Below are 72,089 nucleotides of genomic sequence, written 5' to 3' on the forward strand. Positions count from 1 at the left end.
TTCTCTTTTAATGGGGAAAAAAATGAGGTTCATTAAAATCACTTTCCTCACCATGAGATCTGGGCTTACAAATAATGTAATTTAATTCATTATGGGTTGTTTTCATCTACTTCTTTTTCATCAGCTCATCAATTTACCTGTGCCACATCAATGTTTCTTTTAGTGGATTGAAATGCTTACCAAAGAATTTCTTTTTTATCAATCATGTTTTCAGAGCTTGGTAAGACATCTAGGGATTTTCTTCAAAGACAAATCAGATTTGAAATGGTTACAATTAAATGGCATACCTGGAACTCAAAGCAGTAGAAATATTATAACAAGCATATCAGTTTGTTACTCTCTTTGTATGATCACTGAAGATACTTTCAGACAATGAAGAGAAAATGTGAGAAAACCAAGATAGATTATGTTTTTCAATTCCTTACAGAGAAGTTAAATGCTTGCTGTAGTTCTTCACTCACTGACATTCTGTAGTATGTTTAATAACCACAAATTAATAAATTAATTAATCAATCAGTCAAGGACCATGAAGTTCAGATCCATATATATTCTCTAGCCAAGTGAGAGACTGAAGAGATGGGACTGTCACATGAAAGGGGGTGGGGGGGCTTTGCTAAAATCCTTTTTGTTTGTTTGGTCTATGAGCACCCCAGGAAAGCTGAGACTCTTGTGGCTGATCTGTGTCCCGTTATGGGCGTGGTCCACTGTTGGATCAGAGAGTGGTTTGACTAATATGTTCAGGGTCACAGCACAAGAGACACCCCTCCATGGTTTCCACTCTTAGTTGAGTATGTCACCTACTGCCAGTGACTGCTGTGAGCACTCACCGTGCGTGGAATAACACACTTTATTTATATACACACTGTTAACAGAAAAGTGTGACAGGTTAAGGTTCGAAAATTTGAAAATTTGAATAGGTTTGAAAAAGTTTGAAAAGGTTTGGAAATGTGATAGTGTGTGACTGTAAAAATGTATTCAACGCAGTATAAGGCATGCTCTAATCACCAATAAAAGTTAGCTCAAGGTAATAATTTAGCAAGCATAGAATATGGTTCTTACCCAATAGACATCCCAATGGGGGAGAAGACAGGTTCAGCCCATCAGCTGATCCCAGAAGTTACAATGGAGTCTTCCCTGTCTTCTCCCCATTCTTAACTTACTCTTATACTATTTCTTTATGTTTAGTTGGAGACGGAGTGGCTCTAGTCATGCATATCCTTGTTAATGATGGGTGTAAAATTCTCTCGCTTCACTCTTAAAATGATAATCAATAAAATATAGAACACGTGCTCAGTGAAACGTGGTCGAACCTTCAAGGCAGGCAATTTGGGATGTGTGTTAGTCTAACAATGAGATCATAATGAACCTAGTTCATGCAAGGAGACCCATTTACCCCAGTTGCTGGTTCAGCTCCATACACTCCCTACATGCTATGCAGCTTCTACTTCCGCTCTATTAACTATTTTGTAGCAGTGACATTAAATTGATATTGGACCGTATTGCTACTTGAAGGGTAAAGATAAAAGCAGACATTGAAAAAAAGAAAATACAGGCAGTTGCCATTTAATAATCAAACTTTTTCTGAAAATCTGATCTGTGCAACAGGACCCAGCTGTCTTCTATCATTGCTATATTTGGCATTTATAGCAAGAGAAGACAGATTTTCCTCAGTCTCATCCAATGGTGTAGCCTGACCTACCGTGCCAGGCTGGTGGAGTATGAGGAAAAGACAGATGGAGAGAAGATGAAAAAATGAAGTTAAGGAAAAGGAAAACAATTGTTGAGGAGTTGAAGGTGTAGAGACAAAGAAACAGATGTCTGCTCTGTTCCAAGAACGAAAAGAAAAAGACAGTGAACATAAGAAGGGTGACAGGGAAGACTTCAGGCTTGTAAAAGAAACTGGAATGAAAGAGACTGAGAAAATTCATTATAGCAGGCAAGAACTGGCTGGAACAATATTGTGGTGAGCAAATAGTGGGAAATATTTTAAAAGAGCTAACTGGAAAAAAGTATGGAATGTGAATAAAGATGGTTGTAAGTGCACAAAGTACAGGGTATAGTACTGAATGCTGTGCACACAAAACAATCAATACATTCCAGTGAAACTTAGTGGATTCTTTGTATTCAGTAGATGGTATGTAACTGTTTATGAGTTATTTATACAAGCCCTCTGGAAAGGTTTCAAAATGTATCAGTCCTTGTTAGACCTATTTTAGGCTCTATCAAGGATAGATGGCTGTCCGTAAGACCTGACCTGGCAGCTGGCCTTCCTGAGGGTTCTCCAGGACAACTTGATACTTTCTGCTTTCCTAGGAGATGCAGTTGCAGGACCAGCGTGCAGCTTGTCTTGGTTTGTGTTACCAAATGTACCATGAGATTAGGGAAAATGTTAAACCACCAGAGGTCCAAAGCATGGTTTGAAGAATATCTGCAGTCCAAGGAGGAATCAAGGCTTCCCAAAGAGATTTGGGAGTAACATCTCATGCAGAAGAAAAGGCTGAGTGCAGGCATGGAGGTACCTCTCTGAACTGACAAAGGTACTGTACTGAGAGCAGCAGCCTGGAAGGGTATGAAAGTTGAATAAGGAGTTGGTTGTGGGAATTGTGAAATATAATAGAAATATTTTCACGATGATATTTTAAATGACTCTTCTACATGTGAAAATATATACATCATAATTAAAGCTACTTGTTACAAGCTTTATAATTAGGAGGATTTTGAGCTTTAGTTTCCTTACAGAAATCCCTATAGACATTACCATTCCAAAACACCTTTCTGCACTCAATGCTGTTTATTTTATGTGCCTTTGTACCTTAAACTGTCTTAAATGTTGGAAGAAACTGCTTTCTTAACATTTTTTAAAGAAGTATGGGATTTGTTATACATCTGGAAATAATGCATTATATAGCTCCCTCAGAACATTTCTTCTAAAGTCTATTTTGGGAACCTTAGAAATTTCAGTTATTTTTATCATGATTTGTTAAGTATAGATGTTGAGTCTTGCTGACAGGTCATTTCTCAAAGCCTTATCATATGTCAATGAGTGGGTGGTCCTAATGTCAGGAAGTGATTGTGGAGGGAAACCTGGCTGAAATGAGAAAACATGTAGAGTTAAAATCTGCCAGAGGCAGGTGGGTCACCACATTAATGCTGTGTGGCTTTTTATTATGATAGTAATATTTTGAGTGTGTGATAAGCTATCATTCATACATAGTAATTCCATTGTAAAATCATGTGATATGAAATATTTAGGAGAAAAAGGCCACAATACATAAAAAATGTCATCCACAAGTTTTCACCAAAACCACAAGGATCAGTTTTCACAATCTTCCAAAAAAATTTTGTACTTCTGAGAATTTTCTGATAAGTATTTATCCCAGGCATAAGCACCTTTTAAGAAAACCTCCTTAATATGCGCCCTGACAACTTTGCACATAAGTGGCAGCATTTTACCATTTTTACCATTTTACTATTTTTCAAAGCGTTTTGATGAGACTTAAAAAAGCACAAGGACAAGCATTGCAGAATATATTACAAACCCCCAAGTATTAAAATGTCACTTTCCTAATAAGAGACCAGAGACCAGAAATTTTGTGCTATTCAATTACAAGACTGACAAGCAATAGCAAAGGACAAAGACACAGCAGTATTTTGATTTGCTAACTGCAAAGGACATACAGACTATCAACATATGCATGGGATAGCTCCTTTTCCCCTCCATTACTCAGTCAATATGATTTGCATAGAGGAAATGAAGAAATCAAACCTTCCCCTTTTAGCCATGCACTCACCTGTGGGGAAGTTGCACATTTGGTGACAACAGCAGCAGATGGTGATATCTTTCCCAAGCAGCCCAAATGTCCAACTCCATTTCCAGGTTATCTCCATATCTCCATATCTCCATAGCACAATCATATTGTGACAGCCACAGACACTTCAGCATCCTCTTTGATGTGTGGCAAAAGGCTGATGTGAAAAAGCTTTTCAAATCCCTGTCTCCTGCAAGACCCAGACCTACTGAGTCCTACCTATGAGTCCTACTGCAGTTTGAACATTTCACACCTCCTCTCTTTGGTTGATACAAATAGTACCAACTAATTAAAATAAAGCCACATCAAATTTCTTTCCCAAAGGAAACAGGCTTTGAGTAAATGTTGTTATGTTGCTTCCACTTGGCTGCACTGAATTTTATAGTATCCTTTGGAGGATAATTTGCAAAAGACCATATGGCTCACAAAGTTTTTCCTCAGACTGGTCAGGTACTACTGCAAAGTTGCCAAGATCACAAAGCTCTCCTCATCAGGAAAGACCTGTCCCTTTTCCCTGTTTTTCACAGCAAGAAGGATCTGTGGTGTGTAAATATTGCAGTGCATACCCTCTGTAAAAGTCCTGTTTGCACATTTGAATACTGCTTCTTTAAGAAAAACAGACACTGGCACCAGTGTAAGAATGTATGTTTTAATATTTGCACACATACAGATATCGGTCTGTTTAGAGCAAAAAGGCTGAAGAACCAGCACACACAACTGGCACAAAAGGGGAGCTGACCTTTCAGTGTTTACCCTGGTGGTGTTTGCAGTGGCACCTACCTGGCTGACGTTGGCGACGCCGTTTTGGAAAGCGCCAATAGACTTTGCAAACCTGAAAGCTTCTTTGCAAAGCTTGTACTATACTGCTTGCTTGAACTTCCTCTGCTGGGGCCCCACATTCTGTAAGCAACTAATTATGTTTTATAACATAAACAGGTCAGTATTTTGATGTCTATGTCCTGCACTCCTTTAAAGGTTCTATTCCTTCAAAACAGCAACTCAAATCCTCATATACCCTCTTCTTGCTGTAGCAGTAACAGTAGCTGTGTGAATTTGCCTTCCACTGCAGCAGCTGTGGATGCAGCATTTTCCTCAGTCCTTGGCTGTGGTGCTCTGTTTTAACAGTGGGTTTGAGGAAAGAGGAAGTTTGGATTATGGGATGCAGAACATCAGAATATGGAAGACTGATGAAATGGGAGATTCCTAGGTAAAAGCAGCTCTCTAATAAACATCCCTTCATATTTTTCAGCCACCCACCATATTTTTCAGTATACCCAGGCCCATACTATTTCTGAATGTAGGATTTTTTAATGCACAGACTTGCTATACAGGCAAAAAAGGTGGTAAATAAAAGACATATCTATTTAGAAATGTGCACAGTTATTCTGAGTGGAGAGGTAAGAAGTTAAGGAATTGTAAAGACATCGCTCCAGAGGAGTAGCCAGGTTTCCCTATATCCGGCAGGTAAGTAAATGCAGTAACAAAATTGAAGAGGCATAAAATAAAGGGCTGGGTCTTGCTGTGAGAGTACACTGGTTGCTTGTAGGTGGAAGACACAGCAGATATATGGAGGGAGAGGGAAGCGTGGGACTGGGACAGAAGGAAGTAGAATGGAGAACTGGCTGATTTCTTTCTATAAACATTTGACACTGTTTAGTTTAAAGGAGAAATGAGGGAAGAATGGTTCTTCCTGCACCACCTGCACTGGAGGTACAGAGCTGAAAGCTGCTGCTGCTGCTGAGTGTGGCTGCCCATCCACATCATGGTATCCTTGCAATGGTTTTAGTCTTCCATGTTCATATCGATATCTCCTTGAGACAACCAAATGTGCCACATGGATCAATTCCCAAAGCCATCGTTGCCTCAAAAAAGACACTGCAGCAGACACCCTTTCCTGATGTTGGAAAATAATTTACCCAGCATGAGAAATGAGGATTTAGAGGTGCTAACAGTCAGGGCTATGCATGGAATTGTAAATGACTGGCAAATAAGCTATTAATTAAAATAGAAATTGATTCCATCTTGTGGGATTTAAGCAGAAATAAGATTCTCACAAGGTCTCTTTTGAGTGCTCTTTTAGTACAGCTGAAGGCAGTATTTTAATTTTCAAATAATCCAACCCCATAATTAAAGTTACATTTTTTTGCCACAAATTTTAAAATATTAATGAAACTTGAATAAGTCTGGCTGAAGTGCTCGTGGGCAAAACATAGAAATATGCTAATGACCACCTTCTTCAAAGATCTGCTTTGAAAGAGTCATATTCCTTTATGAAAGAGCCATATTCCTACTGACAAAGTTCATTTCTTTCATTGTCCTTCATAATTCTAATTAAAACTTCCTTTATAAATCAATTTTTAAGCCATTACTTCCTTTCATGAGTTTTTGGAAACTTATATTTAATTATACTTATCTGGAAATTTACCGGGAATACAATAATAACAAAAATGAATAATATTAAAATCTTTGTTTTAAACATTGTGTTGATATTTTGTCATTTAGAATGAATTGGTATTGAAAACTGAGGTGATATGTAGGATGACATAAATTAATTCTTAATAAGTTGACCATAACTGCCCACACTGGTATAATTTAAAAAGACCCTGTTTTGCACAGTAGGGTATGAGTGCTTTATATAGAAGAAAAAAAGGGATTACTAACAACCCATAATAGTAGAATTAGCATGCTTATTCATGCCAACAAAAAATCAGAATTAAATATTCTTACTGATTTTGCCCACATTGAAAAGACATGTGATTAAGACCAAGCAAGGCTTGAGACTTGTAAATCATACTGTTTTTTACTGCCTGATCTGATAATGAATATCTGTACCTACAGAGATGTGCTGGATGTATGAGATCTCTAGAAGGTTGCTGCCAAACAGACATTTACTAGGGTGGCATGGATGGTGTGAGATGTTACAGGTCCTAATGCAGATGATTCTGTATTGGCACATGAACACGCTTCTCACACGAAGAGGCTCTGCTGGTGTCACTGTCAGCCTAGTTTGTTGTTCTCTTTCAGTTTTATGAAGTGTGAGCTTATGGATATTCTCAGTTCAGTCAGAGAGAAAAATAGAGGGTTTTCTAACCAGGCAAGAGCCTGGGAAACAGTTTTGAAAGAATGTAAATAATTCTCTATCGCTCTTGTTTTTCACATTGTTTACAGATATGTTCTGCCACTGTGCATCATTCAGAGCGCACGAATGGTGTGAGATATTTTTACTTTAAGAGCAATGAAATTAGTCTTCACGATTTTCTCTATAAATAGAGCGGTGCATTTGAAATAAATCAGTTTTCTTCTCACCTTTTGATCTTGGAGTTCTTCTGTTCCCGTCCTGCTTCAACGGCAACATGACCTAAGCAGGTCAGCTGGCTCTTCTCCACTTCCTATCCTCACCATGGCACACAGATTTTAAGAACCAGGATGATGTTGGAAGAAGATGAATCCAATATAGGGACACAGACATGGCAGAGTCTCTCTCAGGGTAAAATGTGTTCTTTAGAGAAAGATTACTCCTGACTAGTCAAGACATTTGAAATCTTCTGATTATGCTGCAGGAAACTGCAAGTAAAGATGAGCAGCCCATGTAGAAGCAGTTCTATAGGTCTTTTTCCATATGTGTTTGATTTAAAAAACAAACAAATGACACTTAGTGACATGTTCTAGTGGAGGACTTGGCAGTGCAATGTTAACAGCTGGCTCGATGATCTTAAGGATCTTCCCCAACCAATGATTCCATGATTCTGTGAGTATGTACATAACAGGGACAAAACAGACCCAAGCATTTCTATCAGCAGGAAACATTTATGCCTTGCACCATTTCTAGCTCTGGGGCAGGGCAGTGCTATTTCCTATACTTCTCATCACCTCACCCAAACATCTCTCCCAGCTTAATTATAAGAGTTCTGAACCTGCAGGATTTGGAGCACTGATGGCAGTTCAAGGTACCTCACAGTGCTGGTCATTCCAGTGCTGTATAGTTTGTAACCATCTGCCTCACTGCTACCGTGTAGGACAAAGCACACAAAAAATAATAGGACATCAAATCAGACACCAATGCATCTTCACCTTCCTTCCGGATAGCAAAATGCATAATTCACATGCAGTCACACAGCAAAGGTCAACCTGGAATTTGCTGGCAATATAATATTGCCTAAGATATTAGAATCCTAAGGTGGTGGCTTCTAGATACCCACAGCATCTTCTTCACTGTCAGTGGGAAACTCTAGTTTGTTCAGTGGTTGAAGTAGCTCAGCACAGATGCCTGTATCATTTTTCCCACACAGTAAAGACCACCAGTCATTTCTCCTCCAATATTCCCAGCCATTTTCAACATGGAGTAGAGATGAGGCCCTGTGAACACCCTGTGAGGTGTTACATCACCATGGGTAACACGTGTGAGGCTGATATTTGCAGGCTGTGTACAGTTTGAGCAGTACAGGTCATGCTGGAAGTCTTCCCAAAGAGGTTACATCACTTCCTGGCAAGTTGTTCTTGCAGAACTGTTCACTTGGTTAAGCGATAGCTCTCTTCACATTTCATATAAAATATAAGAAAAATAATGAAATCTGATATTAGGTTTTGTTCCAAACTTATCCTGAAAAAACTTCTTTCTTGAAGAACAAGTTAGTTTTGGGCAAAATGCTCTAGTCCTGTCTCTGCAGCAACACTGTGCACAAAAGCAACTCTTAATTCAGTTAATTTTACAGAACAAATAGCTGGAGACAAGAACCTCCAACAAAGTTCTCAGTTGTATTCCAAATCAATCAGTGGCAAAGAGATTTAGAACAAAGTGTTTCTGCTCTTAAGGCTTGAATTTATTGGAGCTGTCTGGGTATATCTGTCTAGGCAGAAAAAAACAACATGATCATAAGTACCCTATTCTCCCAAAACAAAAAAAAAAAGCATATGGTTGTGAGCTTGAGAGTGAGCATAAATGTGAGACTACATCAATAAGAATATATATGGTACCATAAACCTGCCACAATTAGTTCTTTATTTCATGTAGATTAAATGTAAATATTGGTTTTCAGTGTGACTTCATTTTACCAGAAGTGCCCTCATCACTGGGTTATAGAAGTGTTTCTACACATCTTTCTGGCTCAAAGTATACTTGATTATTTTGTGAAATAGAAGTGACAGAGAGAATGTTGTTCTGACTCACTCTAATGTACAGGCTGGGGAAATTAATCATGGGCAATCAGGCTCAAATTCTTTTAGAGAGGGCTGGAAATGGAAACCTACTCCTTCAGCTGCTGGCTGGTTTTCTCTTGTGATACTGTGTAAAGGAAAAGGCAGTATGTGTCTTTTGCTTTATTTTATGAACAGTCATATTGAAATAATGATTCTATGTGCTAAAATCTAATGTCAGAGACTATTTCAAAGGAGTCCAACTGTTTATATTTCAAGAGTTTTTTGTTTGGTAAACAAAATATTTTGATCTTGATGCACTTAAGAGGCAAATGGAGTAAATTAATCAGTTATATAATAAACTACAGTTCAGAAATCAGAACAATTTCATTTTTTTTCTTTTAAAATGTATCTTCAGAGTAATTTAAATAATGACATTTTTCTATTTAATAATATCTTGCCTTCCATTCACACCATCTCCCCAGTGACCTGCAGCTCTGACATTTCTCCATTGGTTAAATCTTTATTGGATTTCATACCAGTTGAAGAATCTTAATTGATGATAAATTTTGTTCATTGTTGATCTTAGACAAAATCAAACTAAAAAAATAAACAGTTCTTAGTCTCAATTAGAAGCAGAGTAGAAGCTCCCCTTAGCAGAAATAATTGCTTCCAATCCCTGTAAATACACAAGAATGCCTTTTTCAAAGTAATATAATGATATAAAATAGTAGTTCTGCCCTCATGCAATCACTGTATTAAAATTTTGAAATGAAACTTTTTAAGCAAGTAACAAAAAAGTAAAAGTTTAATTTCATCCATTCATAACAAGGATAAAAACTTATGTTCAACTAATTGTTCTAGGAATCATTGCATGACTATATTTCATAGATTTCATGTATCTTTATATAGCAATTTATATTTGAATATTTACTTTTACAGATTTTTATTATTACTTTTTCAGTTACTTTTATGAAATAGCTGGTGAGGATGGTGCAGAAAAACATTTTTGCCAATCTTGTTCTTTATCTTAGCAATGGATAGTATTTAATACTAGATATGGCTACTTTTTCTGAAGGCCAGGAACTGTGATGTGCTACAGGGATCTGTTAAATGCTGTTCTTTTAAATATTTTTCTGAGAGACCAATGGGAAATATGATCTTTGTCAACTCCGCTGGTATACCACCAAAAGCAATGGATACAAAGTTTTGTCTATGATACTACAATGTCTAAAGATGACCAACACTTGAATGAACATCATGTAGCACAAACTTTACTAGGAAATGTACAGTAATACCAGAAGGCAAAGGTATGGAAGATAAAGGAAAATGCATGGAAATGCTCCCTGGTAAATGCAACATGTCCAGGCACTTGTACAACTGCTGATAGATGGTATGGGATCTTAATGAATATTTTTATTCTGGTAAATCTAGTCAGAGGAAAGCTATTCCCCATTATTTTGTTATGGGGTTGGTTTTGGGGTTTTTTTTCTTTCTTTTTTTTTTGTTTTTTTTTTTGTTTTTGTTTTTGTTTTTTTTTTTTTTGTTTTTTTTTTTTTTTTTTTTTTTTTTGTTTTTTTGTTTTTTTTTTTTTGTTTTTTTTTTTTTTTTTTTGGTTTGTGTGTGTGTGTGTGTGTGCATGTGTGTGTCAGTTCACAAAGTCCTCAACAACAGATGTATCCAAGATATCTGTGGCTGAAATAATCCATTTATCAAAAGATTTTGCAGCACTGGAATAATGTTGCACAGTATTGTAACCACACCCAGAAGAGCAGAGATACTGACACCCATCATCTCTTTACTTCATTTGTTGTAAAAGACCTCTTCCCCAGAGATCTTTAGCCCTTTTTTTTTTAATTCTGAGCAGAAAATGAAAAAAAAAAACCCAAAAACCAATAAAACAAACAATTTTGAACAGTTTAGGCAAAAGCTTAAACCAAGGCTTTGAGCAGAGTTCATCCATTTTAGTCTCATTGATATATTTACCTTCTCTAGCTCTATGAATATTTAATTGTGAAAAAAAAAAGAAAAAACAAAAGAACAGATTAAACAAAAGTCACCAAAACCAAAACCAATTCAGACCACTCAGCAACATGGCAGGCATATTAGATTTCAGCAAAGGAGCATTCAAGAACCTGCTCTACATTAGGAAGAGACTAAATCTGAAAATTGGTCTCTCACCGTATAGACATCTCTCTTGAAATGTCTCCTGCTTGACCATTTTTGTGTGAGTCGGAAACAATTGGCCACATTGCTAATACAGACTGGCAGATGGGGGGCCTGATTTGGGAGTCACTGGAGCTTATGTGTCTGACAGCAGGTTTGTGATACACACAGCAATGTACACATCCAGGGGTTAAACTTCAGGAGTACAGCAGGTCTTTCTGGCAAAAAAAAAAAAGTTCCAATGAGTATTAATTACCTTTTTAGTCACCCTCAGGACCAGGTAACAACTAAGCACTGTTTTTGTGAGTCTAATTTTTCGGTAAAAAACAAGATGTTTCCAAATTGCTGTAATGGATCAGACTTCTTCATGGCTGTTTTAGTCAATACAGTGCTGTGATGTTATTAAGGGTGGATGGATGGATGATGGATTGACTAAAGACACTTAAAATCAACAGAAAAATGGCCTGGATTTGGATTCTTCCTTCTGTTTTAAATTAAATCCCAGCTTTTATAATTCATCAGATTTGATAAATATCCTTTATATGTATTACAGTCTTTCCTTGCCTTCCTTAATTGGTGGTGTCACTATTTCTTAGCCCAATTATCCATATTTGCATACTCCATGTATTTTTTCTATTAGGAAAGAGACTTGATGATGAATATCTTTTATTCATACCCTTGTTTATTTAGAGTTACTGCTGGAACTTGCTGTCATCAAATGCAGAAAGATTCAGTCAGCAGAAGATACCATTTCCAGGATTTTCTTCATGCCATATTGTCTGTGTTTGTGCAGTATGTACCTAGTGACCTATTACTAATTTCTTTCAAGTGGGTTTTTGGTTGCAATTTTTGTTGTTGCTGTTACAGCTATTCAGAAAACAGTTACTCTGTCCATCTGTTTGTATATGCACTGTCTGCATGGGCCTTTGGTAAGGGAGGATACTTAGTTTTAGTTTCAGGAGATGTAATGGTGCGTAACTGTTTATTATAATAATTCTAAATTGTGGGTGGCACTTATATATCCAGTGCAAAGGTTTAAACCAAGCCAGAAAAACAAAAAAATCCCATTCTGATTCAGAAAGGAGATCCAGCAATGTTTAATTATATTAATACACAATTAGTGGATGTGTCAAAATATTATTTGTCAAAATCATAACACTTTTATGTGGCCACAAACCATGCAGCCATAAATCAAACTCAAAGGGCACAGTCATGGAATGCAAAGGGTTTATTCATTTGCTGAAAAATTAATTGATAACCAACAACAACAAAAAAAAAAAACAATTTCAATGAGGCCTATCTCTTTTTGCATTAGTATTTATTTTAATTAATCTGAAACTTGCATCATAAAACAATGTCTTCAATTTGACAAAGACCAAATATGATCAAGTGTTTTCAGGAAAATTATGATGAATACTCAAAATCAAAGACAGTACGTGATATTTGATCTATATTCTGTTTGAAGCCCAGCAAGTATCCAGTGCTGATGGAAAGGGCCAACTACTGCAATTTCCAGCTGATGTGAACCCCATAAATATCAGTTAAAATTCAGTTTCTTAAGTGCAAGCATTACTGGGTTTAATAATACAGCTATTCTGCTGCTTTAGCATGAAATAACACTTGTGCCCATGCACAGAATTAGAGACACTTTACTAGGTGATAATGCTAAGTTATGCCTTGATGGTACAGAATCTGCATCTTGGCCTCCAAAGGCCTAAAGAGGATGGAAACAAGATTTAGCAATACAAATGTGATGTGAGTGTTAGAAAAAAAAATCCAGATGTGACATACAATACAGACTCCAGCAAATGCTTCTAATATTTTGTTTTCTTCCTGCTTCTTTAAACTCTTCTGCATGGCCAGTCTGTATGTATGGCTCACTCTTCTGTACCCAAAATGACAAGTGGTAAGTTATCCTGGTGCATAAACACTGAAAAAACTTGCATCTAGTCTGTATATGCAGCTGCAGAATGGCATTTTACCTCACATGGTTTTGTTATAAAAAAAGTTTAGTGCCCAATGCTTGAGCACAGAAATCCAATTCCAGGACTGCAAGAAAAAAAAGTTATAAAGATCAACCAATATGGAGCATAAGAGCTTCAGAATATCATAGTATGTAAGTAAAAAAGTACCTATAGCATCCTGCACTTAGTTCCAAAGTCTTTAGGGAAATTATAACTAAAACTGAGAAAGAGAGAGCACAAGAAGCAGCAGTGTGTTACTTGCATGGCATTGTTTCTCTTGGGCTCATGAAATTTGGAAGCATTTATAGAGCTGGTCTAAAGCCAGTTGGATTCCAATGAATTTTAACCTCAGCCTCTCAGTTTCTGAAAATGAAAATATAGAAAACTTTTGGAAGCTGATACAGCAGTCCTGTGAAGACTGGAAGTTGGTCAATCCGGCCACTAGCTCAATATAACAAATTATACAAAGTAAATGAAATGTCAACCCCATCAGCTCGCAAAAAAATTTCAGTCTAGAAGACTTCAATACAACAAAAAGTATGTATCTGATGCCTATTCTTGCTTGGCACAGAAATGAGTGGTTACAAACTTTTTAGTTCTACTTTGTGAAGAGAAGTTTCATGTGGCTGGATTGAATCCGCAATAAAATTCCTGTCCTGATACCTCCAGGCATATTCACATGTTCTGGACTTTTGCGGAGCTCACAGCTTTTACTCTTTCCTGTGTCTCAGCAGGAGCAGACCGGCTTAGCAACCTCTTGCCTGCTGCCAAGGATGGAGGCGGCTGGGGACGGGGCCCCCCTCGACTTTTCTGGGCGATAGCTTTTGCAGGACCGCGGCCAGCTTCTGCTTGAGGCTGCGGTGCCAGCCAGCCCTTGCTGCCCGCTGGATTCCAGGTATCGCCTCGGGAGCTGTTGCGGGTTCCGCCGCCCCCGGGTGCCGATGCCGGTGCCGGCCCGAGGGTGCGGGGGCCGGGGCCGGGGGCGGGCGCGGTGCCCGGAGCGCGGCCGTCCCGCCCCGCGGGATGCCGGGGAGGGGTGTCCGCCGCACGTCACCGCCGCCTGCGATAAATGCCCGGCGGGGCGGGAGCCGTGGGGAGAAGCGTGGAGCAACTCGGGGCGGTGGTGGCGACCCGGAGGCGGGCGGGGGAGGCTGCGGCGGCGGCTGAGCTCGGCGGCAGCCCCGCGCCGCGGCTCCGCTGCTGGACACGTCCGCGCCCGGCGCGCCGCTCCCAGCGCTGCTCCGCCGCAGCCAGCGGGGCGAGGCCGTGCCCGCGCCCCCCGGCCCGACGCGGGCGTGGCGAGGAGGCGGGCGGCGGAACGAAGCTGGCTGCGGGGAGAGCAGGCAGCCGCCGCCGGAGGGGTAAGGGCACTGGCGAGGGGGCAGCATCCTCCCCGCAGCATCCTTCCCGCGGCGGCGGGAGGACGGGCGGTGGAGGAAGGCCGGGCGGCCGGGGCCGCTCCGGCCGGGTCGGCTGCCCCACGGAGAGCGGAGCCGGGCGGGGACGGCGGCGGCGGCGCGCTGGGGAGCGCTCGGCTCTCCCTGCCCGTGCGCCTCTTTGTGTTTCCCTCCCAGCGGCTGGGTCCGGTGTGGCGGGATTCGCGCGTGCTCACCCAGGGTGAAGGAGCGACCTCGGCTCTCCTGCCTAAAGCACTCAGTCGTGAAGTAGGCGTTGTTAGAATATCGCGTTCTTGGAAGCGGTGCTACTCTTTCTGAGAGTTTTCAGTGCTTTCCTTTGCTTGGTGACTAGAAAAACGCTGTCTCCCCCGTTTTCGTGTCCTTTGAATGCATTTAGTTTCATTAGGGTTTTGGAAATCGTAAAACAAAAACTTTAATCAAGGTCATATTTTGAAATGCACTAAGAGGGGATACTTTGTATCAAGTTAATTGTGGATTTCAGTTTACACTTTGGCAATGACTACAAGCCTTTAACTTTCTTTTGTTAAGTTCCAATACTGGAAGACCTTATCTACAGTCTAATCTTCATTGATGTCTGGCTCCTTTTAAGTAGATATGAGAAGCATGCTTTTTGCATGCAGACACTGAAATGTGCTTGTCAATGTAATATATAAAACCACTTGAACAAACTGAAGTTCATAAGGCTGAAGATAAGCTATCTTCCCAAATCAACAGTGTGCACTTTTAGAGTAAAAAATGCAGCATCCTGCTTTCTCCCCCTAGAACAAGTTACAAAATCTGTATGAACTAGAGATTTTGTTGCTTAATAAGTTCATACAGGCCAGTCCTTCTGTCTACAAATTACATTACTCTCTCTTATGCATTTACAGCCAGCAAACCTGGAAGAAAGACTTTGTCTTGGAGCTAACACCTGAGCATTTTGAGATCATTCATCATGAAGTATGTAGTACAGGAATGGCTCAGAGTAACTACCTTGCTATTCATAGCTCAAGCAGTTTCTGCAATGGTTCTTCCCAATGCCACGGTCTTAGAGGAACTTTTGGAAAAGTACATGGATGAAGATGGTGAGTGGTGGATCGCCAAGCAGAGAGGGAAAAGGGCTATCACAGACAGTGATATGCAAAGTATCTTGGATCTTCATAATAAATTACGGGGTCAGGTGTATCCACCAGCTTCCAATATGGAATATATGGTAAGGAAAAATGGATAGTGACATGCAGAAAAAATGTTCTTAGAATAGTTGCTATCACTTTATAAAACAGCATACTTTCAGTCTTAGCTTGCTTGTTTTCTCATTTAAAGAACTTGTCACTTGTTTGTCTTTTTTTTTTTTTTTTTTTTTTCTTTTTATGTACAGGTATGAACTGTGAGATAAAAATGCCTGTTTGTGGATCAAGGTCATGCTCTACTTATATTAATGTGTTTAATCTCTCATAGATCTCCTAAATTTAAATGACAGTTCCTCAGTGTTAGGGGCCAATTTCCAAAATTGCAGTACTCAATAAAGCTGATTGTAATTGTGGCCTAAAAAGTTACCATCTGAGAAGAGTACTGAACTATGAAGTTTCAAGATAGCATGCATGTGTTCTTTCCCATGCTTCTAGGTTGGATGGAATTTCTGAGCAAAATGAGGGTCTTACAACAAGAAAGTCTTCTATTTAAGTTGGCATGTGTTACTGGAGTGCTGTATATTTCTGTGTTCAAATTAATAATATATTCTCTGATTATTATTTTTCATTAAGAAGCCTCTATATTTAGATTATTATTAGTGGCATTAATTCCCATGTTTCTGAACTTTGTTTTTATGCCATAGTTCAAGGCTAATTCTATCTCTTCTTGCTAAGTAGATGAAATCAGGCCATTAGAGCTTTTAAGAAGTCTAGAGGTTTGACAAAAATGGGCAACTTTTCTTTTTTCTGCACCTTTTTCCTGTGTCCACATGGCATATTGTTGGCTTATCTTTCTATGGCTCATGCACCAGAGAAAGAGTGCTGGTATAGGTTGAGTTTTTTATATCAAATATTGTACAGCTTTCTTAATACTTTCCATGACAGAGGTTTAAATTAACACATTTCCAGATCAAAATATCTTTCCTAGACTGGAGTCGTGTCTTTCAGGTTGGAGATCTGTTTGAACTGAGCATATATGGGTCTTGGAGAAACCATGCTTGCTTAAACCGTCAGTACAATCATAGGATGGTTTGGGTTGGAGGGGACCTTTAAAGGTTCTCTAGTCCATCCCTCATTAAAGACAGTTTAACTTAAGTTTACCTATGTGTTATTGTATTAGACTAAGAGCCATCAGAGAATTAGTTCATGGAATCACAGGATGTATTGCCACATATCATCTCTAAACATTATAATATCTGAAACCCCTTTAACCTGTTCAGTTACAATTGCACATATTTGAAAACTTTGTTTCCTGTTGTGACTTTTTCAGACCTTGCTACAACAGAGGTTAACATTTTGTTCCCAGTCACTAAGGTTGACTTTTTTCTGGAAAGCTCAAGAAAAAGCTATTAAGCCTTTTTGTAAAAGTATAACTGGGACAACTGTTGCTTTCCCTTGTTAAAATACTGCAAGCCTTTTTCTTGAGATTCTGTGAAAGTGTAGGTGATTTGTAGTTATGCGCCTTTTTCCATTCCTAATGCCATACTACATTTGCCTGTCTTATGTATCTTGGAAAGGAGAATTTGGATATACTCACAGAAGTAAGGTTTTTGACAGCTTTATTCAAAGATTCCTCCAGCACTGCACACAGTTGGGCTTAGACTCTGTGTTAGGTCTACATCTGGAACAATTTTTTTTGGTTTTGTTGTTTTTTCTGTGCTCTCCAATGATGCCTGAGCCAGAGAGTACAAGTAGCATGGAAAAGCAATTACCCAATTTTAACATCAAGGATGTTACTCAGAACAGGGCAGCAGCTTTCAAGAGGGTGGGATTCAATTTTGGTATAATATCCAAGGGAATGAGGGATTAGGATAAGCAAGGGTTTGAGACCTGTGAAGGCAAAGGGTCTGTGTAAAGTGTGTGGGTAGAGGGATAGATACCTGTGGAGGGACAGGGACCCATGAGAAGGGTGTGGAGGGAGCCTGAGTGGTTAAAAAGGTGTTGAGAAATCATTGTGGTGGAGATAAAGAGCATTTGAGAAATAGATATGGTTAATCTAAGACCTGTGACTGTGATTTGGATCAGAAGTTCACGGAAGGAGGTTAAGAGCACAGACCTTTGCTGAGAGGGTATTTGAAAAGTCTAAACCTGCTAGTAAGTGGGGAGGAAGATTGCATCTGGAGGAAGCAGGTGAGAGTTGGTATTGGGAATGGAGAGAGGAGGGTTTAGAAGACAGTGGGAACCACATGGTGCTTGAACAGAACAAGGAAAGGACAGGACTGCTGATTGTTTGCCCCTTTATCTTAATGGTACTCTTAGAGATTTTCCTTTCAGTGTCTTAACAAAGATAATTATTAGTGCTCCAGAAGAAAGAAACCATCCATCTAAATGCTTGCCTGATGTTTAGTGAGATAGATGAGTGCAGCTGAAATATTTTTGTCTACTTTTGGTTTATTAATATAGACATGCTGGCAAACAGGTCTCCTGCTATTGGCACAAGTCATGTCCTTGTAAACTGCACTTTGTATCAGTATATCCTCATGAATAGAGCTAGTTCTGCTAGGGGGAGTGAAGTTTTATGTCTCACTGAACCTGAATGGAGATGAGCAAGGTCCAGGTGCCTCCCTGATAAACCTGTATCTCTATAAATCTGTGATATAGTTGAGAAGTTTAAGATATCCAAGAGTGCTTGGAGCTGGGAGAAGTATGTGGGGGCTGCATGCTTTCACTGCACTGTTAGGTTACCTAATATGTTCCAGACTAAAAGGCAGCTCTGGCTGAAGTGCCTTTGTCCTGCTCCTGCCAATAGAATGTACCTGAGATGAGACTGATTCAAGAATCAGATTTTATTTTAGAGAAATGTAATTTTAGGTTGGTTTTTTTTTTTTTTTTTCATTCTGAGTCATGACACTACCTTAATGTGTGGCAGAATCAGATGAGTACCAGTACTGATAAAAGAGCATTGGAATATATACCTAAGGAATGGGTAGGTTGGAGAACCACATTGGGTAAGAGCTATTGGTTTTATTTTTCACTTACAGAGTCCAGCCTTTGAGATAAGGTCTGCAGCATAAGATCTTGGTTCTATTAAAAACAAGCAAAAACCTCAGAAAACAAACAAACAAACAAAACCAAAATCAAACCAAAAAAAACCCCAAAACACCCAGGGAAAATGAAAAAGTTGCATTACTGAGCTGTACACTCTTTCCATGTGCTTTGAAAAAGCAAACATTACTGGGCTGTCATAGTTCAGAGACCTAAAGTTACAGGGCAGTAAGATTCACAGTAGCTAGGTCTAATGAACAAAGTGTTCTCATGGTTGTCTGGCTGAACTTACTGGATGAAAAGTTCATCTTCCCAAGTACTGTGTCTCTGGTGGTGAGCAGTAATGGATTCCTAAGATAAGAGGATAAGAATAAAGCATGTGAAAAGAGAAACTTTTGCAATGAAGCACCCCAGCTACCAGGAAACAGCAGCTTAGGGACTTCCTCAATCTGCTGTTGTACTTCTTGCATCAGATGGAATATTCTCACATGGAATTTTCTTTATGAATCTGAAAGCTTCTGAGTCCACTTGTATTGTTTGAATCCATGACATCCATTTGCAGAGCTCTATAAATTTAATTATGCAGTGGGTGAAAAAGTATATTTGTTTTCCTTTAAACTTGGTCTTCTATTTGATGCCTTGTTTTTCTTTATTGTGAGAAATAATTATTTTCTCAGTGATCACAAGGCTTTCAGCTGAAGAATCCTAATTCCTGTACTTGAAAACTGTTCTATCTGAAAAGCTGTTCCATTTTGCTATGGTTCTTCTATTTTCCTTTTAATGCAAAGGGGACAAACCAAACTGTGGATAGTTATGGCATACTGCAAATTGTTATAGTTGTATTTATTTTCTTCTCTCCCTAATAATTCCTAACATTCTTTTACTTTTTGACTTAATGTCCTACAGCTGACATGTTTCATAGATCTATTCATAATGACTTCAAGATCTTTCTAATGTGCTAAGAGGTCATTTACTACACTACTGTGTATATATGGTTGGCTGTTATCCCCAGCAATGTCCTTATTACTTTGTATTCATTCACTCTGAATGTTATAAATCAGTTTGTCTTCCAATCACTTAGCATTAAGCAGTCTCCTGTCTTTATCTTTTATTTTTCCTATCCTGTTTTTACCTATCTTAAATAGTGAATACTATATTCCATTCTCTTTTCTTGGGCTATTGTGGAGAAGGTGACCAGAGACCATGGACACAATCTTGCAGGGAATCTGAAAAATTATTTTGTATTCTTAAATCCCTTTGCTGTCATTTATCACTTCTTCTTTTACCTTATGATAGCTTAATTTTGTTTGTTTGTTAATTTTTAAGTAACTTAGGAACTCTGTGGAAAACTTAACTGCGCTTAACCTTTTTACACATGTTGACACCTTCAAGGTGCAATATATGTGTGAGTAATTTTCTGTATATTTCATATTTTTTTTAACTTACCCTATAAAATTAGCCCAGTGGAAATTGGTTTTTAGTCTGTGGTTTCTCAGGATCTTCTAGAAGTTTTTTAAAATATTATCAACCGTGTGCTGGTTTTTGTTAATGTGGTAACAAGAGAGATAGTGTACTGCACAGTAATTAGAAGTTTAATGAGCAAGTTCTTCCAGGTTCTTGAAGGATATTGTTTGGTCCCGGCAATTTGATGCTGTCAGTATTTTCAGTTTTGGGTTTTGTTGCTTAAGGCTGATTTGGATCCTCCACCTCACCTTCTGTCTCTTTTTCTGTACGGAAGAATTGTGGAGTGAGAATGTGCATAAGCTCCTCTGTAGGGAGCAGTATTGCAAAAATTCATTAAACTTCTCTGCAGTGGCCTTATATGACCTTATGACTGCATGTTAGATCATTCTTTCCTAGACCTCCTCCTTCAAAGCTGAGAGAGTTTTTGGGTTGTTGACATTATGACTTAAATAGAAAAAGAAAAATCTTTTTTTGAGGTTATGATGAACAGTGTGTTATGAAAATGCATGGCAAATGCATGTTGTATATTTTTTTATCTGGATTGCTTCTTTTTAAAGAAAGATGTAAGGAACATTTTGCTGCACATATGAATTTAACAGCACTGGAAAGAGAGCAGAGAGGAATGAGGTTTCCCTGCTCCCCTTCTAAAGCACCTGAACAGAGCTTGGAGCATTGAGTCATGCTTTCAGCATGTCCCCCCTGGCTGTTGCCACCAGTGTGGCCTTCACACCATGTGTGCACTTGGGGTACATCCATATGGAAGAGACATCCTGGGAACTGTGGCCAAGAGCTGCTGGCACTGTTCAGTCTGACCAGAGCAGAGGGGCTGTGGCTCTGCTGCTCTGCAGCTGCTGAGGTGTCCTTGCCTGGTCCTCTGCTGTGCTGGAGCTGCCTGTGCCTGCCCAGCCTCTCTTGCCTCTTTAAGGAAGAAATGGGAACCATCATGCTTTGTCGTATACTTGTCAATGGGGTTTTTTGTGGATTCATGCGAAGTAGTCCTCTTATTCAGTTAGAAAGGGTTTGCTGCATCTTAATAAATTCTTACTAAATTTTAAAGGCTTAATAAAAGTTGAAAAACTTCATGAACTCCTAATCTTTTTTTTTTTTTTTTTTGGAAACATTAGTTGTTTATCGTGAACTGAAATTGGAAAAACGTTTTCCCCAATAATTTCATTGGTAACCTTGCACCTTAGTAAATCTGAATATATTAATGAAAATTGATTTCCTTCATGATTATTGCAGTCAAGACTATAAAAATAGTCATTATTATTTGGATAGTGGAAGTTGTTAATTCCTCTATATTCCTAACAGTTGGAGTTTGCAAAATAAAATGATTCACCAAGAATAATATTCACAAAAGTCGTTTTGGTTAATGAATTTATAATGCACTCTATTTTAAACCATTCTTTTAGTATTCATTTCTGGATTTCATACATGTTTTCCCAAAAAAATAAGTCAAATGATTAATGTGAGATCCTCATTCCATGCATATGCCTTTGCTGTACTTAAGAGTATTCAGGTTTCAGCTTGATAGATAACAGAGCATTTCAACCTGGTATTTCTTGGCCCCCGAGCCATGCACTGCATTTTGTAATTACTGTAATTGGAGACACCAGTGTCTTCTAGGGCAAGGAAGTCTTTGCTTACTTCGTTATCTTTAGTCGTTTGGCCAGATCCTGCCAATAAATACCAGGGATGTCATTGCAAAGTCCATAACTTGCTTCTATAAAGTTTTACTTCAGAAGACTTGTGAGGAAACTACAAAGTTCTATAGGTGCTTTTAAAACAGTTCAGATTAGAATGCTTATTTGTGTATAGCTGTACATATTTTGTGTATAGCTGTACCATATAGCTGTGTGCTTCTTCAGGAAAATTCTGGATGTTTATCTGGCAGCAGTGTTGGACCCATATTTTGTTCACAGAAATATTTTTTTCTTAGTTTGGTATAATGTTTGGTATAATACCTCTGAAGTTCTTAGTTAGAAAACCTTGGTAGTGATGTGTTGAAAGTGCTAATACCATGTAATTCCTTTCAAAACCATGACGAATTCATGACTTCTATGAAGGGCCTTATATTTTGGGAGGCTTGAGGATTTGCCTCTCCATTTCAGTAGCTTTAGGAAGACTTTAGAAGAAAAAAAATTAAAAATATTGCTTATTTAGATTTTTAAAAATTTTCCTGTTGGCAATCTTCTGTTATAGTTAAATATAAACCATTGGACTTTGGATTATATGAGCCCACTAGTGGATAGAGATCTTGTGTGATAGTAAAAGATTATTCATGGCATCACAGAGATTGAATAAGGATCAAAATAAATTTTATTGCTAGTTTGTGATGCATTTAGGTTCTATAATCAATTTAAGTCAGGGAGTAGCAGCTCTTCTCTGTGTGTATCTGTAAGTTCACAGATGAGTTTTTTTTTATTTTTTGTAGTATTCCTAGGAGAATCAAAATAGCATTAGGAAACATAAAGGAAGTAATGGACATACATGTTTTGGTGAATTTTTCTATTCTAAGATGCCCTTTTAAATTTCCTAGACCTTTCTGACAAAACATTTTGATGTCTCTGTTTAGTGTATCTTACCCATCTTGCCAAAACTCTTCAGGGATGCTTGATTAAAAACAATTCCTGTTCCTTTTGAGCAGAGGGCTTTGGTTTGTGGAATTGCCTAAGTGGCTGAAGAGCACTTTGGATGCCAAGAACAGAGCAGCTCTATTCAGAGTGAACCTGCCCTCTTTCCCTCTGGTTTTCCACTTTTCTGCTTCACTTCAAAGATTGGTGGAAGTGCTTCAGCTCCTTTGCCTGTTCTCAAAGGCTACTGACTCTGCATCAAAGAACACAGTGACGTTGACTTATCCTCTTATTCTCCCTGGCAGTTTTAGCAAAGGATTGTGCGATGTGAAGTGGCCAAGGAAAAAAAGTGGTATGACTTCTATTGATGTAATGCCAACAACAACTAAGCAACTCCAAGTAAAGAAACTGAAAGTGGAAAGTAGCAAAAAGGCTCACTGTCTCAAAGTTTAAGGGAGCCTTCCCAAAATAAAATAATTAGCAACACAGGACAGACACTATTCATCTTTTATTTTTGCTGTCAGAGAACTTTTTTGTCCCCAGATTAAAGAGGATCATTAAATATTAATCACTAGTAGCAGAATCTAAGCTTAAATGCAAAATTTGAACAGAACACAGAAAGGATCAATGAAATTTATAAAAGTAGCTCCCTGTTGCCTGTCATCTTCATGATATTTGCCTCAGAATGTTCCTCAACTAATTTTTTTCTTTTTAATTGAGAAAAAATTACTTATTTCTTAACATTATTTCAGTGAAATGCTAGATATGAAGTTATCCTCTTCTATGTAAATATAATCAGCCTTAGATTTGGCGTGAGTCATTATCATAGAAAAAGTGTGATTCAAGCAAAAGACTGTCCTCTGGTAATAGAAAGATGGACAAATTTCACTTTATTATGAAAGAAGGTAACAGTTCCTTAAAATGAGGCTGTTAAATCCAGAATTTGGCTGCCTGATACATTTCACAATATATTTGTCCTGAATTCTCCATTGGATCTTCAAATGGTCAGGGATTAATTCAGTACATTTTCCTTTTTTTTTTTTTTTTTTTTTTTTTGAGATTTTATTTGAAAATATTTCTGACAGTAGTGCCAGGTCACATATGATCAATGGATGCTTTCTGGCAGTAAGTTCAATTCACTTATGTCAAAACACAGTGGTCATCTTTTAAAAGCATTTAGTTTGACACATATTTGAGATACCATAGCTAATTCCTGTTCAAAGTCCAGGAAATTCTGTAACATGTCTAAAACTGCTGTATGAAAGCAATCAGTTACAGTGAGTTTAACCTGGTAATCACTACTAGGATTTGAGGTAAGGACCTGTGCTCTGGTCAGTTTGTGATTAGCTATAAATATTCATGAATACTATTTGTAATGAATGTGTGCAATTCATAATTTGACAATGGACAAACTAGAGAAATCAAGATCAGCTTTCATGTTGCTTCTCTTCCATTCCTGGTAGAATATAGAAGTGAATAGGTGATTTTTAGTCATGTTCTAATAGACAGTCTCAATGCACTCCTTTTAAAAAGTAGGAAAGAAAATGCACTGTTTCAGAACACCTTGGAAAGCTGAATATTCCAGCATGGTTTTTTTAACATGCTTAGAGTACACAGAGAATTAAACGTGATTAGTCATGTCTGCTGGTTCCTATTCCTGGTTTTACATCTTCAACACAAAGAGCTCAAACACATGAAGCTGTAATAAGGAGATACTTCTAAATATTGGTGCAATTTTTTCAGTGTTTGGGAACAATATTTTTGGCCACTTTCCTGTTTCCAGGCAAAAGCCACAGTTTTCCTGCTTTTTACTCTTTTCCAAACGAGTAGCTGAAACCTCAAGGTCTATTCAGGGATCTCTGCCCAGTTTAAAGCTCTATAAACTCCAGTCTGCCCCATGGTAGCATGTAAGTTCCTTACATTTCACTTCTAGCCAGGTAGTAGTTTTCCAGCAGAAAATGCCTGTCTTAACTTTCTTGGTAGAGGAAGGTTTGGCAGTTTTACCTCTTCTTTCTTTGTGCTTAAAGAATATATCAGTACTAGTTAGTATTGTTGGGTTTTTCTTTTCAAGGGAATCTTGCCTGGTGTTTTTGCCTGAGTTATTGTGGTCACTGCTGCATAAGGGACCTCAGGCTGTGGGGAGACCACATTTTTTTCTGACTCAAATGACTGGAGGTAAGCATCTCAGTTGAGTGCAAGTTATTTGCTGTTCAGATGTGCTAATTATAATTAGCTTTCATGGACTTCCTTCAGCATCTTTGTACTGATGAAATTGCCTCACTGAAGCATGACTGAAAGACAAGCCGATGAAAACTGCCAATGCCTGTTCATCAAGAAGAGATCATGTCAAACCAATCCATTTTACTTTTTTAATGATCCAATAGTTAGGGAAGTATTAGGTGCCCTATTTTGACTCTGGAAAGTTCTTGACACTCTCTACCCTGATGTTTTTGTGAGAAAAAATTGACAGAACCTCCTTTTAAACAGGTGGAAGATTGAAGGTGTTGGAGCCTCTTCTGTTTTGGTTAAACACTTATGACTTCTGTGAGCAAAGAGCACACCTGAAAACTGCAGTGTGTATATATACACACACACACATATATACATATACATACATACATACATATACATATATATACATATACATATATATATAAAACGTGGGCGTAGGATGGGGTAGTTTTAAAGAACATGATCAAAATTAGAACTTAAGAAGTAGAAGTAATACAGTTAATGAAACTTAACTGCAAGGTATGGAACAAGGAAAAAATCAAACTGGTGAAATACAAGGGATAAAATGTAGAGGTAAAATTGCAATATAAAGATGCAGGAGTTGCACTGACTTAAAAAATATGTGGCACCAATCTGTAAAAGGAGTTGTCCATGTGTGAAACTGATGAGAATTTTTCTGAAATGGAAATGTCCATTTTTGGTAATTTTTAAAGAATGGTCTACCCATACTAGAGAGAATGATAGAGATTAATAAGATTGATTATGAAGACAGAATATGTGATTTATGAGATGATTTAAGGAATAAAGAAGCTGAATTTGGTTAATCTGGGAAATAACTAAAGGTAGTTACAGGAAAGAGAGAGATTTCTTTTTATGTGACAATAAAACATCAGCTAGCATTGCAGGGCAGGAGGTTTAGGTTGCATACCAAAGAGATCCTCTTTATTCCTACAATCAAAAAATCCAGAAGGGAATAAAAGTAAATATTATTCTGAAAGTGCTGTTACTATTTTAAATTATTAAAATGTGAATAATACACATATATTTGGCTCAGTGGAGAAGGTTAGATAGACTACAGTCAGGATCAGTCTATTGAAGTAATTTTTAAGTGTACCTTTCTGTTTTTCTGTGTTGGTGCCATGCAGGTGATTTCTAGTTTTCAACTGTATTTCTGGCATATTTGCTCATGGCATTTCTCATTCTATGTTTCATCTTTACTTTTTTTTTTTTTTCCTTCTCAGTGTCATTAGTCTTAATACAGTGGATTCCTTTAAAAAGTAAATAAATACCCATACTGTACCGTGGTATTTACTTTACCACTCTTTCCCTATATTTAGAATGTATACAGCAATGAGGTATTTATACTATGCCATGGTAAATGTTTACTTTCAGTGGTGCCCACTGTACTTACTTTTCCATCTTTACTGAGCTTGAATTTTAGCTCTTCTTTAATTTCCGTATAGTCCCAGTCCATATGATTTTTTCTGCCTTCCAACATATGTGAAAATATATCCAATTAAAATGTTACCACTGTTGAGGTTTTTTTTAAATTATTTTTACTGGAAAGTGTTTTTTGAGCTACTGGCCTTTGCAGTTCTGCTGCAATACTTTTAGTATAGTAGATGGACTTCTGCTGGTGTGCTTTGGATGAGAATGTACATTTTTGAATTAACACTCGTGCAACACAAATGGTGGGATTCAGCTCACAAAGCTTTTGATGTCTGTGGTGTAGATGTCTGCATTTGAGCCAGTCCCCTTTAATTAGTAGAGAAAAATGAGAACCTCTAACACACAGTTTATCTCAGTTAAAAGTGGGTGGCTAAAATTATCTCCTTCTATAGTTGCTTATTTGTCTATGTAAGTGCAAAAGCTATTTAGATAATTAGCTCAGATGTAGATATCTGCTTTGTTTAAATTCAGGGTACATTAATCCCACCCCACGTAATTTGTTTGGCTGTTGATGAATTTTAATTTAAAATGTGGTAGTCTCACTGAAACAGCAGCTCTTCCAATAGGCAGAACACTGGTTTAGGTCCACACTATCCAAATCCTGTGTTGGCAGAGGTTAAATTCCAAAATTTCTAGTCCAGTATGTAAAGCTAAACTGGCATTAGTTGTGGTTTATTTAAATGTGATATGGTGTAAACCAGAATCAGTAATAAGATCCATATTTTCTGCAACATCCCTGCTGCAAAATGTGGTGCAATCTTCTGGGGTAGAAGAAAAGTCAGCAGCTGGAGGCAGTAACTACTGCTACCATTCAGTTTAACCTGCCCAGCTGGGTTTTAGCTTCAGCCAGGGTCGTGTTTGAGAATGTTTGTGAAACACTGATAGTGCCATATCTGTGTGTCTTTGATGGTGCACTAGTTTTAACAGGATACTGATGAAAGAAATGCCTGTGTTGACAAGTGTTGTGGTGCCATTCAAACAGATTTGCAGAGCAAAATAATTGATGCTGAGAACCTGTCATTCATGCTAATTGCATTTCAGGATTTGTTTTCTTTCTGCTGTGGCTCTCTGTGTGGAATGAATACCCATGAACAACTTCAAAGTGCACTCTAGCAGTGTTCTGCAAAACAAAAGGAATAGTTTCAAGGAGGTTCATGCTGCTGAGCAGTTTGTGATATTTTCAGTGTGTGCCTATCTCAATGTAGAAAGCCAACCCTGATGATGATACCTTATCCAAAAGATAGATCTCATGGTAGTTTTCTAACAAAGTGAGCAATACTTTTTCTTGATATACAAGTTGAATCACCTTGCATGTAGTGCCAAACGATTCCCAGTCAAAGTGCTTGTCAGACCTGGGAATCAGCTGCACTTTCATTTTCTTGTGCTCCCTTCAGTACCCTTTATTTACAGAGGAAATCTGATAGAGCAAAGTCATTGAAACCTGGTCATGTCAGAGCATGGATGAGGGAATGAGTGGATGAGAAATCAGGTGCTGTGCACACCTGTTTTTCAAAACATTATAGTCTCCCTGTTTATGAAATTTCCTATACTTTTAAGTAACGGTATTTGAAGATTTAACTCATCCTTTGGTAAGCAAAAGGATCCTTGCCTATAGTCATGCAGAGATTTCTTTTCAACTTTACCATTTCTTTCAAAGAGTTGTTTTAAAAGTGTCCTTAGTTTAAATCTGTAAAATACTGACTGTTTCGAGTATTGTAGAAGAACTTCTTGAATTAAGCTTAAAGCTCAATTTATATTTCAGTAGCCAGATTTTAATATCACTAATGACATTGTGGTTAAAATTTGAGAAATGCTTACTTCTGGTAGGACGTAAAATAAATAGATTGCTGTGGCTCTTCATATTCTTCCATTTTTATTCTGGCTTCTTTTAAAATCCCAAGCATCTTGGCATTTTAAAGATCACTAATTAGTTTTGTATTTGAAGTTCTTCATTGTGTTATTTGATCTGAATGAACATGAAAACTTAGGTGTTTATCTTTCTTTGCATATGGAGATGCTTTCATTGTTTGAAGCCCAAAGCCTGCCATCATGTAAGTGAAACAAGGGAATGCTATTAAAAGCACAAGAATAAAATTTGTATTCCAGTAAAGAGGTATATTTTAAATACTTAGGGAGATTATTTTACCTGTTCATTTCATTTAGCCTGCTTTGTGCATGAAATGCATTATATTTAAAACTAATCTGACAGGATTAGTATGAAAAAACTTTAAAATAAACAGTCTTTTATCCTTAGAATTAAGATGCACAGCTTTTCTTCATATAACTTCAATTAGAATAATTAGTTTAGGAAAGTAATTTGGATCTCCTACTTTAATTACTGAAAGAGAAGAACAAAATTCAAGGTGGCATCCAAAATGTAAAGTGGCTCCTTCCTATTCTTGATCCTATCTCTGAAACATGTCAATAATTCAGTAGAAAATCTTCAGAATTCTTCAAATTTCACCTACATGTAACTGTAGAATTGACCTTTAAAAATACCTTTAAGCTAATTTTCTCAGAGTAAGCTGTGATATGGCATTGCAGTCTTACAGATTTCTTGTACAAGTTTTTAATTTGTTTTCAGAAATTTCATACATATTCATATTACTAGCAGTTGTGTATAATTTTTACATTACTGGAGTAGTCAGATATAAATTAAAGATAGTTTTCCAAGTGGTTGCATCAGGGATTAGGATACCATTTACAGAATCACAGAACTGGTAAGGCTGCAAGGGACCACTGTGAGTCACCTGGTCCAACCTCCCTACTCAAGCAGGGTTGTTCTAGATCACATGGCAAAGGACAACATCCAGGTGATTCTTGAACATCTCCAGTGAGGGGGACTGAGCAACATTTCTGGGCAACCTGTTCCAATGCTCAGTCACCCACACAGTAAAGTTCTTCCTCATGTTCATGTGGTACTTCCTATGCATCAGTTTCTGCCCATTGCTGCTTGTCCTATTGCCTGACACTACCAAGAAGAGCCTGGCTCCAGTCTCTTGGCACCCTTGTACCTGGGGTTTTTCCTCCCAAGGTGCAGCATCCTGTATTTGACTTTGCTGAATTTCAGATAGTTCTTCTCTGCCTGTCTCTGCACCCTGTCCACATCCTTCTGAAGGGCTGCACAGCTCTCTGGGCTGTTGCCCACTGCTCCCAGCTTTGTGTCATCAATGAAACTCCTGAGGAGACATCTGCCCCTTCATACAATATTGGGTCCAGTATTAAACCCTGGGGGACACCACTATGATAGGCCTCCAAAATAGACCCTGTGCCACTGACTACAACTTTCTGGGATTTACTGTTCAGCCAGGTCTCAACCCACCTCACTGTTCACTCAAGTTCGCAGTTTGCCTGTGAGGATGTTGTGCGAGACAATGTAAAGAGCCTTGCTAAAGTCATGGTAGATGATATCCACTGCTCTCCCCTCATCTTAGCTCATCATAGAGGTAAATCGGGTTGGTCAACCCTGATTTAACTTTTGTGAATCTGTGCTTACTACTCCTGATCACCTTGTCCTACCTTGTTGGTAGAGGTGGCCCCCAGAATGGGGCACTCCATTGCCTTTCAAGGGATTGAGGGGAGGCTGACTCTGTGGTAATTTCTTGGGTCCTCATTCTTGTTCTTTTTGAAGGCTGGGGTGACATTTATGTTTTTTCAGTCCTCAGGCACCACTGATCTCCACAAGTTTTCAGACATGATTGTGAGCAACCTCACTATTGTTTCTACCAGGTCTCTCAGCATGTGTGGATGCATCCTGTTAGGGCCCCTAGACTTGTTGATCTCAAGGTTGGATGGGTGTTCTCTGACCCAATCCTCCTTGTCAGAGGGAAAGTTTTCCTGCCATCATTCCATTACTCTGGTCTCCTAGATCAGAGATCCCTGAAGGCTGGTCTTGCCAGTGAAACCCGATGCAAAGAAGGTGTTCAGTAACTGCCTTCTCTGTGTCAGGCTACCAGGGCCCCCCTCCATTTAGTAACAGGCCCACACTATGCTTAATTTTCCTTTTGTTATTGATGTATTTGAACAAGTCCTTCATTTTGTACTTGTTGTCCTTGACCAGATTCTTGAAGGGCCTTGGCCTTCCTTCTCTCATTTTTATTTACTCTGGCAACCTCTCTATATTCTTTCCAAGAAGCCTGACTCTGCTTCCATCTCCTGTGGATTTCTTGGCTATAGTTGAGTAATGACAGGAGCTCTTTATTCATCCATAGAGGTCTCTTGCCTCCTTTGCCTGATTTCTTGCTCATCAGGATGCCTCATCTTTGAGCCTGGAGAAAATGGCCCTTGAATATCTTTCCCTCTTTTTATGAAAGGTCATTATAGTGATCCTGGAGATTGGGAAACCTTTCCATTTCTACCTTGATTTAGATTTGTGTTTTATGGCTTCTGTGTTCGTAGGTCTTGGAGACACAAGTAACTGTGACTCCTAGCACTTGTATCTCTTTTTTGTCTACTGGCTGTAGGAGATTAGTGATGTTTTATTCACATTTTTTTCTTTGAAGTCTCTGGTAATCAAGAAAGTGACTCTAATCTCTAGGAAATTCTTTGGAACTGAGACATTTCGACATTCTTCCAAAATGTTTTATAAAATTTATGTTCCTTAGTATAGAGGGTTTTTTTTTGTTTGTTTGTTTTTTTAAATTTTAACTTCTATTGAAGCCATTTCAGGAAGTGGAGGCTTTGATGAGAAAATGAGCCCATATAACAATAAACACTGCACTTAAGGAGTTTTTTCCCCCTATAGTGCAATTTACACTTGACTGATATATGTAACACTTTTGATATTTACTTCATCACATCTCAAAATATACTTAAGTGATTAAAATGAGAAAGAAATTAAGTTATGTTTTGTTACTCGTAAATGAAGCTGCTTCAAGGAAAGTGCATTATGGTGAGGCCTAGAAAGTGGGAAGCGTGCTTATCTCTGGCTAGGTAAGGTAAAGGGAGTAAAGACAATATTTTATACTATGGATGAAGGCAGAGAAACAGTTAAAGACGGAACTTTTTTTCAAGACCGTATCCAATTTCAACAGTACTTGGAGTGGGTATCCATCTGTCAGAAGGATTAACGATGAATTTCAGTTTTTCATTGAAAAGCTGTACTTTCAGAGTTCTGGAGGCTCTGTCATGCATAGCTTTCATCAGTTTTTAAAGAAAATTTTGTTAAAGGTAATTACTTCATAGTCTTGAAGAGCTGATTCAAGCAGCTACTATTGATTGCCTAGCTCTAAACTAAAAAAAAAAAAGTATAATTATTTCAGTTAAAATAGCTGCATAAAATATTTTTAAACTTGTGTGATGAGAAAAATAGAACAGTAGTACAATTCCTTTAACCGTGACTGATGTTTTAAAAGTGGAAAATATACGGGCATGGTTTACAAGAGAATAATATCTTCTGGATTTCTGAAGGTTGTAAGAGCTATAAGAAATTGTAGATAGCCTTGGAGGTAGGAAGCTCTAAAACTGAGCAAGTGCCGAAATTTTTGTTCTATCCTAAGTCTAATTTATTCTAAATTTGTATTTCAGAGTCCGGTTGGCAAAACCATTCTAAATAGCAATTATTCAGGAAATATATTAACTTTATGACTTGTTCATTCTAAGAACTAAATCTATATATTATAAGATTTTGAGGTGACTTAATACCATACAATATATGCAACAAAGACAAATTGTAGTGACTTTTATTTTAAAATATTATGTCTTGTGATTTTGTGGTAGAAGATGAAGCAACTCTACTACAGCCCATAAGAACAAAGTATAAATGTGGAGGAAGTGTGTTAATCTTCATGTGTTTTTACAATGGGTAGAATAGGGAGAAGAACATTTTATGGTGGTGTGACAACTAAAGGAAAGGGGAAATGAATTATACAAACTGTCACTTCATGATGTAAGATTAGAATATTTTCTTCTGGAGGTTAAAAAAGTTGTGGTTTATGACACAGAAATAATGGCCTAGGAGAGTGAATGGAAAATTTGTAAAGTTTTCTAAAGTCAGTGGTCTTTGTATCCATAAATGGGTTAAAAGATTTATTCTGTCATTATTATACTGTTTGAGTATTTCTGTCAAAATAAATGTTGCATTTTGGGAGTCAGAATATACCCTGCAAATTGTTTACTTGCTGATAATATTAATAATAACAGACAAAATGTAATCCAATGCATTACAGATTTCTGAAGAAGAGAAGCAAGAACAGATATTCTAGGATTAAACTGAGTGATAATAAAGTTTTTACATAATAATGGTCTTGCATAACCAAGGACATACTTGTTTTTGATGAGTTATCTGATTAATAATTTGAGAACTGCATGTCAAAATCCATAGAAAAATAAATTTTAGCATGTGGAATTTGTTTGTTATATTTGTGCAATCTTTGGCTGTGTTAAGGAGTTTTCTACCTTTTATCTGTGCCAAAAATCAGTAGACATGATCTCCAGTGTCTGCATGGGAATTTGAATCTGAAAATATTGAGTTACTGTTATTTAGATAGCATAGTCTCACTTAATGAAATTTAGTTTGAACGTATGATGAAATACTCCAGGTTCTATCAAGATGTGTTTCTTTCCTGGAGGCATTCTAGTTTCGTAACCTGTGTGTTCATATTAATCAGGTATCTGGAAACTATTTCTGCAGTTCTCAGGAAATTCCAAAAGCTAAGCAAAATTATGGATACTTTGCACTGGAGCAATGGACCACTTTGAGCAAACCCCAGCTTAGTGCAGTAAAAACTAAGCATTCAGTGTATGGTATGACGTTTTTCAAGAAGAGTATGTCTTAGTATGCTTTTGAGAGAATGAAACTTGGATTTGCCTTTCAGCTGCAAGCTTATTCTTCCATCTCCCTTAAAGAATAAAAATTAAGGATAAACAACAATTTATAATATTTTTTTTTTTTTTTTACTTCTTCTAAGCATGCCTCTTTACTATCATGAATGTCCCTTTTTTGCCAACCTATCCATAAAATCAATGAATGACAACCTTACTCTAGTTTTTATTTCAACAAAAGGTGGTTATAGAAAAGGAAGAGGAAATCTCATTCATTTCACATAAACTATTAGTTTAGAGGAAATAAAGGCTTGTTTGAAGGCTTGGTTGGATAATACCCCTTTCAGTTAAGAAAAATGCCCATTACTGAAAAACAATCTCACAAGACAAAAAATGCACTTAATTTAGCTTGGAAAATTGAACTAAGCCTTTCAGTTTCATATTTGTGCATTATTCACTGCAGCGTGGCTGCACGTGGTTTCTAAAGGGAATGCTGTAAAGGGATTAAAACTTTTTCTCTTGGTGAAAGCATTTTTCTTTCTTATGAAACACAAATGCAGCGTACATTTTTCAATTCTTACTTTTCAGTATTCTGCCACAGTAAAAACATACTTCAAAAATTAAAAAAATGGATCTTCTTTTTTTTTAAGAATAAGATATACACCAAATATTTTTAAGAAGATTTCCCTTTCTTTTCTTTTAAATTTCAGACATGGGACACAGAACTGGAGAGATCTGCAGAGTCATGGGCTGAAACCTGTCTGTGGGAGCATGGACCAGCAAGCCTTCTTCCATCAATTGGACAAAATCTGGGGGCACATTGGGGAAGGTAGTTTAAGATACTATTTTATGCAATATATAAGATTTTAAAAAATCTAACAAAATTTACTTGTTAATAAAAGGAAAAAATGGCAGAAGCTACAACTTTTGAATGATCTAATACACTGCTACTGGCTTTCCTAGGTACAGACCTCCAACATTTCATGTCCAAGCATGGTATGATGAAGTGAGAGATTTCACATATCCCCATCCTCATGAATGCAATCCATATTGTCCATATAGATGCTCTGGTCCTGTTTGTACACATTACACACAGGTATGTAGGTGTGCTTGATTTTAAATCACCTATGAAAAGAGTGGCAGAGACTTCCAGTTGGGTTGCTGTCTGACACTTAGAGCACACAAAATTGCACTACATACCACAGCACAAAAGCACAAAAAAGGCTTGTTTAGACTCCACAGTTGCAAGCACTGGGTATCAATGACAAAGTAAGGTTATCATAAAAATCTTTAGATTTCATCCTCATAAATATCAGTAGGATGAAGGAAAAAGCTCACAAGCACCAGTGTTAAACTGAGTATTACTGCTCAGTGTATTTTGCATAATTTGGCTGGCCCTTCCCATAATATGTTGAAGAAACAGCTCATTTAACAAAAAAAAAAAAAAAAAAATTTCTTAGGTGAATTTCTCAGATCAAACAGTAGTCTTTAGGGCCTTGTTTTCACTTCAGGAAGATTTTAAAATTAGAGGTAATTTACTTCCTATTTCTGAAATCTGTGTATCTAGCCTGAATTTTTGTTGAGGGATACTAGTCATGGTTTCAATGAATGGGAAATACATGATCCTCAAATTATACTATGGTCCACATATAATTTTTGATATAACATTGGAAAATTTAAAAATTATTAATTTTTAAACACTTATTTTATGTTTAGTAGCATAATTTACATTTGTATCTCATTTTAAAATAAAACTACCTCTATATTCTTATTTACTGTATCTATAACCTGTAATTACATTTACTATTACATGCAAGATTAATACATATATACAGCTTTTTTGTGGTACTAGTTCTTCACAATAGTTATCTCTTTCAACTCTTAAGTCCTGCTGGATCTACAGATTTGGCTTACCTTGAATAAACAGATTTTAAGCACTTGTCATATTTTTATCATTTGAACATTCCAGACTTTGTAATTTTGATTATCTTTGAGATCTGTGATGAAATGTGAATAAAGAAGTGCAGACACCTTAGGTTGTAATGACATAAAAGAATATTCATTTAAAATCCATTATTTGGGTCTATTCAGTGTATCAATATTTTTGTTAATGTTTTTATCCTTTCTTACTTCCTTTTACTGCTGAAAAATATCTGTTGTCTCAGTCCAACCAATCCAAACCCCTCTGGGTCTTTAGGTTGTACTGGGAACTCCAGCACACAGGACCATAACTTCTAGCTCACAATTATCAATTAATTGGGATTCCAAGAATCAGATCTTCAGATCATGTTTTGTTAATGTTTTGCTACACTTTCAAATATATGCTTATAGCATTTGTATAAAATGAGAGTCACATCTTTACTATCAAGGTAAAACTTTTCTCTCCAATTAGGGTATAACTGAATGGCCTTTTGACAGCTGTAATTAGACCACTTCAAACCATTTATACATCACTTTGTTAATTTGAGTTTTGTATATTGGAGATAGTTTTGATTTTAAGTTGATCATCTTTGGTTTTCCTCTTTTCTTTTCCGTAGGTTGTTTGGGCTACAAGTAGCAGAATCGGTTGTGCAATTAATTTGTGTCATAACATGAACATCTGGGGGCAGATTTGGCCAAAAGCAGTTTATCTTGTATGCAATTATTCTCCTAAGTAAGTAGATTGACACCCAAAAATATCTTGAGGGGGCAAGATACTTTATAATAGTCCAGGAAATAATCTGCAAGGAAATCAGTCTGGATTTTCTGGTTTTTGTACCATTACAAAATAGAGCTTTGTTTCCAAACAGCCTTCAGCTGCACAAATACTCTTGTGAGTTTTCTGGTGCTTCAGCTTTCTGGCCTGTCTTTTAGTACATATACAGCATCAGAGACCTTTATTATACTGTGATATTTTTCTGAAAAATAAATGCATTTCCCCACTGTGACTTAAAGGAATGTGCAACAGGAAGCCCATGGTTAAGATCAAATTTTATAGGATATTCCATTTAGGAGAGAGTGGAGCCCGTTCTCATGAAGTGGAGGAATTTAATCTTATGGTGCTTTGCCAGTCTGAAAAAGATCTTACAGCTATTTATATCAGTTCTTAATTGTTTTTCTACATGGACTTTTCAACAAGATCCTGTGTATTTGGTGTAGAATCATAGAATCATTTGGATTGTAAAAGACCATTAAGACCATTGACTCCAGCCAGTAACCTAATGCTGGCAAGTCCACCAATAAACCATGCCCTTGAGTGCCACCTCTATACACCTTTTAAATACCTCCAGGGATGGTGACTCCACCATTTCCCTGGGCAGCCTGTTCCAGTGCTTGGCAACTCTTTCAGTGAAAAATGCTTCCTAACATCCAATCTAAACCTCCCCTAGTGCAACTTTAGGCCATATCCTCTCATCCTATTGCTTGTGACTTGGGAATATCAGAAAAATGTTATTGTCTATGTGCCTGATGGCTTTCATAATTTATTTCTTGATATATTAGGTGCTGTTTAATATTAACATGTTAATATGCTCATTGATTAAGGCATTTTTTGCTATTTTTTTCTGTAAAGGGGTAACTGGTGGGGTCATGCTCCTTATAAATCCGGCCGCCCCTGTTCTGCATGTCCCCCTAGTTTTGGAGGAGGTTGTAGAGAAAACCTTTGTTATAGAGGTATGTACTATTTCACCATTACAGCTATAAACAGGAATAGAAATGTGACTTTTCTTTTGATTTCTTTCCTCATTGTGCTTTAACATAGTGGAATAAAATATATTATCTGTGTGCCCAAGAACCAGTTAGGCCCTACTTTGCTATGCTGAATGGGAATTTATACTTGTGATACATGAAGCTGAGTTTCACCAGAGGGAATGGAGTGCACTGAATTCCTGCTGATAAGTGCTGATTCAGGGGTTTTAGTAGACAAAGATGGAGATTCATTGTGTGCTCTTTATATGCCTTTCCGTAATTACACTGGAAGTCTATGCAGTAATTTGTGTATAGGGAAACATTATCTCAGTGACATAGTCATGTGGTGTGTGTGAAAAACCAAGAACAAAGCTAGAAGACATTAGTATTAAAGAAAATGTCAGCTAGGATGATTATTAACTTACAATTTTTGGAATAGTATTTATAGCATTGAAACACAGCATATTATGAAGCTGCTACTTCTTTTTGTTCTACTCTCTGAACAACTCATTTAGCAATTTTTGTTAATAACTTCTGAGACTTCATATGGACCACATGAAAGCTGCATGTGTGTGCCCAAATAGCTTCCTTAATGGTTCTAAGTACAAAATGTAGATACAGTTATGAGTGTTTCAGAATTATTTTCACTACATATGAATAGAAGGACCTCATTTTCAGGTGTATCTACTGTGAAATAAGCTTTAATTGCATGCTGTCTATGAACTTAGTAAAACTTTGTCCATGTGTAACAGAGATTGTCCTTGTCCAGTTGGTTTTCTGATGGCATGAAGATATGAAAACAGGAGCGTTAAGAACAGTTTCATACTTCAATTGTGCTATACATGCTGTGAAAAAAAAGTATCACAAACATACTTGAGGTGTTTTATTAATCTTGAGTTCTCCATCTTATGAAGCAGTGGAGGGTTTTCCTTGCTTTCTTCCTTTTGTTCACCATTTTATGAGAACAAAGCAGTTTTACCAAAACATGGTAAGGGATTTACATTCCACACTGATTTTATTTTTTTTCTGAGAGATTATAATTGTTTTGCCCATTTTCTGAAACAGAGGATTCAGAAAGACTGTATTCCCCCCATGAACCAGAAGAGGAAACCAATGAGATTGAACGTCAGCGATCCAAAGCCCAGGATGCAACTGTGCAAAGCCGGCCAAGAACACATCAACCTTCAGCCTCCACAGGCACTGATGAAAATGAGAAAAATGAAGTGATAAGCACGCAGCAAATGTGTAAGGCATTTACCTGCTTTGCAAGTGGTCAACAAAATTGAATTATCTAGTATCAAATTCATTGCAGTGAATTTGCTTTTTGCTTGTTTTAGCTCAGATTGTTTCATGTGAAGTAAGGCTAAGAGATCAGTGCAAAGGAACAACTTGCAATAGGTACGGTAAATTTTACAGTTGTCATTTTGAGATTTTTCTGAAAGGCTATATTTGTACATGAGCTGGAAAATTTCCCCATTTTGTAATCCCAGGATTTAAAACCAAGTTGTATTTAATTCTCTTAGGTATGAATGTCCTGCTGGCTGTTTGGATAGCAAAGCCAAAGTTATTGGAAGTGTACATTACGAAATGGTAAATGCTTTTAAATTAGATTTTGTACCAGTAGAGTGTTTGATGAAATGTCTTTTCTGTTGGCATACTAGTTAAAATTATATTAAGAATGGATTTTGAGGATGTCAGCATTCACTAAAACTAAAACCTTACACCAAATGTTTAAGAAAGCATCAGAACGATCTAAATTTCATTTGCTGTTCTGTGTGTACTGTACAAATGTACTTCATACTTATAGATACACAGAAGTAGAATTTTTGTGTCCACATATTTACATGCAAATATGTGAAGGTGTGACTAAAGGAGGAGTACAGCAATTTGTGGGTATCCTTGTATAAATTGTTCCAGTAAGATGGACCTGCTTGTGTATAACCTTAATACTAGCTGAGACTATATCATTTACTCTGTAGAATAGGAAAACAGTATAGGAAATGACATCTACTGTGAACCAGTGTACCGTAAATGAGAATAGTTTATCTCTGAGTAAGGCAAAGTGATAGTTTATGTGCTTGAAATAACACCTACATGGACCAAGTCAAACATAAAAGTCTCTCTACCAAGTTTTTAATGACACATTGTAATTAAAACCTGTTTTTTTGTCTGACATAGATCTGCTTTTCCTGCTCTGTTTTTCAGCAATCCAGTATTTGTAAAGCTGCCATACATTATGGCATCTTAGACAATGAAGGTGGTTGGGTGGATGTGACTAGGCAAGGGAGGAAAAATTACTTTATCAAGTCTTACAGAAATGGTGTTCAGTCAATTGGGTAAGTTTTTTCTTAAAATTATAATGTATGAAAATGTTTTAATCTGTTTATTTTTATTTCATACAAAATATATCCGATTTTTAATAACATTTTGCTATGCTTTTTGTCCTGAATAATATGAAAATGCTATAAAGAGGCATGTGGATCTAACGATATTGTATCCATTCTGAAACTTTAGACAGTGTTTAATGGTGGACAGAGAGTTGGCACAATAATAATGTGAAAGAAGGTTAAATAATGTACAGATTGACTCGGGCAATAAGTTTGTGTTTGTAGCTAAATAATGCTGAGAGTATTCAGTTTATTAATTGGTAAGAGTATATCTTTATTGTCAAAAACTAGCGTATACTGGCAGATTATTTTATGTGCTTTGGACATGGACAGAGCAATCTATGATAGTTAACAAAGCAATAATATTACAAGTTCATGTTTGTAAATGACCCTCTGGTAGTGTGCATATGGAACAAGAAGAAAAGACATCTCTCCCTATATGCTTTGGTAATTTCATCACAGTTCCACAGTTTACATATGACATTTTCCACAAATATTTTGCACAATTTCTACATTGGCCAGTGATAGAATAATATTCCATACTGTGGAAACTTAGTTTGGAGTTGTACTGCACTGCTGAGGTGCCTTTCCTAAGACTGGTATGTGAAAACAGCTCCAAATACTTGTAGACATGCTAAAGAAAAACCCAGAAAAGTAACTCATAGAAATGGAGAATGCTTGGCTGTTTCATATATAATTATCCAATGATAGATGAAGAACATCAATATTAATATATTTGAATCTAAGATATTATTGGTATTTGCAAATTACACTTCATAATTTCGTAATGTATTCTTCAGAGTTTTACACTGATGTCCTTATTTCTGTCTGTAGTTAGTATATATGTAATAGTGGTATGTGTGCAGCTCAAAGGGGTAATATTGAACTGAGAGAAAATAGGATTTTTCTGAGTGATATATTTCTATGGCTCACATGCAAACCCAAGAGTCAAGGAGATTGGTAATCATCCACAGCTGTGCTCTCACTCTGTGCTGTGCAAACAAATGATACAGGCTATGACACCTGTCATCATTTCTCTTTTCAACAGATATGTCTAATCCAGCACAGAGAGCGGCATTGGCATGGTAGCCTTAATTCAGTGGCCTATAATTTGGGCTACCTGGGTAGCACGTAAAGCATTGATATCAATCAGTTTCTTTGGATCATATGATGACTGGACTCTGGTTTGATTTACCTGCCTAAAAATGAAGATACAGACAAACATTTCTCTTTTTTATTTGCTTTGATACAAAGAGAGAAGTAGATCTTGATTATATCAATGCTAACATATGAGGAGCCAGCTTGCTTACAAACGTAGAAGTAGAAAAGCTGTAAAAAAATCTTTAAACTGGAACCAATTGATTTCCCATCAGTTGAAATCTCTGAGTTTCTATGCTACATGAGACAAAATTGTATGATTGTCCAGCCTACAGAGTGTATTTAGCACCTATCCTCTGAGAATTGGAACTCAGGGAAAGTTATTTTGGCTATGGGATAAATAAAGATTATTTGCCAAAGTTTCAAACCTTCAAAAGGCCCAGCAATAAGGCAGGGGATGCCTTGCAGCTACCTGATTCTCACCAGTGTCTGTAGATGGAGCCTTGCATAAACTACTATTTAATCTATTCAAGAATAGATGAAATAAAGTGGATCTCACCTCTACTGTGTATTGCAAACCGGAATACGGAATACAGAAAAGTAAGTGTCAGGGCAGCATACAGCAAGTGTCCATATCTTCAGCTCCTTGGATTTCTTTTCAGGATTGCCAATACCAGTGTTTTTTCAGCTGTTGGATTTTCTTAGGATAGGTCACTGTTCTGAATATCTCAACAAGCTAGTCAACAATAGAATACATATTCCTACATCAGTGTTTGACAATGCTAGGGCAACAGAAGTATGAACTACATCAGTGAAAGCTAATTGGGATCCAATAAATGAGCAATGTGAAATTGATGGGTCATACAAGGAAATAAACTGATGCGTGCAAACAGTGAGGTCCACAGGAGCAATTTGCTCCAAAGGTGAATAGGGAATAATTTCCTTGGTTTGTTGGGTTTTTTTTGTTGGTTTTTTTTTTTTTTTTAATAAGTAACTTTATGGGTGCCAAAGGCATCCTCAGCTTCTTTGTTACAAATGAAAAAATATCACAATCAGAGGCATATGCCAGGAGTCAAAAGAAGAGGAAAATAGAAGATGAGTGGAACAAAATAGAAACGTTCATCAATTTGTAATGAATTTGTCGTCTAGGTACCTGACCTTTTATAACAACAAGAAGCAGGTACATCTGAGTGCCATATAATTAGTGGGGAAAAAAAGCCAGATCCAAAAGTAAAATTTAATGAAACATTTCAGGAAGGCTGTGAGGAGAAACTCTTCTCAGTGTTAGGGTTGTTTATAGGAATGAACCTTTAGCAAAAGGTGAATGAACTCTTCTGGTAGATGAAAGCTTCTGAGCAACCACATGCTACATTATGAGGGACCAATATATTGCTTAATTGGTTCCTATCACACATTCTCTTAGCAAATTAAGCTCCTGAAAGAGTTTAACACACATTTCTGTTTTTGAAACAGATTCACTGGGAGTACAAAGCAAATGTGTCATTGCAATAAATACATTTCCAACTGGGGGAGGAGGTGCAGTGAGTAAAAACTGATCGGGGACAGTCTCTTGGGTTTATTTCCATATTTTCTAATAAAAATTATTCTAGCTAAAAGAAGTCACTGAAATATGTAATTTACTGATAATTTCTAATATTTCTTCTTCAGAAAATACCAATCTGCTAACTCCTTTACTGTCTCTAAAGTAACAGGTTAGTATTTATTTCTTACAAGCTCAGTACTACTCTACTTTTTCTAAATAGTACACAATTACTTGTTTGTGTTTTATTTTCTTCAGTTCAGGCTATCACCTGTGAAACCACAGTGGAACAACTCTGCCCATTTCAAAAACCAGCCTCACACTGTCCGAGGTAAAATTCATAAAATGTTTTTAACTTTTAACTTAAAGTGCTGCTCTATTTTCTGCCATTTACTAATTATTTTAAGTTATCTTGAGATAACTTAAAATAAGAGAAAGGTGACAACAGTAGCTGTAAAAATGAAGTACAAATTTTCAAGTAATAATTTAGTCTTTGGTCTCAGTAGAAGACAAGGTAGGTAAAGATGATCTGCAGGATTTTTCATTAAGAAAATCTCTTTCTCTTTTACTCATTAAGATCCTGTTGCTAATCTTAGTGAAATCCTTACACTAAAGACTGTGAATAAAAGTGCATTTTTATTTTTCATTGTCCATTATTATATATATGCACCTTGGGCAAAATACACTTTATTTCAATTTATTTACCTGTAAAACAGATATAATAGAAGGATAAAATTCAGATAATTATCATGGAAGTTACCAGTTTGCTTGGGAGTTCTGAAGAAACTGGATTAAAAAAAAATTGAAATATGTCTAGTTAAGGTAAGGCCTGGTCTGCAGGTTGGCTTTAAATATCTGTGCCATTTCTTTGAAGGCCGTGTTTTAACTCTTCAAAAGGTGCCTGTACCACAATATTTTGACAAAGGAATTCTGTAACACTTCTTAAAACCGTAGATGAGTCAAAGGTAAATACACTGTAGCATGATTTACCACAAATTAAGCTGGAGATATCCACAAGATTACTTTCATAGCAATCCTACAGCCAACACAGGAAACAAGTACAAAGCCAAAACTGCTAGGAAAACATCCCTTCATGTAGCACTTGGGTCCATGGACTTACTTGGTGTTTGGCTATGACTCCTGGCTTTCTAGCTGGAAGATGTGGAGAAGTAAGCTGGGGACTGGAACACAGGAATGGATGGCTACAATCTCCTATCTGTTTCTTTTTCTCTTCATTATTAAAAACTAAAGCTAGCTTCATTAACAGAAAACCAGGTTTTGTCTTTAGGAAAATTAAAGAATAAGTACAAGGTTTAAAATTACATAATTCTGATGTGTCAATTTAAGGAACTTCACAACGGCAGTGATTCATTCAAGATTCTGTGCATGCTCTTAATTCTGAAAATTAGTCTTGGGAATTACAAGCAGTAATCAGTCATGGAATTGATTACACAGCCTCATTTTTCCCTCTTACTCCCAACTTATAAATCAGCAGGTCTTCAACAGGCTTCTTCAACTTCTTGCTTACTTCTGACAAAAATCTTTCCTGACTCTTAACAGCATGTTTTAGTAACCCATCTGGCAAGACTCTAGCATGTCCAAGTGATTTGACTTCCCAAATATTGATTGGAGCCTGGATAACATTTTAGAGAAGAACACTTGCCCAGGGCTGTCCCATGTAGGGTAGCTCCATTTTTCAAATGAAATAACTCAGAGTAGACCTAGAGTCAGCTGATGGTTCTTGCTTGTAGCATATCACAGCTGTCCAATAAAATGCTGACACCTTCTGTACTACACTTAGCTTCCCACATGGTTTTCTTGTGCATTTTGAAGGTATAGAAGACATGAATCACAGAAAAAATTTCCTCAAATATTAATAAAATGCTGTTAATAAAGACAATGTTTGTTTTAGTAGGTTTCTGACCTCCCAGCATCAGCTAGGAGTCTCACTACTTTCCAAGGTTTTTCATTCTAGCCACATATGCCAATGCTCAGCTTCATTATAAGTTGCTAAATTGGCTTGTGTCAACAGGTCATCAGTATCAAAGCAGGTCCTCCATCAGATCTGCCTCTTCTGAGACTGTACATTTTGTATAGGGCACTTAGATAAATTACAGAATAATGAACAGGCTGTCTTCTCACTGACTTTTTTACTTGCCTCACATATGTTGAACAAGAACACCATCTACTTATCCAAAAGAAGGAAGACCACACTTGTTAAAGTATGATTTTAAGCACTTCATATGAACTTCAACACATCAGCAATGCTTTCAGTTGTATGGTCAAAGCCTTGAAAACTGACAGTTTTCAAATAGCATTATGGACCCATATGTATAGACAATCAACTTGATTTGTATTTAATAATGCTGTCATTGAACATGGTATATTAATCCTCTGATACTCTTCCTAACTGTATGTGGTTTTGTTTTTGATCTTTCAGGGTGTATTGTCCTCACAACTGTATGCAGGCAAATCCACACTACGCTCGTGTAATTGGTACACGAATTTATTCTGATGTAAGTATAAGGATTTACATTGCGTTATAAAATGAGATATAAAATTCTATGAAAAAAAATTATAATGTAACTCTAAGATAGAATATTGATATACAGTATTCCTCCATATGATGATTTTTTACAAAAAAAACCCTTTCTTTTTAAAAGATTATTTTCAGAGGCTCCCATTTAAGTTAGCAGGAGTCAGATGTTGAAGATATCAAAAGTTATTTGAAAACTCATTGTAGGCTTCACTAGGCTCTGGACCCATACTTTAATTTTTTTTATTCAAAATTCCCACTGTTCAACATTTGTTCAACATTAGTAGTGTATACTCATTTAAACCCTTGCACTTTAGATCCTGATGCAACCATAACTTCTGTCAGACTATGCAAACAATATTGCTCTTAAAATAAATGTCTACAGTCTCATTATTTTGAATATTTCTTATCTATGTGGATAGCTAAATATTTGCAACAAAGTTGGATATATTTGTGCAAAGTATCTCACACTGTCATATTATTTTAACAGACTTTTTTTTGTCATTCTGTTTGCTAGTCAACTTTTTTTGCCCTGTCTTTTCTACAGCATGTTTAGTTCTGAGGTGGGTAGAAAGTCTGAAAAGAGATTTCTAATTTATGCCCCTCCTTTGTCATGTCTCTATGAAGAACCCAGGATGTAGTGGCAGAGAAAGCAGTTTGTATTTTTGGCAGTAAACTCTAAGGTTTGACTGTCTTATGGATGTCATAAAGAGTAGTATGACAACCACCTGGGTCAGATGATGATTTTCACTACTTTCCAGTTCTTTGAAATGTGTGAAAACAGTATGTATTTACTCCTCAGCATTATGAAACTAACTGATGTCCATTAGATTACCTGAGTTCTTGTCCAGGAAACACTCTTGTCCATAAGTAGTGTCATGGGTGTGAATTGTATTTCCAGTTTAGAAAGATAATTGATTTTTGAACTGGATCCTTAACGTGCATAAAAGGGTCAGGGAAAATAGATTTGATGAAAGTCCAGTTTGTGGAAGATGATTTTCTTTCAGTTCTCTGGTTGCAATTAAGGGCTACAGATAAAGTTTCCCAGTGAGTTAGAAGAGACTGTTGTAGGAGAAAGAAGACATGCTTGTGTTTTATCTTGACAGGGGAAATCTCATAATATGTATGTTTTTTTGGCTGGAGAAGTTCCAGGTGACTTTAAGTAATGTTATAGAGGTATACTTTAAAATTATTTTAGATGTACTATCTCATTATTCGTCATGTGTGCAGCCATACTGCTTTTAGGAAAAAAAATTGACATAAATACAGATAAAAAAGCCATACTGCTTTTAGGAAAAAGAATTGACATAAATACAGATAAAAAAGCGGAGATGGGCATCTTCTTATCAACTTCAGATGCTGTCAGGGTAGACATTTACACTGAAGGTACTATCCTAGATTATGTATTCAGTAGTTTTTAGCACAGAGGGTATAGTGGTAAAGGAGATATGAAGGTACCTGCAGAGCAGAATTCATTTGAATTTTTCAGCCCCCTTACTTCTTCCAGGGCCTAGAGACCAATAAATATCTTTTATCTAAAGAGTTTGATGGAGTTGTATAATTTTATACCATTTGAGGACTTTGGTGAAACTAATTTTTGTTTCAGTAACCACGTATGGAAATATTCCCTGAAACTTTTGCAAAAGTATTCATAATTCTCTGTTATGGTCAAATATAGAGAATATGATGTAGAAAGCTATTAAATAGCTCCCTATCCCTATGATGGTAGGTTAAAGACACTTGTGGTTTAAATGTCTTTGTAGAGTAGTGCTATGATGTGGTAGATACTGGTATTTGTTGAGTATCTGAAGAAAGAAAATAATTAACTTGGTATTCAGATCCTATGACCTGTTACAAATGCTAATAAAATTAGGAGTGTTCACAACACAGTAATAAAGCATGGCCACATAATGCTGTATGAGGTGTTCATACTAACTTAAAAACACTGCCTTATACATCCTTTGGAATGTCTTAATCAAAATGAAAGAAACAACCACAAATCTTTGAAGTTTTCCAGAAAGTGACACAAGGATGCTAACGTAAATGATAAATAATATGCTGAAATTTGTGATAGACATAGTGAAATCCTGTTTTGCTTAAATCAAAAGGAGGCTTGCCTTAGTGGCTCAAGGATGTGTGATCTGGATGACATAATACTGAGCATAGGAAATACTGTGGCATCACTACTGGAATCTGATTCCAATTTGATGCATGTCTAATAATCTCATTCCAAGACAATGAGAAGTTATTGAGAGATAAGGACAGATAATACTTTGTAAAAAAAGATATTGTGTATATGTTTATAAAACTATATGCATCTATTCGTAGCTATTCCTACAGACTAGTTCATAATTGTGAATTTATACTCATGTAATTGTTCATTTATTCAAAAACTATGTGCATTTATTCTCCAGTCTCATCTGGAATGTAGCATCAGAATATAAGTTTATTTTTCATCTGAAAATAGCCTCTGAGCTGGCTTCATGAACCCCAGTCTTCTGACCTCTCTTTTTTCACATATTCCATTCAAGTGTCTTGCCTTCACCTTTGAAATGTTGCGCATTGGCCAAGCCAAACTTGATTGTTCCAGTTGTGGTGCTAGCCCTAACAATGGCCCCATCCTTTGTTGGAGATAGTTTCCAACAAGCAGTCAGCCTGTTCTGCCAAAATCTCCATCCCTTGACTTTTCCTTTCCTTTTTACTTGACTAGAAACTTCCAAATAATGTTGGAACAGCCAGTATCTTAGCCACCCTCAAATGTAATTATGAAAGTATACCCCTATGTCATGATGTAAAGGGTGAGGGTACATTTTGGTTACTATTATATATACTATTATACTATTATAGAGGTGAGAAAGGTGATCTTTCTTTTCCCCAGTTGTACCTCCAGCCTTTTTTTATATCTCCAGTGGGAACGGAAAACAAAGTTACTGCTCTGTTATTGTACTAGGAATTAATAAAATGAATAGTTTTCTTCTAGTTCTTCAGTGTAGTTAATTGCTTGTAAATATAATCTTTTATTTCTTCTGACTGTAATCCTGTATTGCAGAGGCCATTATTCCCCCTGGGTATTTGAAATTGCACATGATCAGTCTACTCTTTTGTTACTCCACAGTATTGATAAATAAGGCGTGCTATAATCTTAACAATAAGGCATCTATTGGTGTTCAGGGTATAAAAAACATTTTGCAACCTTGGGAGGAGGAAAAGTAGAGCGGGGCATAAATGGCATCCTTTTTGGCATGTTCAAAAACTGTAGAAAGAAAAGCTCTAAATCATCTTTGCAAAAGATTATTTGCATAAATTATTTCAGATCTTTACTGCTTTAAATATTGTAACATTAAAAAACAAACTATATATGAGTGAACCTGGCAAGTCCTGTGCTTAGAATGAAAGTAGGAAAATCATTGCTATTTTAAATTCCTGATTTTATATAGCATTGAGGTTGAAAATGGCTGTGATAACATATATAAAATATTCCAATTATAATTGGAAGAAATGCAGTTTTTTGTTTAAATCGTGGCCTGTTTGACCAGCTATTTATATTTCTATTGGCTAAATTTTTAAAGGTTTTTTGTGGAGAAACCTATTGCATTGAAAACTTTTCCCACCAAAAAACCTTGTCTCTAAGTGGAGGGACACTGAAGTTGGAACTGCACTTTACTGTGCTCTGTTTTAAAGATTGGGACCTACCTTCTGGAATATCTAAGAAGTTTCATTCTTCTGACAATTATTAAAATGCTGAAAGACTAATAGAGTAGTGCAAGTTTAAATCAATTATTTAAATTAAAGTTATCAAGAATGTCGCTGAGAAATCCTTCTGTGGATATTGTCTATTCCTCATGGGTTCACAAGGGGAATTCGTGACCAGAAAATAGAGGTTTCAAGCAGCTGTAAGTGCTGTTAATTTAACAGAGAACTTTTATTTTAGACCTCTATCTTCTATCTGATGCTCCCATTATACCCTTCATCTAATTAGTATTTAGTATTTTAGAATTTACCCATGCGTGGATAGAAAACTGTAGTGCTCCCTTTAATTATGGATCCTTTCGCTAATGTTTGAGGTTTTGGCTGATAGATCCTTTCATTTTGAAAGGCTGAAGAATTCAAACATGTTCCTGATCTTTGAACTGAAACAGCCTGAAATAAATTATTTTTGCAATCTCTTTCTGAATACCTGATGTAAATATTGTAAGACTAATAAAATTAGTCATGCAATAAATATAATTATTTTATGTTTCTTAGACTTGGTTTAAATACCTTTATTTGACTTCTTCTTAAAAATGGTGAAATAAAAGGATGAATGCAAATCTAATCTGTTTCTTCACTCCTCAGATCTCCAGTATCTGCCGGGCAGCAGTGCACGCTGGTGTGGTCCGCAACCAGGGCGGTTACGTTGATGTGATGCCAGTGGACAAAAGAAAGGTCTATGTGGCTTCCTTTCAAAATGGGATATATTCAGAAAGGTACAGATCCCATTTACAAAGGTTACACTTTATTCTTGGCCTTGATAAGGTTCACAGTCTTGCATTGTGTCTGCTTGTAGCTGGGGCAATGCTAGAAGCCAAACAAACAGGCCACAAGGGGTGATTTACAGGGCTTGTGTAACAGCAGCAGTGACTTTGGAGAAGCTGTGCTAGTGGAGCTGCCTGCCTCCTCTAAGCTCATAGAACATTACCCTGAAAAGCTGCTTATGAAATAAAGTAAACCTCTTGTTTGCTTTGCTGGTTCTCTTAATATTTATATTTCTCTTAATATTTATTTATTTGTTGGTTCTCTCTCAATATTTAATAAGAAAATTGCGGTTACTTCTTTAAGGATTTTTTAAAAATTAACATTAATGATGCAGGTTCATTGGTTCCTGATGAACTGCTCATTAGTGATTTACATGGTATCGAACCATTGATCCTGAATCATACTTAATACTCACAAGCATTAAAATTCACAATAATTTTAACATATTTTTGATGTTCTTTTTTTAATAATTTGTTGTTAACAGTGTTTTTTGAAAGACAGGTAGATGCTGTGAAAGTTCACTACTTGTATTGAGTGTGTTTGTACATTCTGTGATGATAACACATGGCTATATGTTACAGATTTAATTTAATCACTGAAAGGGTTCTCCAGGTTCTAAAGGAAGAAAGAGAAATTACTTTAAAAACATTGTACCACTCTTTTTGTCCTGTAAAGCTAAGAATGTTTCTTAGACTAAAAATGATGGTTACCTAACCAGACGATAGCCTTTCTGAGAAATTTGAGTGGAAAAAACCTGAAAAGGTTTCTGTGGAAAACTCAGAAGTAGGAACATATTGTGTATTTTTGTCTTGTTTTTAATTGCGGGTAGGAGAATGTCTTCTCTCTTTCTCTCAGAACTTTCAACAATTCTGAAAGCTTGTAAAATACAGATTGTTTTTGCTCCATGGATGACTTATTTTACATATTTTTTGACTTTTCTCTGTGATCATCTAATTCCCTTAGAGTGCTTCCTTACTGGCCCTTTTGCTCTCCATATAAATTTTCTCAAGTAGAGAGGCAGACAGGAAGAATGTTGCAAATTCGATGATTATTTATACTTTAATATATGTATTATATTCAATCTATAAATATAAATTTTAAAATATGTATAAACACAGATATGTTTACATATTAATCATCTTGGTAAAGTTTGGGAGGTCAGCAGTTTGGAAAAGAGTCACATGCAAGTTTTCTGTGAAGCAGATGATGATGAATTCTCATGCTGTTGCAGCCAACCTGTTCCATTGTGCTTTTCCTTGCTTCCACCTCCATTTCCCTTTCCTTCCCAGATAATCTTCAGACAGGGTTGGCTGAAGAAAAAGCAATGGACCATTAAATAAGACGTGCTGGTTCAACTTCTAAGGCAAAAATACTCATTCTATCAACATTTCATTGGAATTGGGTATTTTTGCTTATTTTCTTTTGAAGCCAGATACTTTTGCATTCAGAAGGCATTCCCTTTGGTTTTGTTAGCTATTAGGTCTCTGTAGAAATCTATTCTTCATCTTAAGAGCAACTAACAAACAAGTGATCTCCTGGGTCTGCAAGTTCTCTCCAAATACAGTTGCTAGAAGAGTAAGCATAAGATGTATGTTTTCTCTATTTCCAAAACACTTTTAGCATTTTGCTTCAATTCTTTAAACCAGAATCCCTTATCACAAAGGATTACTTGAATTTTTTAATGTTGTATTTTGTTCCAATTAAGCTGTTTGGAAAAAAAAAAAAATCTGAAATTTATGTAGTTTTTATTTGTAGCAGTTTTAAAGAAATCCTAGATAGAAAAATTTAGGAGTTGTCACAAGAAGTGCTGCAGGATACTAGAATGAACAATTGAAAATTTTTAAAAGTTGTTATTGGAGTGTTATGGTCTTAAAAATAACATTAAAAATGTCTTTATATTTCAGTTTACAGAATCCTCCAGGAAGCAAGGCTTTCAGAGTATTTGCTGTTGTTTGAATATAACAAGTAAAACATAAAACAGGCAAGTGAAACCAGAGCACTTGGAAAAGATTAATACAGGCCATTTCTTGTGATTCCTAAAATTTGTATAAAACTGTAACATTATTGTACAGAAGATGTATACTGCTTTCCACCAAAAAGTTTAAATTACATATAAATCTTAATGAAAAAGATCTGTAAAAATACACATGGGAGAAAAATTCATTTGAAAATCTATAATGATATATAACATTACTTTGAATCCTGTGTTAAATATTGCTATATTTTCTTAGCAGTTACTCCTATACAGTTAATTCAAAGCTCATAAATGTTCTTTGTTTTCTTCATCTGAATATATTATTATATGGTGCTTTATATATGCCACTAACAGTAACCTTAAAACTATACCAGAGGGAGGCCTGAGTTTTTATTTTCAGTGTACATAAGTCATCCCAATATTTTGATAAAATAAATCATGCCTTAAAGTAAAATAAATGCAAATATAACTTTTTGATGATTTAAAGTAGCATTAGCCATGAAAGCATCAATGAAGAGCTAGATTGTTCTCAATTTTACACTAATCATAACAAGTACAAATACCTATTTTGAAATAAGCTGGGAAATATAAAATATAGGAAGAAGTCCTGGGTCATTCTAGCATGTTTTCCTCTGAAAAATATTCTTAAGAGACTGGGCCATTCATGTCAATTATTTTTAAAATAGATTAATAACATATATCTATTGGATGCTGCTAAGCTCTTTAGTTCAAATAGGCATAATTCATTATGGTCCAATCCTTCACAGATATCCCATTGTCTTGGGATGGGTGTGTGAAACAGACATATATAACCTTGAAGGATCTCATAAAATCTTTGTATTGAGAAGTGCAGTAATCTGAAATTAATGAATAAGCCTGAAGTTCTGCACAAACACATGCTTTATTTTACCATGTGATTCTTTCAATTTACCTAAATTTGAGTTCAGAAAAAAATGTAGAATTGTACACATCAAAAAAAATTTGCAAGCTTATAGCCTTGAGCTGTACATGTTATCAATATGCCAAACATTAATATGGGAGTTAATGTTCAAAAAAACCAAAGAAAATTGTAACAGAGGCTAACCTTGCTCCTTGTGACCTGGCAAATACTCCTGCAGGCCAGGAAGTATAGTGGTATGAAGCCCAGTGACAATTATGTCATTTGTTGCTTCACAGTTTTAAAGAATTCATTTATGGTGAACAGCTTGGTACATTAATTTTACCATATTATGGTATATGAAGAACATGTAGTGGTGAAACTATTTTTCTTTCTATGAAAAGTGTATTGGTGCTTTAAGACTAAAAAGCTGTTAAACTTTATTTTTGGTATATTTTGTTCCTGTTGTTGAATTTATTTCACTCCAACTTGTAAACTTATTCATAGTCTTCATATTTCAGAATACTATATTCTGCATTCTCTTTTGCTACATGTACTACCTCATGTAGTTAGGCAAGCTTTGTTAGTTTTTTAAACTGTTTTGAATAAAATTAAATTACATTGTAAGAATACCTTTCACAGTTTTTTTTTTTTTTGTCCTGATTCAAGAGAAAGAAAGTAACAGCCACCCTAAATATATGTCTTTGTTTTTCTGCCATAAACATTGCAAGCAATCGTAATCTGAGGTTCTAAAACTGTAAAGGCAGTTTAGACCCAAAACTCCACTAATTGTGTCAGAAGTCTTATGGGTAAATCCCATTTTTTCAAGTTTTGACCAGGTTCAAATCGATGAGGGAGACTAAGAGTCTTTTATATATAACCCCATTTTTTTCTGCAAGTGGTGGTCATTGAAAGAAGCTTTTATATAGATTTTGCAATACTGGCATTAACCATTTTTCAGGATTGAAACCAAAGTGCAAGTTCCTGCGCAATGGCGCAGGGGTAGACCCTTGGGACCATAACAATAAAATTAGTGCTTGGTGGGAGGAGAGAGATAGCTCCAACATTCCATGTGTGAATAATTGCTGTGAGCAGCTCTACTATTCAAGAGAGTGACAAGAAAAGTTACTCACCACTCTTTCTCTTCATTGCCCAATTTTTTTTCTCTTCTGTTGCTTTCCCATATGCAATGACTATCCTGTTCTTATGTAAATATTCCAGCTAACACCAGCTTTTTGAGAAACTTTCTTCTGTATTTACTGTAAGTGATAAGTCAATGAGTAGGCATTTCCAGAAAGTTGTAGAGTGGAAGCCACACTTTGGAATTTCTTTCTGCAGCAGAAGGAATTGTAGGCCAGATGCTCACAACGAATTCACACAAAACCCAAAAGAATAACTAACAGTATTAGAAAACTTGGCTGATGAAAAAAAAAAAAAAAACAGAGAAAAGTCAATTTTTGGCTTTACTGAACTTGAGACATATAGTACTAGCTGCACATAAACTAAGGAAACTTAAAAAGAAACATTTCCTAAAATGTGGATGATGAGAAATTTTTTATTAAAGGGCTCACAGACTTTGTTTTGTCTTGATTTCTGCATAGAAAACAGTCTGATCTAAAATTTTTGCATAAAGCGATTTTTGAAACCAAACTGAAACACAGGTTGGGAGAATATTTGTCTAAGTTTACAACTTTTTAACTAAAGAAAGATTCAAGTTTTATATAAATGTCAAGAGTATCAGCTGTCTATGGATTCTCAGTGGATTTGAAAGAGGAAAGTAACATCAGCTTTTTTTGCATGTATTGATAGATATGTTCAGGACAATGCATGACCCTTTACTTCATATGGCAGAGATGTAACCAAGTTACTCACATTAACAGTGTCTTCTGTGTGGCAATTGCTTTTGAAGTATGTTTTGAATTTGGTTTAAAAGCCAGATAACCCAGATTCCTGTGAATACACAAATGAGGGTTTATTTCCTGCAATTTCTGCAGTCATACAAAGGGCAAGATTTAGAAACATAAATATTTGGAAGTTACAAAGATTGTTCATACAGTGCAATATTCTGTTCAGAAATGCATATAAATACTGTATGAAATACTGTACAGTCACACTTCTATGGCTTAAGGGTTTTTATAACATCTGTGGAACTCTAGGGAATTATACAAGGAGTGAAAAGCCTGAAGATTTTTGTTTCATTCAGTGTATAATATGCATCTTAGAGAGCTTTAGATATACAAATGACAGCATACTTTAACACTCAGAAAATTGCATATGAATTTATAAAAACATATATTGTGAATATAGGAAAAGAAGCCATGCTGTCAATCTTAGCTTTAGCCTGTCTTTGCTGTCAGAAATAAATGATGGAGATAGTATTTTATATATGGCCATTATTTATATTATTGACATTATTCTTAGTAAAGCAGAAGTCCTTGACATGACAAGTGAAAATACAATAAAATGTGATTCCTGCTCCATGTTAGCATAGGATGATAATGTGACACCTGAAATTTGCCATCGGCTGTTCAATGATCTGTGCTGTCTTGTTCATCTTAGCCTGTTTGCTGGAAGACAGATTCCTACATCATTAAACCATCATAGTATTTTGTAAAAAGTACTAATAATGAGTGTTAAATATTCAGAAGCTAGCAAAGCCCCCCAGTCAGACCAGCTTGGTATGGTAAGGCACAGGAAAATATAAGAGACAGAAGGAGGAAAGTCAAGGACAAGCAACAAAAATGGCCACAAAGCTCCTATGTGTTACTATCTGCATTGATTACTGCAGTAATCACCCCAGTTATTCAATTCAATATCTGCCTCCAGTGCTCTATCCAATATTGGTTTCGTCTTTACTAACAATGGGGTTAGTCTCTGAGGGCTGGCAGTAAAGCTGTTGGTTAAAAACTGAGATACGCTGGCCAAACAACACTATGTCCTAGTAGGCACAGAAAGTACATCAGTTGCCAATATCAGTAACTCTTGGGCTTTTAAATCTCCAAATTTAATTTAAAACATAAGCATTTATAACAATATTAGCAATAGTATTGAAATTTAATATGAAGTCTGGTTATGCAGTTTAAAAAACTGTATTTTATGTGTTTGCAGTTATTTCTGAATAAGTGATTTTCTATGACAATATCTGTATTAAAAGAATGATCTTAAAATAAATACAAGAATTTGCCTTTATATTTGCTCACATATCTGCAAGCTGAGAAACTCACAAGACTTTGCAGTAATACTAATTGTTTTTAGGATCCTCAAGAAATTAGAAGTGCTAGGAGGTAGTAGGGCTCCCAAACAGCCTACACAGCTTGAAAAACAACTACTTCAGTGGCTTAATTATTCACTTAGGCTTGTTTATATGCAATGTAAATAGCAAGCTGGCTCTGACTTCTTATAAATTGCTGCTACTGTACATCTCAAAGATAAATTGGAAACAGTTGCTAAATAAATCTCCCTGTAGTCAGTTCAATCTTCATTCTGTATTTATCTGTTGAAATCCGTCTGTTTCTTGTTGGTGGTTGTTTGCCTACTGAAGATCATGTCCTCTGAATAAGTATTTCTTTCATTGTGCCAGAACAACTCCAAGACCTTTGAGGCTGCAGGCTGCACAGAACACAGAAACAGAGCAATCATTTTATGCAGAAGGACTTAGTCTCAGATTTTGGATTTAGCTCAGTTCAGTACACAAAGAAGTGCATTGTATGAATTGATTTAGTGCTTACTGTACAGGAGGTGATAGTCCTATTCCAGCACAGCTATAAAACTGAGGCAAGGAATAATTTTGTGAAATACTCTGAGCCTTTCCCTCTTATCCAATAAGAGCTGTGGGGTAAAGTAGATCAGTTTGCCTTTTAAAATAACAGGAATAGCTAGACAGATGGTTAGGTGGCTTATTAATAAAGACATGCCCTTCTGCCAGTGATTGAGGGTTTATGCATGTTATACCAAACATGTTCAGTGACGTGCAGATGGTGCAGATGCTGTGATTTTTTTGCTTGGCACTAATATTAAAAGTGTTTAAATTTGGACACTTCTCTACTAGTTTTTAAAGCATTTTAAAGCAGTTTTCTAAAGTTACAAGGCAACTAGTTTCTAATTTGTTATTGTTTTGTAATATGTAAAGATTTGTCCTAGAAATAAGGAAGTCACACCTTGACTGAGATGCGCTGTTGCATCTACTACATAATAAAAGTATTGTTCTTTCTTTTCTGATAATGCTTCAATTCAATTTGCAGTTTTCATTACAAGTCCTGGAGAAGTACAGTGCAATCAAAACATCTAAATATACTTGAGGGAAATAATCATCTCTACCAAAGTCTATCAGAAGACTTTAAGCTCTTATTTCTCTCACAATCAATACAGCATCCAAACAGTAACTCAGAACCAGTCCTATATAAACATCAGTCTATGGCCCCTGAGAAGGCTGAGATTCCAACCCAGCTTCTAAATTAGCATAAGTCAAAGGCACGGAAAAAGCTTTAACAAGAAATGTGAGACAAATTTGCAATAGAAGCTAGAATAGCTGAGATATCAGAGAATATGAGAAATGCCTCTTAAGGAAAGCAGGGCTCTTTGATGTATTAGGAGATGAACCTATGTGCTTGTATCACACGATCCATGAATAGAACTGGTATATGCTGCTATAAAACAGAGCAAATATTAATACAGATTGATCTCAATACTTTAAAACTGTCTGTTTACTATCCCAAACTAAATAACCTTTAAGTAACATCTCAAAGCTCATTAGGTTTTTTTGGTTTGTAAAATTGGGCAAATATTGAGATCAGGGGGGCAGAGAATGAGAATTTTTCTGGAGTTTGACTGGTAGGGGGATAAGAACTTGGTGAGGTATACTGATGCACAAAAATCTGATGCAAATTTTCAGGTTCACTCACAAGTACTCAAACTCTCAGAAAACAGATTTCCTGTGAGCTTTATTCTTTCTGCCAACAAAACACTTAAACGGGTATCCATTTGAGTTACATTTCCTTGTTTTGTAGGACTGGCAAAAGAAATTGATTTGAAATGAGTTTTACAAATTTGGGTCTGAAGTTGTTTAGTGATAGCTGCAAGATGAAATAAGAAACATCCCTCATTGTATTTCAGAAATACTTCTTTATGCCTTTAAACTGCTTATAATAGAGAGCTACAGCTCTGAGAGTTCTCTGATGAAATAAAGACTACTGTGTATCTTCCACCTTTAAGAACTGTTCTAAGAGTCAGGAGGTGATGGATGAGGAAGATGGGGTGGGGGAGTTGTTTGTTTTATAATTTTGCCATAATAGGTTTCCCAAATTACTTAGATTAGTTAGCAAGTACATCTTCCTGTCTTCTAAACTGAACAATCTCTTAATTTCTGGAGTTAGATATTTAATCATTTAAGTTTGTAGATGCAGAGGTGCCAACCTGTAATTTTATTTTCAATCATTTACAAGAACTTAAAACTGAATTTATATTCCTGTAGTTTGTTCAACTCAAGAATCTTCTCTTTGCTTGTTCTTTCCAATCTTTTGTTCACAGTGTATCTCTACCAGTTTGGTCAGTAATACTCTCCTGATATATGTATTTCTAGGCAGCAATGTGTTAGGAGTGAAAATCCAGAGAATATGCATTGGTAAAAAGTTATAAAAGTTGTAATAGTGCAAGGTTGTAATTGTCCTCACAATGCAAGGAAAGTAATCTGCTTGTGTGGAATGCAATTTGTTTTTCCCAAAACCCAGTGTAAAGGAAATAGCATCTTTCAACCTACTGACTAACTGATATGTGTTAGTGAAGGACTTGTTATTCAGTAAAACTTCCGGGGTTGACCCCAGAGTTACAAAAAGTATCTGCACAGTTGAAGTTGCTACCCAACTCTCATAACTCATGCCTAGTGACAGAAGTGACTGTGAAATAGAGGCAGTGTCTCTCCTCCCACCTAACCCAGCTGCTTTGTGTCTCAGCAAGAGCATAAATGCCTCTTTTCCTTCTGAGTCAAAGGTGTGAGTTTCAAAAGAAGAGAAAATCTTGAGAGGATGTCTGTGGTGCTATCGCTCTGCACAGCAGGGCTAGAGGGATGGCAGACTCCTTGCAGGGCTCTGTCACTGGAAATGCTCATGTGAAATCACAGAGAGAGGAAGAGAGAGAGTGAGGGAGGGAGGGAAGGAGTCCTGCCATAGCAGGAGCCCGTACAAGGAAGCATGATAACAAAGACATCTTCAGCATTGTAATAATAATAATGACAACAGACAGGTTTTGAGCACTAGGAAATTTAGCAAAAAGTATTATGAAGCAATCAGCCTCTTTATTGCTTGATATAATGGTGCAAATTTGATAAATGAGAGGTTGGATTTTTTCTTAGTTAATCTGGTGTAAGTCATTTGACAGAATAATCACACCAGTATCTGTGATGATTCCCAAAAAAATTGAATAAGAGTAGCTTTTCTTTCCCTAATAATAATAATAATAATAATAATAATAATAATAATAATTCGGCTGTTAGGCAATTTTTTATTATGATGTCATGATTTTTTATGTTGGTGTTTCAAATGTTTTTAGTGGAAGAAGGGTCAACATTGCCTGTTCTGAATGATGTATTATGTTAATACTAAGAGCTTTAATATTAAGAGACCTTTATAAAGGTAGCTAATTCACTTCACTGGGACTTTCACTGATCATGATCATGGAATCACAGAATGGCTGTGGTGGGAAGGTACCTCTTGAGATCATCCAGGTCAGCTCCCCTTGCTCTAGCAGGGCCATGTGGAGCTGGTTGCCCAGAACCATGTCCAGACAGTTTTGGAATGTCCCTAAGACACCACAGCCTCCCTGGGAACCCTGTGCCAGTTCTCAGTCATCCTCACAATAAAAATTAATTTACTGATGTTCAGAGGAGACCTCTTGTGTTTCAGTGTGTGCCCATTTACTCTGATCCTGTCATGGGCACCACTGAAAATAGCCTGTCTCTGTCCTCTTTTCATCCTCCCTTCAGGTATTTATGGACATTATGGATATACAAATGACAGCATACTTTACCACTCAGAAAAATGCATATGAATTTATATCCTTCTGAGCCTTCTCTTCTCCAGGCGGAACAGTCCCAAGTCTCTCAGCCCTCCCCCATTGGAGACAAGCTCCAGTGCCTCTTGTGGCCTCTTGTTGGACTCTCTTTAGTATGTCTGTGTCTCTCCTATGATGAGTAGCCCAGAACTGGACCCATCATTCCAGGTGGGGCTTCTCCAGTAGAGGGTCAGGATCACCTCCCTCCATCTCCTGGCAACACTCCTCCTAATGCAGCCTAGGAGAATACCATTGGCCTTCTTTGCTACAGGGCACACTGCTGACTCATATCCCACTTGGTGTCCTCCAGAGCCCCAGGTTCTCTTCTTCGAAGCTGTTTTCCAGCTGGGTGTCCCCCAGTATATATTGGTGCACAGAGCTGTTCCACTTCAGTTGTAGGACTGTGACATATGACCTGGCACTTCAGCCACCTCTCTTAGTTTGTGTCATCAGCAAACTCACTGAGAATATGCTGTCCCCCTTCATCTAGACTGTTAATGAAGACGTTGAGCAGGCTTGGACCTAGTACAGGTGCCTGGAGAACACTGGCCTCCAATGAGACTTTGTGCCGCTGATCATGACTCTTTGGGTGCCGCTGTTCATCCAGTTTTTAATCTACCTCACTCTCTGCTCATCAAGGCCACAATTCATTAATGTTCTCTGCAAGGGTCTTAAGGGAAACAGTGTTTATCTATTGATAGAAAGTATCCTCTTTATGCCTTGCCTCTAGTGCTTTTTACTAGTCTGCAATTAATCTGCTCAACCAGTGGCTGCAGGATCAGGAAGCTTAATTCAGGGATTAGTAAGGATTAGTTGATGCTTTTCATTCTTTAGGTGGGGGCAGTCTACAGACACTGGCAAACACTATTCTTAATGTTATTTATATGTATATATATGTATATATATATACATGCAGTCATATTTTCATATTATTTTCCAAAAAAACCTTTTCAATCTCATTATATGACTCTTCAAGCTGGATGTATATCTGTGACCTTCATCTGGTTCTAAACAGTGTCCCAAATTTCCACTGTGAGGAGCCCAAAATACTCACCTCAGAACATGTCCTTTACAAAATGGAGCAGTAGGCTGAAAGTGATGAGCAGTTTTGCTATTTCAGGTGGCTGTTACTCAGTCTTGTAATCACTGACAGACATTCAAACTTAAAGCATTGTGTCAGTCTCTTCATGCCTGTTTGCATCAGCTAAAGGCACAACTCAGACGACGATGTAAAAATGGGACGCGTTGCAGTACCATGAGATATGACAAAACTCTGTAAAAAGCAAATGTTTTTTTTCTACATTATGTCCATAAACAAAGCAGAGAGATTTGAGTGTGATGAATGAACTGATTTAAAAAAAAAATTATTTGTCTGATTTCACCAGAACAGCTCTATAGGGAACAGAGGAAGTAAAGCACTTTGGCTTAGAAACGTTTGAGGAAGTAGCATGAATTATAGAACATTCAAAACAGTATGAAATTATCTTAGAGGGAACAAATACTAACAAAGAAGTGTACAAGTTATTTTAAATGCTTTGCTTCTCTATCACACAAGAATGACTGACTCTAATTTTGCTTCAAACAGCCTGAGTAGAAGTGTTTATAATTCCATGAGGAGGCTTAATCTTAGATCTTGCTCCTTTCTCTCCACTACACACATTTCCTCAACAGTCTTATCCCTGCATGTCCTTTTGGGGTGCTTTGCTATGATCCAGTTGGGTGTAGCTCTCTGTATGCCAGCTTTTTTGCACAGCAGGCTGACTAATCTTGTTACCCTCTACTACTGTGAATAGAAATAGTATACAGAGGCACAGGAGGATGTTCTTCCAAGCAAGGTACAATTTACTTTGACCAAAGGAATGAAATGGGAATGGTCTCATTGATAGAGGCCTTTCTGCCCCAGATAAGCCTTAAGCTTCCCTGCCTTCTCTTAGAGACCTCCCTGGGCTGGTCTCAAACTTGGCATGCCAGGTTTGGAGATGAAGTTACAGTTCTTTTGGCTTTCAGAAAATCTCTGTGCTTGACACAGCTGACAGCTCCCCTGATCTCTTTCTGCCAGGGCATAATGAACAGGATTTATTGGTTTAAAGGACACAGATTTAGTGAAAAAAAAAAAAAAAAAATCAGCTAACTTTACTGTCATGTGGAAGAGGCATCTGCCTGTAATGGCTCATTGTCCTAGCTGTCTTTGAGCTGCACAGCTGAAACTCTTCTAGCCCTGTAGCTTTTGCTTCATTTTCCACTTTGGCAAACAATCTTAATCAAGAAAAACAACACCAACATTTTTTCACAGTGATATGTAAAAGCTCAAGTAAAATTTTCAGCTGGTATCAATCAGGTCAGCAATCTTGACTTCAAGGAAAATTTGCTAATTTGCATGAGCTGATGGCATAGTTTAGAATTCTAAAGCTACAGCTTTCAAAAACTCACAGAAAATAAACATTGGCAAAGCTTTTTAAAAGGACATCTAAACTGGTTTCATAGCCTGTCACCTCCATAAATTTATACAACAGAGCATGCATGATTCCCTGTTCCCAGGCTAATTTCCTGGTCAACAACACAAAATGGTAATGCAAGGAAACAAACAAAACTCTCTTTAAGTTGATGGTATTTTAAAAAAGTTACTGCTTTTGAAATAAATGTTTCATAAATAACTGGTTATGCAGTGGAGTATATCTCTTCCAGCATGAAGGTTTCAGGAAATAAAACAGGAGAGAACTGGATTTGCTGCATGGATGGGACAGAAACTCTAGCTTGCACCATGAATTAATTTTACTGTCATTAATTTTCTTTGAGAGAGAGGCTCTTTTGGCAACCCCTGCTGAGCCCCCAGCACACAACCTGTTTTTGCAAGCTGAACTCAGAGCCAGAGTTTAAGCTAAGCACGGTGAAAATAATGGGTAATCTAAAAAGCCAGGTGTTTGGAGCAGTCTCATACAAACTAATAGGAATTTGTTTTTATAGGTGTGTCCTGGTGAGCCAGTTCTAAATGATATTTTGCTAGACCCCAAAATGTGCCAAATCCCATGGGAGTGCTCTGATTTTTTTCTCTACTTCTAGTGAATATTTAGGAAGACTGAACAAGGAGCTCTTTAAATTAGTTTTGTGGATTTCGTCTTTGCTATTATTTGGTGGAATATAGATTACATCCTGTGAAATATGTATGGTACTGCAGAACCCAAACCTCTCCTCCTTAGCATTGCTTCAGGAACACTCAGAGGGAAAAATACACACACCTCTTGTTTTCTATTAATCAGGGCAAAAATCTGACGATACAAATGGTCCTAATTGAACCTGAATGAAATAACAATCATGGGTTTTTATTTAATATGTACACATATGGGAACTCATATATGTTTGTTGTTACATAACCTGTACATTTATGGACAAATTTCTAAAAAAATCTGATTTCTGGAGTACAGGGTTACAATCTACAAGCAGGTGCATAAAATCAGAGTAAAACAATACTTAATGCACCTAGTTCTTTGAAAAATCTATCCCTTGTAGAAGGCACTAGATAATATCAGAGGTATTTTGAAAACCTAATTATTTTAGTATGTGATTCTGGGGGAAAATAGCTACTGAATCATGAACATATTTAAACTACATTATGAAACAATGTGATAGTCATATTTTTTCTTGTTTGTTTCCATCAGACTTTTAGAAAACCAGTGCATGCATGTATATATAGACATATATATATGTATGTATGTATGTATGTATGTATGTATGTATGTATATGTAAATATGCAGAAAATATTAAGGAGTAGGGAAAGGAAGAGAATAAGAGAAAAAGAGAAAAAAATATAACTATCTCTTTTTTACATTGTGAGATTTATTTCTTTATTAAAATAGGTGTGACAATTTTTGCATTCTGTTGGAATAGATAAGCAAAGCTATTTTCTAACCAGATAGTAAGTAAAATGTGCTAATAATTGGCCTGGCATTTACTTGTTTGAAATCAAACAATTTGAACACTGGAAAAATATTATACTACCAAGATGGTTGTCAAATTTCAGTAATAACTTTTTACATGGAATACATGGAATACTATAATTTGTATAAGCAAAATTAATGTCACATTTCACAGAATCACAGAAGGCTGAGCTGAGAAGGAATCTCTGCAGGTGTTCTGGTCCCCTGCTCAAGCAGGGCCATCTAGAACCTGTGGCTCAGGACCATGACAGCTTTTGAATATTTCCAAGGATGGAGGCTCCACAATCTCTGAGGGCAAACTGTGCCACTGCTCCATCATTTAACGCAGACATATGATGGAAAACAATGTACGCTGCATACCACCACTTTCAAGGGGCAAAACTAAAAATTGTCCTGCTTGAGAAATAAGTAGGAGCTCATGATCAGTTTGAAATAAAATTTTCTTATTTCCTTTTCCATTACTGACTATACCACCATGCCAACATTTGCTTTTTCTCAAATGTCATCACTCACGCAGTCTTTTATCTACATAGAGGTTTAACATCCTCTATATTTGGAGGGTCCTGAAGGGGTAGTCTAAATTGCAGATGATTATTTCTATCCTTACAGGCAGTATTTCCTTTCTATTTGAATGTATAAGCAATCCAATATAATTTTGATTTTGTTGTTGCCAGACTTAGTAAAAATAAAATCAGAGCTACAAAGTTTGTATGCACAGCAAAACCAGATGTATTAATATGAGAGGTAAAAGTGAATAGGCAAATTTGAATGAAGGCAAAATCATTTGTCAATGGGGTAAGATGAACCTCTAACAATGTTTGAGGGGGGAAAAGTATGCTGGCCTTTATAATAATCTTTTTAAACCGCTTAAATTTTATGCAGAAGAAAAATCTACAGTTCCTGCATAAACTATTACTTACTATTGAAGAAGAAAAGTTATTGAAATGAAAATTGATATATGACTGGAACTTGGCTGGGCAAAATTTTATGGGCTACAACAAAACACTTATCTTGATATATTTGAATTACTTAATGTATTTCTCCCATCCTTATCTGAGAATGAGATTCCAGAATTTGGCATAATTAAAATTACCTTCAATAAATTCAAAACCCATACCTTTAAAGAAGCTAGTCCAGGGATAATACGTCCATCACATGTGTCATTTGAAGACACGCCTTCCCTTACATGAGCTTAACTCCCTCCAGTTAGAAAAGGTATCACACACTGGTGGTGGGTCAAATGACTGCCACTGGTGTTCACCACTCCCTTTTATCCAACTACCTGGAAATCATCCACTTCTGAACTTTCAGACTGTTGGCCACCTGTGAGCCAGAAGATTCCTTGATCCAGGGGGCTGAGGGCAGCGGGGGCCCCTTGAGGGGGCAGGGCAAGGCCTGGAAACCCATCCAGGAGCAGGGCATTTTCAGGCTGGGCATGGTGACGGTGGGGCTGCAAAGTTTCTTGCACTATGCCAGACCACAGCTGTAATGATCTTGCAGCTGTCTATGAAAGGATCTCAGCTGTTCCCTAGAGACTGTGCTAAGATGGAGGACGACAAAAAGGCAACAAGCTCATGGGTAGCTGCAGCAGTTTCAAAATGCATCTGTTCTAAAACTGAAATATCTTTTTTTCCTGTCATAAGGAATTTCTTAATAAAGATTACTCAGTAAAAATAAGTGCTTTTCTTTTGGAGATTGACTTTTCCAATTCTATCTGCTACAACTTCTGCAGGATACCATTTTCCAACAGAATCCCTTGAAAAGTGCTTTTGTTCTGAAACTGAACCAAGTATGTTATTAATGTTTACCTTCTACTATCTTCTTGTACTTCATGCAAGACTAGGAAACTTTTTCCATATATAAATCTATACTTCCTTCCTTTCTCTCTTCTTCATTCTATCTACACTCTAGCCTCCTGTGACTTATAATGTTAGAAAAAAAGGGAGGATATATATGACATAGAGTCAGGTTTTGCAGAATGCATTATGCTATGAGAGATGCACTTACATATTGGAATGTAAAAATGCCAGGTATTCAACCAGGCCCTTCTTCAAGAGAGCCAGTTACTTTTAATGTCATGTTCAGCTAGCAGAAGAGGTGGAGTTTTTTAAATGCTTGTTGAGTTCTCACTGATTGTAAAGTTTCTCAAAAAATTTTGTGTTCTGGTTCTTAAAACCCCTCTAATACTAATGAAACTTCAGTAAATAAATAAAACACTGAAGTAAATAAATTACACTGAAGTAAGTGGTGAAGTAACTGGGAGACAGATTAGACAGTACTACTAGTTTTTCTTTTCACTTCCTTTGGTGCTTTAACCCATAAGGTTGGAGAGTGTGCATTGAGCAGGCATTCAGTTGTGTTCAGCTCTATTGCTTTGCACTTCTGAACAAGCCAGCTACTGAAAAATCATTGAAATTCCTGTCAGATCCATAACCCTTTACAGATACAGGGCTGTACACTAAGCATTTAACATGGTCTTTGGGAAATAAGAGTCAATAATATTGCCATATACATTCATTTAGTTGTAGTAGAGTTGGTTATCACCTATGAAACATGTAATTAAGAACCATTTTTCATAAGTAAGTCTTCTTGCAGCCCAGCAAATAAGGATACTTACTGACTACTGTGCTCAGTGCCTGTTTCAGAGATCTTTTAGAGACAAATGCCAAGCATGCAATACCTTACAGTAAGACCCGTTTGTGATATAAGCTTATTTAGAAGTCATGAACAGGTTTCTTGTTTAACAGATAAGGTGTTCAGAGTTAGTTAACAGTACAACATTTTCTGCCTGTAGTTCAAATATTTTTGGGTGGTCTGAGGTGGCAGTCACATTACTAAATTGGGCTTTTAAACAGTAATGTGAATACTTGGGGTGGGGTCAGTTGTGGGCAGTTGCTTCTCTTAGAGATTTTAGTTAGCATTAGTTAATGGAAAAGCAGTAGCTGATCTTTGCTTTTGAGAAGACATTGACCTCACTTTAAGCTCTTAACACAAGATACAGAATCTTACATTTTCTAAAAGAAATATCGAAAATGACCTATTTGAATCCATTCGTGGGCAATTGAGTGATTTACTTGACATTCACTGCTGTTGAGCACGGGGGGTTCTTTGTGAATTTAAATTTTTATGCGAACACAAATACAAGTAATCAAATCTAAGTAAACATTTCTTTTTTCTTTGATTTTTGTAATTTACATTTGTTTTGTCTGTGTTGTGTTTAACTCCAGTAGGCAGCTATAGCACCACACAGCCACTTACTCATTCCCCTGGAGTGAGTAATTCCCCTTAATTCCCCTCCCTGGAATTAAGGACAGAAACCGAAAAACAAAAGTGAGACAACTTGAGGGTTGAGATAAAGACATTTTAGTAAGGACAGCAAAAGCCACACAAGCAAGCAAACCAAAACAAAGAATTAATTCACCACTTTGATCTTCATCAGTTATGTTGATCACTTGGGACAGGAGAGGTGATGTTTTGCCCTAAAGTTATTGGGCAACATAACCAGTTCTGGTCAGGCTACTGCTCTTGCACTGCTTCACATGAGGCACATTCTCCATTGGTGCCCACTGTGTTCTGTCCACCAAAATAGAAAGCACTAGAACTTCACAAAAAAAAAAAACAGAATTCCTGTGCAAGAGACCGTAGTTCTTGACCACAATAGATTTATTCTTTATCCATCCTCTTCCTATACTGTTTGCTGTGCTTTTAATCAGTTTTATAGAACACCATATTTACATGTTTGTCTGTAAACTGAGAAACTTTCCCTTGGAAGGTGAAAGGCACTTACAAAGCACACCAAAATATAAAATGCTTCTCTAGCAAACTCTACTTCTCTCTCTAGGGAGAATCACAGAACTGTAGAATCATTAAAGTTGGAAAAGACGTCCAAGACCATCGAGTCCAACCCTTAATAAAAAGACAAGTGACACAAACCAGAAGTTACTGATAGCAGATACTAATTGTATCAGTTAATGCTCAACTGGAAGATACTCAGATACAATGAGCAGGGCATCATTATAGAACCTGTTTGAAACATAACAGAAATATAATTAATCAGGTAGAATTCACATTTCTTAGGTGCACAAAGGAGATGGCTCAGAAAAATTGCTTATTTTGTGAATTTTGTGCGATTTTATCCAGAAACCACCCTTGAACACTAACCATTATTGTTTATGACTAACAATTTGCCATGTAATTTTTAATAGCCTCTGTTCTTGTCAACAATTTCATTTAGTAACTGCCTCATTATTTTTCAAATTACAGGAGAAAGTAATTCAATTTAATGAAAGCGACTATCACTTTGAAGTCAATATTGCTGTAAAGCTGCAGGGGAAAAGTAGCTAAATTTAATAAAAGCAGCAGTTTCTAAATTAAGCTCTGTGGCATCTATGCTTTTAAATTGTGTTATGCTTATTGTAGATGTAAAATCAAAGATATTTTTCAAGTACACACCTGGATGCCATCTCTGGAATAGAAAAATTCTGAACAAGGCACAGTAGTGCCTTGATCTTTTAGGCCCTTCCCAATCCAACCCATCTTTTCTGGGTGAAGATTCTAGATGGGATTTAGTTCATCTATAAAGCTCATATTTTATAATAATATAATTGCTGGTACAAAAGGCCAAGGTTGCCTGCAGGTGGAATTCACCCCTGTTTAGACACCAAGCGTAAAGACTTGCAATACTGGTCTTAATAAGCAATACAATCATCTGTGGTCCTTTTATTGTCCCATGAACAAAGGTGAGCAGTGTTAGCAGAATTCACTTCATTGCAGTTATTGAACATTTTGATTGGAGAGGACAATCAAACCATGAAACTTTGACTTTGCCTCTTGCCCTTTTTATATTAATGAAATATAGACTAAAACATCATTGAAATCTTATTCATTCCATAAGAGGAATGAAAGGACTGTTATAAAAATCTCCCTCCATGAATCTACTTTGCCTCTTCATGTGCTGTGGCTAAGGTTAAAAGACATAACAAAAATTATTATTCAATACCCAACACTAGACAATTTTACAAAAGCAGTCTTTCACACTGTTTTATGTGTTTCTTTGACTGTAACTAAACAGATAATAGTGTAGGAAAGAAAAGTTATAAGAAATATATTTTTAAAACTTAAGTGCCCTCTGTGAGATTTACATTTATTACTTTTCATACCTCTGAGCATAAATCCTTACCTAGTGATTGCTTGCATGCCTGTTTGTAAGCCTTTATATGAACAAAACAACTAAGCTAAAGCAGGCTTTTATTTCAAAATATTTTTTCTTGTTTTTGTATGGGAGACAAGAAAGAATCGTTTAGTTTACGTCATTTTATTTGCCTATTTCTGGAATTTTTATACTATCTAGTCCCTTGGGGAGTGTCTCTGCCTCTTATTTTGTATTGCTGTTACATAAAGACTGATAAGTGCAGCAGTTGTTTTCTTTTCTGTATTCTCTAAAGATGATACATTTTAAATGATTGTGTGGCAAAATCAATGTATATTTAGATTTCTGCATGAAATTCACCTTTATCTACAAAGGTATGAGTGTCCAAAGCCACTTACCTTGTATTATCTGTTCTTAGGCTGGGCTTTAGTATTTTATTGGTCTTAGACTAATTTGGTAGAGTGATAAATGTTGACATAACTCTAAATAATCAATTCCTTTTGTGTATCTACACCCTCATACATCTTCTCTATACAGAGGGATAAGGATATTACCAGAAATTTCATTCTTCAATGGCTTTCTGTGAGGAGTATTTATATAGGAGTATTTACACAGCAAACTGCTCACCAGTTTCAACCACATAATAAAAAAATACTGCAATTAAAAAAAAATGCTTAAGGATCTGGTGTATGACACAGATATTGTTCTTTTCATATTAGAACTGTCTCCACATAATGGATATACAGTGCAGAGAGTTTTAGTTAATTATGAACTTTTTAAAGAAGTTCTGCTTTATCTTTTAATTGCCTTAAAAGAGTTTTTTGTTTTTTTTAATATGGGCATAAAATAATTAAGAAAAGCCCAAAACCAACATTTCTAGCAAGCTGTACTTCTCATACCATGTTTGTAAACATGCTCAGTATCCCCAGTAAGAGAAATAATTACTGTGTCTGTTTAAACTCTTGCAGTTACCTATATGGCAATCTATTCATCTTTACATGGCTTGAGATTGGTATTCATTTGATTTAGCCTCACACAAGGTATAGAATTTCTGTTGTCCAAATGATGTATTGGGCTGTATAATATTATTTCTTTAGACACTCAGAACAAGTATGTGGGGAAAAAAACCCCAAATTTACCCTGACAAAATCTAGATGAATTGAGGAATGATGTACATGCATGTAACCAACTGAAAAGGTACCTGAACAACTGCAAATGTGCATTCTTAGAACATCTTTACTGACGTTCGAATAAATATGAAACTTTGCAGGACCAGATACACATAGGCAAGATGTTGAACCACATTTGAATTGCAAAAGATCTGCAAAGCAAAAAGGGCTTATGAGGTTTATATAATCCTTGAAGTCTCCTTTCCAATTGTCAATTACCTCTGCTGTAAAACAGGTGTTTTCAATCAGTCATCAGTATCAGTCACTTGGATACCCCCATTGCTGGAAGTGTTCAAGGCCAGGCTGGATGGGGTTTGAACAACCTGGTGTCCTTGCCCATTGCAATGAGGGCTGGAACTGGATGATCTTTTAGGCCCTTCCCAATTCAAACCATTCTATCATTGTATTTTTCTATACTTTCTGTTACCCTTAGCCCATACCTTAAACAGCTTCCTTTAGAAGATCTTTTTGGGTATTTTTCCTCTTATTCTTTCTTTATTTCAGCTAACAGAAGACAATATCTATGTACTGCTCATCATCTACAGGAGATATTCCACACAGAATCAAGAATTTCAAAAATTTAAAAACCCAAATAATTTGCAATTTGTTTTTTTTTTAAGATTTGATTCAGTTTTATGTTTGTGTATTGGATGGAAAGACACAATAGGAAGCAAAAAGAAGGGGAAAAAGAATGAAAAAAGAAGGAAAAATAAAGAAATGAAAGAAGGAGGAAAAAAAGAAGGATCGGTGACTGTGAAAAATTGCTTGTTGTTCCTAAATCTCAATTTCCTCAAGATTTCCCACGTATTACTTTCTGTGTCATACATTAAAAATATCTAGCAAGTATACTTCACTAAAGTATTTTAATAATCATACCAGAAAATATCCGTAATGCTACCATGCTACCTAGGTTGTTTGGGTTTTTTTTTTTTTGGGGTTTTTTTTTTTTTTTTTTTTTTTTGGTTTTTTTTTTTTTTTCTTTTGTTTTTTGGGTTTTTTTTTGAGGGCAGGGAGGACAACTTTAAGATCAAGAGAAATCAAAAGGTAAATTAGATTAGAAAATTGTTCATATTACAGTGTGACACAGGTGGAAAACAGAGCAGTTAGGACTAGAACCACATTTCCTGACTCCCAGTCTATTATGCTATTCTCCAAATCTTGGCCAGTTTTACATGCTAGTATGAGCATGTAATGTGACAAATGTGACTTGCCAGTCACATTTGATTGAAGTTCATATTGCCCATCCAGCAGTTTCAAGGACCAAAAAAGTGTTATGGTATTGAACCGTAAACACTTTTGAAAGGGTTTTGAAAGGGTTGAAATTGAAAGGGTTTCATTTCAATCCATCCTTTTCCTATATTTAATCTATCTGCAAATATATTAAATTGTTTCTATTTTTTTCTATATAGCTAATACTGTTTGAGAGTTTTGTTAAAAGTTTTGATTTATTTTTCCAATTAATTATTTTAGAAATTATGTTTTCAAGCATAAAGTACCTTCTTTCACTTTTTTAATACCTTAGATGGCATTTTTTGCTATACAGTTAAAGCAATGAAGCTGATTATTTTCAAAGGATTCACTTATTTAATATTCCATGGCAATTGTGGCAAAGGTACGTGACTGGGAGAGACACAGATTCCTCCCACTTCCTTTCTTGATTCAGCAGCAGAGTAGTTTAGGCAGAAATTTTCCCACATGGGTGATCTGCCAAATGTTTCCCCTCTCAAGAAGAATATGCTGGCAAATCTTGGCTTACTCTATACTAATATGTTCCTGCTTGTTTCACTGGAAAGATTTCCCTTTTTTCATCAAGAGGTGTTTGACATATCCCATAAGACAGTGCTCTACACTCTACCTAGAGTGAGACTGATTAGATTTTTTCCAGCTCCCTTACCCCAGAACATCATTTTTTTGAAATGTGTCTCATTAAAAATATTCTATTAATGCCCCAGACCTACAGAAAAGCTTTTTTGGCATAAAAGTGAGTTGTATTTAATTGTGGTGGAAGGAACTGGAATCAAACACATTTGAGAGGCAAACAGGCCAGGGACAAAAGCTTCCCAAAGCTGGCATACCTCTGTCAAAGTCTGTGGATGTAATGACACCTGAAATTACTCAAGCATGTTAAGATAGAAACCTTAGCTTTGTGCATTTGTTCTCATACTAACAGAGGTGTCAGTTTCAAGACTTACTAAACTTCAGTTTTAGTAATTTTCAGTATTATTTCCTAAAATTTAAAATGAAAATAGGACTCTTTGTTAGCTCTTTGTTACTTATTTTGCCTTTTCCTACGTAATAGTAGAATCAAAAGCCAGTAAAATGGAAAAGGGCTTCATCAATGAATCAAGCGGCATTGTCATTCAACAGAGCATTTAAAAAATGTCTGTTGATCCTTCTGTGCAATAAATTCTTCATTGAGAGAAGGAAAGATAGTCTGGATGATATTTGAAATAATTAGAACTCTTACTATTATCTCAGTTGATCTGGTTTGGGAACTAGCAGGTTTAAAATAACTGCAGATTGCCTTTTGCTTTTCACATCTATATATGCAGGGAGAACCAATGGTTGTGCTATTTGAAACCACTGTTTGTCTTCTTCAGTCATCTGGCAAAATCCCTTCCAAACTGATACAGTGGCTTCAGTCTATGCCATTGTCTGCATTTTTCCATTCAGGATCTTCTCTAATTTATGACACCATTTAATAACCAGTCTCTGTTATGAACAATAATCTTACTGTGTGCTGCCAACAATACACAAAGTCTTGCACAAGCTGTGGGCTGTTATCACTACATAGCTACATGCCTTCCATTAGTCATTCTATTCCCATTCAGGGAATAATCATCGATAATAAAATCTAGCACCTATTAAACCAGAAGACTGTCAATGGTTTTTATCCTGTCAGATACGTGAAAGTATTTACTACACAAAAATGCTGGACTAAAACTATGTACTCCATCACGTTTAGATGGGTGTCATGCATTATGCCACCAAGGATCTTGTGCTTATGCTTAAAGTGTTTAGCACCTCCAGCTTAGGGAAACAGGGTCAAACACAGCACCTCTGTCATTTAAAG

General features: G+C 36.5%; 1 protein-coding gene across 3 annotated transcripts; it reads left to right on the forward strand.

Moving 5' to 3' along the window:
• Positions 1-14,345: 14,345 nt before the first annotated feature.
• On the forward strand, positions 14,346-52,350 carry CRISPLD1 (cysteine rich secretory protein LCCL domain containing 1). 3 transcript variants are annotated; one of them, XM_053977911.1, is made up of 15 exons: positions 14,346-14,433; positions 15,360-15,682; positions 33,835-33,953; positions 34,088-34,220; positions 35,662-35,777; positions 36,675-36,775; positions 37,856-38,035; positions 38,128-38,188; positions 38,314-38,380; positions 38,996-39,126; positions 41,944-41,987; positions 42,074-42,146; positions 44,256-44,331; positions 48,687-48,817; positions 50,771-52,350. In XM_053977911.1, exons 2-15 carry the CDS (start codon positions 15,425-15,427, stop codon positions 50,820-50,822), a joined length of 1,542 nt encoding a protein of 513 aa, XP_053833886.1. In that variant the 5' UTR covers positions 14,346-14,433; positions 15,360-15,424; the 3' UTR covers positions 50,823-52,350. The 3 variants fall into 3 exon arrangements, with proteins under 3 accessions (XP_053833886.1, XP_053833879.1, XP_053833894.1); XM_053977904.1 differs by lacking the exon at positions 50,771-52,350 and having other exon boundaries at positions 48,687-48,941; XM_053977919.1 differs by lacking the exon at positions 14,346-14,433 and having other exon boundaries at positions 15,476-15,554.
• Positions 52,351-72,089: the final 19,739 nt, after the last annotated feature.

This window comes from Vidua macroura, chromosome 1 (assembly GCF_024509145.1).
Source record: "Vidua macroura isolate BioBank_ID:100142 chromosome 1, ASM2450914v1, whole genome shotgun sequence".
Lineage (NCBI taxonomy): Eukaryota > Metazoa > Chordata > Aves > Passeriformes > Viduidae > Vidua > Vidua macroura.

Coding starts and splice junctions, on each gene's coding strand:
- CRISPLD1 (XM_053977904.1), top strand. CDS start 15,425: ATGAAGTATGTAGTACAGGAATGGCTCAGAGTAACTACCTTGCTATTC. Junction 38,036..38,127: donor GATAAGCACGCAGCAAATGT/GTAAGGCATTTA, acceptor TGCTTGTTTTAG/CTCAGATTGTTTCATGTGAA. Junction 41,988..42,073: donor TACTGTCTCTAAAGTAACAG/GTTAGTATTTAT, acceptor TATTTTCTTCAG/TTCAGGCTATCACCTGTGAA.